A 69,962-nucleotide genomic window follows, 5' to 3' on the forward strand; every position below is an offset into this window, starting at 1 on the left:
TTTTATTTTTAGAATTATCGCAAAATTTCTTAAATATCTTCATTTTACTCTAACTTATAAACTATTAAAAATCGTTAAAGCGCATAACCAAGCAAACAAACTCAAAGAAGTCATTGCACCCAATTTCCTTCCAACAAATCATACTCATATCATATGAAGCAAAATCTTATATAAACTAAAATTTTTAACATTAAAATATGTACTTATGATTTTTAAATTTATAAGTGAAATTTTACAATCTATTTTTTTAATCTTTAATTATTGATTCCACTATATGCTAATTTTTAGCTCTAATTTAGAAGTTACCAGTATTTTAAGTTACACATTATCCATTAGCGTCTAGTCTGTATAGAGTTTCATGCAAATAGTATAGTAAAAATACATTCCTAAGTATTACAGTAATTTTTGTTAACTTTTAAATTGCCTTTTCAGTTCGATATTGGTATTAAACACACTATAAAATATTTCAGCCTACGAAAATTTAAATTTATAACCAATTCATATGAATAATTTGAAGTTACTAAAAATTGGATGAGCAATTACAATCCGTAAAAATCACTTAAATTTCAAGAAGTATCAATCACCAATGATATTATATATGTAATTCAAAAACTAAAATATAAAAATATCAAGCTCCGAGAAAATACGCAGAGGAGTAAAGAAATAATAAGAGAAGAGAACTTATATAAAATAATCGGATTTCTCTTGAACTATGTGGCACATGACAAGAATTCTAAGTGTATAAATTATAAGAATCCTAGTGAAAAGTTTAACTTTGATTGAATAATGTAAATCGTATCTAATATGAATCCTAATGGAAATAAACTATAAACTTTGTAGGGTTGCATATGTGCAATTTAAATCTGAAAATAATTATAACCCTGAGTAATTAATTATAATTATCTTCTTAAATTATACAAATATTTAAGGGCATAAAAGTCAATCAAAGTTTCAAGGATATTTTTATCGTCTAACATTTAGCATATTGTATTCATGCTTTTATAATATATATATATATATATATATATATATATATATATATAAAATAAGAATATAAAGATTCGTAACTCATGGATTAAAACACTAAAGTAACAAAAGTAACCATCATAATAGATACAATACTAGAGGGGTTGAGATTATATACATTATAATAATCCTAAGTGGGTTTACTAACTAAACTCAAGCTTAGGAGAATTTTTTTCAGCACAAAATAACAAACTGAATAATACCTAAAACATTATCTCCTCATTACACTCTCGATTGAGTTTTAGGAGAAGAAAGACGAATGCATTGCAACCTAAAACCTTCAAATGTTCCGTTCCGTTATTATGAGTTTACTTCTTTTTTGATTTCTTTATTTATTAAAATATGATCTTAATAGACTTTAATGAGTTTATTTCTTTGATTAACTTAACTCAATCATAAACATCCGGTTTGAATAAATTTTTTGTCATTATAATATAAAGGATAGTAACAAATCACACTAAATATTCAACAAAAAATAATCACTATATTACTAAAAACAACAATATAATATTTTTTCAGTTATATTTCTTTAAGCTTCAGCGTTATATTCTCATATTTTTTCTCTCTCCTCGTTGATAAACCCTCCCCGCTGCCCCTCCGCCGGACCGCCACCGCAAATCCGCCTCTCCTTATCAACACCGGCCAGTATCTTCCGGTGAGCTCGTAAGTCTCTCTCTTTGACTCTCTCTGTTTATAAACTTCCATGGTAAAAACTAATTGCTATTTCAAGCCAATGTGAATCACACAGCTTTGCTATTTTTTTTTACTTTTTGCTGATTATTGTGGTGAAATAACGTTAGTATAAGATTATTGTTGATTCTAAACAGTTTGTGAGGTTCTATACAGATTTACATATATGCAACAGAGACATGATTTGAAACTTATGAGTTCGAGATTCTAGTCCATGTTACGGGGTTATAAACTAATCATTTGTACATAATTCAATGTATTTCTTAAGATAAATATAGAGTTTGAACTAAATCTACTAGACCCGTACCAGCATTCTAGATTCGTCCCTGATGCTGAAGCAGTGGGTTTTAGAAGAGGGATTTCTCCAGTAGTAAACTTTGGATCATTATAGGTATTGGCAGAGCCAGGAATTTAAATAAGGAGATTCAAAATATACTAGTATGTCATAATTTAGGTTTGAACTTGTGACTTAAAAGCAGCTTTTGAACCTAGCTTAGCATAGGTGCATTTTATTTTGAAGTTTATTGGTTCCTACAACGACCTTAAGTTAATATACAATAATAACTGGATACACAGTCAAATATTTATAGATATTTAATGGATTTCTTAATACATTTACGGGATTTGAACAAAAGCAATTGGATTTACGTGAACTTGTCGCTAACACTATAGATCCGCCCTTGCCCTTTACCACTTCACTATAATTTTCACCTACGTCAATGGGATTCAAAAGTGTATATATAATAAAAAAAAATTTCTCTATTTGCATAGAATAATCTTTTGACAAATGGGTTCAATTGAACATTTGAACTCCCTTTCTCCAAGCTAACTCTGATTATAGGATCTCTTTTATAATTTTTGAGGCCCATATGCTTGGTTATTTCCTTTTTTTTTGCTCATATGCTGACAATGGAATTTATCAAAATTGAAAATTGTAGTACATTGGTGCTTTCCCCAGACCCCATATATGGGATCAAACTGGGTGTGTTGTTGTTGTAGTATATTGGTGCTTTCATTGTTACATTGTCTATTCAGTTGCAAAACTTGAACATTGCCGTTGATGCTGTTATTGCTGCTACTATGTTGGTATTTGTGTAGTTTCCTTCACTGCTCAGATGAACATGACCTCTATGACATTTGTGTTGTGCTACTTGAACCAGAGGCGGATCCAGGATTTCAAGATGATGGGTGCTCTATTATGAAGATGTGGATCTAGAATTTACATTTGACGAATTTAACTTTAGTCTCTTACTATGAATCCACTACACTTTGAAATTACCGGTTCAAAATTATATTCTTTTTATACTTTTAAAATTATCGGTTCAAAATTATATATTTATTGAAATTTTAGTGATTTATATATATGCATATATTTGTACTCTGTGCCGAAAACAAGACAATCCGAAGTGGGCGTTGAACCGCCAATTTCACTTGTAGATGTGCACCCAATAATTATTGCACCATATGAGTCTTTAAGCATGGGTGCGCACACATATATTTAAGTAATTTTAAAAAAAAAATAATATTATTATGCATGGTTTCGGGAAAAGAGTATGAATTCACGTGAAGGGTTTCCATAGATTAACTATTTTTTTATTATCTGGATTGAATTGTTATAGGAAAAAACATAAATAGCCCATTGGAGGACATGGATGGGAAATTGGCAAATTACATGTCGGACTCGGGTTAGAAAATAGCTAAATAACAGTAAGGTAGAAAAAAAGGGCAAGCTATTGTATTGTGAACTCTCTAAAACCCCTCACCTCCCTTACAGTTTCTCCCTCTTTTTTCCATCATCTTCCTCCTCTTTCTTGGTTCTTCTCGGTCTCTCATCTCCTTTCTATTTCTCTATTGCGTATTTCCCTCACAGTTTTTTTTTGATAAGGTAATAAAATTTATACAAGAAGTTCCCTTTACAGCTTATTTCCCCTCTTCACTCTTGTTATCGTGATTTTGTTGTATATTTTCTAGTAAATTGCGTCTGTTGGAATCTATTGTTACATTGTCTGTTGTCAGTGTGCTTGTTAAGATTTGGTTTATTACACATTTTTTTAGGTAAGATAATAATTAAGATTGTAGTATTTTACGAACAATACTTATCCCAATTTTTACTGTGAATTATTTTTTAGAATGAATTTTTACTGTGAATTTTCTGAGTAAGTACTTTTTTTGGGAGGAATAGTTGGTAGTTTAATAATGGTTTGTTGTTTTTCTTATTTGTTTGTATTTGAATGCTGCATTATAAGTAATGTTTTATTATTTTAATAATTTAAGTATCAAGTCTCCTTGCCTAAATTCAGTTGGTGGGTGGATCACAGCCATGTTGTTGATTCTAAGTGAGAACTTGTAATGGAAAAATCTCTTTTTTGCTTCTTTGTTTTTGTTATCTCTTCTTGTTTTGGGTTAGGTAATTAGGGGCCTTGGTAGTAATTGAGAACTAAGTTTAATATTGATGTAAATTAGCCTGTTCAAGATTTTTTTTTCCTATTAAGGTTTTGATATTGGCTTATCTTAGTAGGACCCTGATGTTTGTCATTTACCGCGCTTGTCCAATACATGCCACTCTAATATCCCTTGTAAAGTGTTTCTCTCAGTTTTGATTCATCTTGAAAATTAGACTGCTTGCTCCCATTTTTCTTTTTTCCCCCCTCCTTTTTATGAATCTTTGTCATGTACCATTTTGGTGCAACTTTTAGCTTGTTCCATCTACTTCCTACAGTTGATCTGAACATTGAGCATTATTGTTCCTTTAAATATGCTGCACAAGTGTTCATTTAGCTGATTAGTTTAACAAATTCTGTCAAAACTCAAAAGAACTGAAACTTGAGGGAGATGAGTTGGGAATTCTTTATTTTGTCTGTGGGATGAATTGCATAAATCAAAGAGAAGTGACCAACTAGATATTCTGGAAAAATATAGATAGGGCATAATCTGAACTAAATAAATTCTTAAACTTCTCAGACAGCAAGTAGGTTTATATTATTGCTGACTGATGTCTGAAGTGAATGGTTCTGTTTACCTAAATTTATGTGTTCATTGTTTGGACTTCTCTTTGATCAGGGTATGGACGCTGAGGATGAAATTCCTGCTTCAACGGAAGAACCTTCGACTCTAGTTGGTGATAATTCGACTATGGTTAATGCTATAGGAGCGATAAATCTTCAACCAGTTCCACCTGTCACTCCACCGGTTGCTCCAACAGTTATCCTTCCTCCAGTTGTGCCTGCAATTGCTCCACGGCCTGCAGTCCCTACCCCTATTCCTCCCCCATTAGCTCCGTTGCCTGGTCGTCCACCTATCCTTAGGCCTCCAGTAGCTCAGAATGGAGAAGTGCGAGCGAGCGATTCAGATTCTGATGAAGAAATGGGATCTGATCGTGGTACTGGGGGCTCAGCTCAAGAATATGAGATATCCGAGGAGAGCAGACTTGTCAGAGAGAGGCAGGAGAAAGCCGTGCAGGAGCTTCTGATGAAGCGACGTGCAGCTGCGCTAGCTGTTCCTACAAATGATATGGCTGTTCGGGCTCGCCTTCGAAGGCTTGGTGAGCCTATAACTCTCTTTGGAGAAAGGGAGATGGAAAGAAGGGACCGTCTGCGGATGCTTATGGCAAGGCTTGATGCAGAAGGGCAGCTGGAAAAGCTGATGAAAGCGCACGAGGATGAAGAAGCTGCAGCTTCTGCTGCACCAGCAGAGGAGGAGGATATTCAGTACCCCTTCTACACTGAAGGATCAAAAACACTTTTAGATGCAAGGGTAGAAATTGCAAAATATTCTTTAGTTAAGTCAGCCTTACGTCTCCACCGCGCAAGGAGGAAAAGGGACGATCCAGATGAAGATGTGGATGCAGAGGTTGATTGGGCTTTGAAGCAAGCAGGGAGCCTCGCCCTTGATTGCAGTGAAATTGGAGACGATCGACCCCTTTGGGGATGCTCGCTTTCACATGATGGAAAGATGCTTGCTACCTGGTAATCTTCTGTACTTCTCTCTCTTGCTTTACCTGACCATAATTTTCTTTTGAGGGTGCTTTTTTCCTCGTTATTTTCTTTTGGGGATGGGGGCTTCGCAGGTGGGGTGGGTAGGATATATGACTGGTTATTTGTTGGGTAGCTGCAGATTTTCAGCATAGATTCATGCACTTAAAACTTGTAAATGTTTGATTCTGTTCTATTTGGAACTTATTTTTTCACCTTTACTGACTCATATTAGTGTAACATACTAGCATTTGCTGCTTTAATTTTTTTGCAGAGATTATCATATTAAATCTAACAGTTGGATGTTCTTGGATTGATTCAATGTCTTACCAAATGAACTGGACAGTGGGATTTTATGTCCCCGTTGGCAAATGCTGCCACGCTTTTATTAGTGTCTGTAGCGATTATGAGTATTGGATTTATTCAAGCAGCACCATGACGGCTTTTCTTTTTTTCCTGTATTTAGTTCTCTGAGTGGAATTGCAAAGTTATGGAGTATGCCTCAAGTGCAAAAGCTTTCCACCCTAAAGGGTCACACCGAACGAGCTACTGATGTTGTGTTCTCTCCGACAAGCAATTATTTAGCTACTGCATCTGCTGATAGGACTGCAAAGTTATGGAACTCAGAAGGGTCTCTTCTCAGGACGTTTGAGGGACATTTGGACCGTGTAGCTCGGATTGCCTTCCATCCTTGTGGGAAGTACTTGGGCACAGCTAGCTTTGACAAAACTTGGAGATTATGGGATGTAGAAAGTGGTGAAGAGTTGCTTTTGCAAGAAGGTCACAGTAGGAGTGTGTATGGATTGTCGTTTCACCATGATGGTTCATTGGTGGCATCATGTGGGCTGGATGCACTTGTTCGAGTGTGGGATTTAAGGACTGGACGAAGTATTCTTGCTCTGGAAGGTCATGTTAAACCGGTGAGTCCTCCTTTGATATGTGATATCCTTTTTCCTCATATGCTTTAGGGATTATGAAAAGACATAGAAAATGAATTCTATTACTTATTTTATTTATTGGTTCCAGGTTCTCGGTGTCAGCTTTTCTCCCAATGGTTATCATTTGGCAAGTGGTGGTGAAGATAATACCTGCCGTATTTGGGACTTAAGGCAGAGAAAATCTTTGTACATCATACCTGCTCACTCCAATCTTATTTCTCAAGTTAAATTTGAACCTCAGGAGGGATACTTTTTGGTTACAGCGTCCTACGATACGACGGCTAAGGTATAGTTTAGTCTTTTTATGATTGTGCTGCTTTTTGGATTTTATTTTATTGCTTATGCTTATGTTCTTCAATCTTAAACTTATATTTTAGGTATGGTCATCAAGGGATTTCAAACCGGTGAAGACACTATCTGGTCATGAAGCAAAAGTCACGTCATTGGATGTAGCGGGAGGTAAGTTCCATTGAAGTTCAAACTGTTCTTACCTTTTCAAGGAGTGAAACAGTATCTTCAAGGAATCTAAGAAGTGTATGGCTGTAGCTTATTTTATATTTTACATCATTGGTAGTAAACCCGCAATTCCTCTCAATAGAATTGTCTCATATACTTTCTAAGTCACACAGCGATATAATAATCTGGGACTTGACGACTCTGTAGCTATTGGTGTTAGTTCTATTTTCAGTCTGAGATGTCATGCCTCATGATTGCAATTATATGTCATAGCGCACTTTTGATGCTAAGGCTGATCTCTGATTATTGGACCAAATCATATAATAATCTGGGACTTGACAGACTCTGTAGCTATTGGTGTTAGTTCTGTTTTCAGTCTGAGATGTCATGCCTCATGATTGCAATTATATGTCATAGCGCACTTTTGATGCTAAGGCTGATCTCTGATTATTGGACCAAATCTTGTCCTCATCTTCTGTTATGGTTGTACTAATGTTTCAACGTTAAACATGCCTTATAATTTGGTACATTGGCACTTGCTCAAGATTTACATTCTTGAAATGCCCTGCCCTCTGACTTTTTCCAAGCAGGACCCAGAAAATTATATGAATAAATCTGGTGTTTTGACAATGCCTCGTACCCGAGGAGTCATTTGAAAAAATGTGAAGTATTTGCTACTTTCTCTGCTTTTCAGCTATCACTTCATAGGAATTTAGTTATTTAATGCTGGTCCCTTAAGTTTGTTTGGAATCTGTTTTGCATTGCTTCTCTTAGTTTTAATCAATAACCTGTTCAGCTTAACTTGAAACTTTTTGAGGTCGTAATCACCGAATGAGGCTTGTAGGTCTCTTAATAAATTTCATTGTTCAGGAATCAGGAAGCTAATGAGTCAAGGCTCAATAGCAAATGATGATGACATTTATTTTTTGGGGGATGGAAAGCAGAAAATTGACATTTCCTTGCTCGTAGTTTCTGTGGGTGCAGAGTCTAATATTATCCATGAATTTGGCTTATCCCATCCTACCTCACCCGGTGCCAAAAGAAAATGCTAATATTTCTCGAATCTCAAACCTTTGCTTCACATTTCGCGTATGTTTATTTGTCTATTTCTCTTCTATTTGATGCAGATGGGCAACATATTGTCACTGTATCTCATGATCGAACAATCAAGCTATGGTCAGGCAAAAACATTGAGAAGGAAGAGAAAATGGATACCGACTAGATTTTCACCTTGCTAAGTATGAGAGAGTATCATTTCGGATCATCAGGAAGAAATTTGAATGTTAGCTTTAAGTTTATAGAATCTCTGTAGAAAATTGAAGTGTAAGGCCTTTTGATCATCCTGTAATTTGAGAAGTTCTCGACTTCTCGTCAACTAATGAAGTAATGGCATCCTGTTCTATTCAAGCTTGTACTCCAAGTACTTATACACAAGTTTTACTGTTTCCTAGCAAAAACAAATATCTTGAGTTTGTTGCTTTCCGTTTATTTTCGTGCATAGCAATAAACTGGAATGCTTCACTATGACAGTGAGTTGTTGATGGGTTCAAAGTCATCGCTAGAAGGTTTGATGAAAGTACATGGTTATGCTAATATTTCATTGTGAGCAATTGCAGTGTGCAAGTATGATTTTAAGTGCATTTCTTTGAATGACTTGTGTCTATAATCTCAAATGAGTTCAATAGGATGACATTGCTGAATGCATTGTTGGTTAGCCACTCACCCAAACACTTAAAACTTAAAATAAAAGCGGATGTATAATATATGTGTAATTCATATATAATATGTGTATAATCATGTATACCAGACATGACATGTAACAGAGAATCAGGCCGGCTATGCATTGTGTTATGTGTATATACGAAAGAAGTGAGGGAAAAATTTAAAAATAGCCAGATTTATAAGTGGTAATTGAAAAATAGTCACAGTTTAGAAAGTAATCGAAATTCGGCACTTTTCATGTAAAGATAAATTTGAACGAAAACACTGTTCAAAATTCGAAAAATATTCCAGCATAATATACTGGAGTTTCAGTATAATATACTGGTCCAACATAATATGCTGGAAGTTCATACACAAGTGGTCCAATCTCTAGTAAATTATGTTGGAACTTTTCGCGTGTTGGAGTTCCAGCATAATATGCTGGAAGTTCATACATAGGTACACCAATCTCCAGTATATTATGCTGGATCGGTCCGTGTTGCAGCAAAATAGTGGCTATTTTTCAATGACTTTGCAAACTATGGCTATATTTGAATTACTAGTCCGAAAACTGGCTAGCCCATGCTATTTTTACGAGAAGTGAACGAATGTAAATCAATAGTTTAATCAATATACAGGAAAAACAGGATGGATCATCGAGTGATTTCTGCATCAAAGCTTGTATTCCTGGTACCCAGTAATGTTAAATATTTAATTTTGTGAGAAAAAGAGGCAATATAAATGAGTGACTTGATACGGAATTGAAGTATTCAGCTATCTAACAAGTCCTAGGACTTAAAAAAGGAGCATTCAAAGATTTCAATTTACTGATTCTAAAAGATGTTACCAAGCGTTAAAAATAATCGAAACAGACATAATTACCAAGATACACGCTTTGCAACATCAAAATCTGACAAAAAGAAAAAAAAAGAAAAGAAACTAAGTATGACCCGTGCCAACACGGTTTCTAACAAAATTCTCCTACGGACTCAGTATAGGTTACAAGATCCAACAACATTGGTTCATTTCAACAGCCATACCTGAATATATAGGCTATCAATTTCTTCCAAGTATGGCTGGCATCGTCGTTTCTTCATAAGAGGAAAACCTCTTCATGCAGTGTTAAGTTACTCTTTCCTTTGATGTTCGTCCAAAGTGAAATAGCTCTTCTAGTGTCGCAGCTTCATTTGTACCATCCTGTAAGGAGCCACCTCAACAGAAAACAGAAGCAGCAGCAGATCGCCTGTAAAACAAACATTTGTTACCCTTCACAATCCTTCCATGTATAAGAACATATCTGACGAGAGATCGTGTGAATAGTTATGCACATGAATAGCAAGAATGCCACTATGTGGTTAGTCAAAACAAGGAGGGAACATGCAATTCACGAGCTCAAGGATTGTGGACGCTATAATCAGCGTTACTATTAGCATAACTACGTTGACTAATAACAACAATAACAAGAAGAAGCCCTGGGGAAGGTAAGATGTACGCAGCCTTACCCCTACCCTGGAAGGGCAGAGAGGCTGTTTCCGATAGACCCTTGGCCGGAGAACGGATGGAACTACGTTAACTAACTACAAAATATATCACCCTTTTTGTGATTTAAGACCAATCATCTGTGGTAACAGGCAATGACTGCAGATGAACCAGGAAGTGACTGAAAATCCATGTGGTTTAAATAGAAAAAGCGTAAAAAGGAAAAATGAGAAGAGAAAGAAAAAGTTATTTACCTGGAAAACCAGTAGCACAACACAAAGGGACTGTTCTGACATTCTGCCCAATTGCCTTAAGAAAAAGTTCACTAGCGTCCCATCATTTGTTCCGGTCAATAAGCCAGTCTGAGGGTCAAACCTGAAAGGTTCCAAGATTAGTTAGTTCAGACACGGACTGGAAACCCAAAACTTGAGCAACTGCAATTAGAGAACTTACTTAGGTAGCCGATGCCTTGGACAAGGTATAATACCAGCTAGCTGAAAGGAGTTCAAGAGACTAAAATGGGTCCTTAGAGATCCAAAATTAATTGAGAGAGAGAGAGAGAGAAGAGAGAAGAGAGAGAGAACCTGAGGTAGTGATAGTAGGAAGTTCAGGACTTGCGGCAAAAAGAATATAAGCAGTGTTTCACTGAAAGGAAATCGACAAAACTAAACTCATTAGTCTCAAGTTTCAAATGAAGAAAATTAAACAAATATCTCTACAACTATAGAAACTGAAAGTCATTAGCACATATAATAGTGACACTCGCTTTGTCACAGTCTATGTGATACTTTAACTGTGTCTATTTTGGTACATCTGAAGACGTTTGATGTACTTCTACTGTTATACCATTCTATGATTTTGGCAAGTTTTAAGATTACACTTCAATTAACAATTCACATATTCCCTATAAAACCGACATGCAGCAAAACTAGTATTCGCAGTTTTCTTCTACTACCATCATAATAATATGCATGTCATGTAAAATGGAAGAGGGAGAAAACTAGTGTTCACATCTGTAGCACGCATAGTTAATCCTGTGGGGGTTTTGGAGCTCAAAGGAAAAAGTAGTTCATAAATATGGGCATATACGACAAAGGGAAGAGCGTCATCTCTAATACTACATTCTCAAGAGTCCAGAAAGAAAGACAAATGATGCAGAAAACAAAAAGAGAAGATAGTCTGATTAGCTAAGACCAGAGAAGAACAAACTAGTTGTTCCATATCCCTTTTAAGTTTTGAAGGAAGGACAAGTCTATGCAGAATCCACTGTACTCTCACCATATTTTTGCGAAAAAAAGTACACTGTATAAACATGTGGGCGTGCATGCGTGAATAACAAGCATTTTAGGGGCGAAGTAATGTGATTCTCCTCTTTGAAAGCTGGTTCTTGAGAACTTCTTTATGGATTAGTGAGTCCAAAGATCCTTCAATTTCCCCCCCTTCAAATATGGGTACTTTATCCCTGGTATAGGCTTGTCTGGTAAGTCCTTCATGAACAGGACTAGCATCCTTTGGTGCCACTTTTGTGTTGCTCACACAATAGTCCAGTCACTTTTTTTTTTATATTTTAAATAAAGACAATACTCCAGTCACTTACTGGAAAAACTTAGGTTTCAAGTCATTAGCCAGACAGCCTCCATTCACTCTTGGAGTCACTATGAGAAAAGTGAAACTGACAAGGGAAAATGGGACAACCTTTTCTTTCCTAAGACAGCAAGGAAGCAATCAAATGGTTCAAGAAGCAGACTAGCAGAAGCACTGCTGAATTTAATGACAAGAAAGAGGCACGAAGAAGAGATGTACCTAAAGTGACCCAAGATTCCAGCCACTGCCATGGTCATTCCAGCAAAATATGTAAAGGTATCACCAACGAAAACTGAGGAAGGATACCTACAATGACAGTGGAGAGAGTAAGTAAAACATATTGCTGAAAGAGAACTCTGAGGTTATTCAAAGATGAGATTTTACCAGTTGAATGAAAGTAAACCCAAGGAAGTGGCAAGCATTGGCTGAACAAGGTAAATAGAGAAAGCATGGGCTTGTTTGTATTCAGGATCGGCAGATGCTCCAATTTGCATGATGTTGTGTATCAAAATCTGTAATACACTAGCGTTAGATGACTTTCAATCGTCAAACTGATACAGAGAACAGTTCTAGCTTACAGCTGCTGCAATAACGACTGTCTGCCCAACTTCAAGGCCATTGATACCAGCGTGGATATTGATAGAATTTGTGCAAAATATTGCCAGTAGCCACATATATAATTTGTAGATCCGTCCTGTTAAACCAAAAGAGAATGAAGAATCGTGTCGAAGTAAACAATTGGAGATGATGAAGGTATGAAATAGTAAAAAGTATGTCCATGTAAGAAATGACTACTTTAAGCATGTTAAATGTGCATTTCAAACTTTCGAGTGCTTCCAGCAAATCTAGTAAACTCCAACTAAAGGACTTTATATAGAAGCATGACGAAATCATAGGCTGCTTACCTAGATCCAAGATCTCTAATCCAACATATGATACAAGGGGCTTTGGAATAATAATAGTTGTATGCCCAGCATATGCCATCAACAACGGAAGAGCTGCAATGGAGGGTAATAGCAGTTTCCTGTTTCAAATATTATATGAACTTCATAAGAATCTCAGCTGAAATGATTACAAAAGTCCCAGTTGCATCAGAGAAAGCCTTTTAGATATGATAGAAATGCTTACACTCTCCAAGGTACATCAAGGACATCATCCACAAAACCAAGCAGCATCATGAAGCAGATTGAAGATAATGCAGCATTGTACTCAACAAGCCACTGCCAAATTCAAAGTCAAGATGCAAGCAGATCATCTTCGACAACCTCAAGCAATAAAAAACCTCCAAAACCCACAAAGCTTGCAACTTTACTTACATTTGAATCAGCTGTGAAGTTGAAAGTTTGAAACAAGATAGCAACGACCAAGAACACACCCCCAACAATAAGACCTAGTGACTCAGGTCTGCATTAAATCAATACGGATCACTCATAAATTGCTTCAGAGTACCACTACAAAACTTAATTGAGGTTGATTTTTAACTATAAAAACTCTCTTTCTTCACTAAGTTGAGAAATCACTCCCCTTGTCCCGGAAAAAGAACAGTCCTACCTTCATTTTAAGCCGTCCCGAAACGGTCCCAGAAGACATTCTCATCACTAAAAATGATGTCTGACATTTTCACTCAATTCAGAAAAATATCTTTTTTCCTCTACTTCGCAAAAACAAAAAAGGTTCTAGATGGACATATGCTCGGCAAAATGCTACTTCCTCCTTTTCAAATTGAATGTCTCTTTTCGACTTTACGCAGATCATACAACAGGTTTGAAATTTACAATTATGTAGTACTTCAATCCCTCCCTATTCATGTAATACTCTTTCCTTTTTAGTCTATCCCAAAAAGAATATTATCTTTCTATATCTAGAAATGATTTAACTTTATACTTCCCATTCTACCGTTAATGAGATGATTTAGTCATACAAATATCTATAGCTTGTTCTAGACCACAACTTTCAAAATTCTTTCTTTCTCTTAATAAACAAAACAATTCAAACAAGGACTATCAAAATAGAAGGTATAATAAATTCGCATCAGTACTAAATTCAACTACTGCATTCACAAATTATGCGTGAGCTTTAAGTAAATTAAACTTCAATTTCTTTTTCTATCCAAAAAGAGAAACTTACACTTTGATAGAGCCTTGAGGAGTGCCTTTTTTGTTGATATCTAATCCAAACAAACCCCTTCTCAACATATACTTAGACGCAACAGGAATCATAGTTACCGTTCCGAAGAATCCGATTAAACTAATAACCGCATTGATGAGAATCGATCGCCGGAGCTCCGATTCGATCTTATAGTGATAAAATATTAAGTAAAAGTACGGGATTAAGAATATTAAAGAGATTTTGAAAATTAACGAAACTTTAGCCGGCGCTATGGGTGACGAGTCATCCGATTTAGGTTGTGGATTGTTTATGGATGATTTCGGCGGATTTACGGCGGTGACAGTCGCCGGCGCCAACTTTGACGGCCGTTTTTTAGCTGCCATGGCGGAGGATCTTTCACTCTGTGTGTGTGTGTGTGTGTGTGTTTATTTTGCGGTCTTTTGGATCTTTTTATAATTTGCTTATTTACTTAATTGTTTTTGGTTTGGGATTTTTAGTGGACCAATTGAATTTGTACACGTCGGTTGAACTTGTCATATGTGGGGTCCATATGATTTTTTAGACTGATGAAGCAAGTCCTTTAGTAGAAGCATGAACTGTGCTAATCTTGTCAAACAACTTGGACAGAAGACCACAAGCAAGAAGTGTGCTAACATGATACTCTGGTCTCGGGTTTGAGCCTTAAGAATAAAGTCGTCGTTAGAAACTAACACTACAATCGTCCACGATGAACTTTTTACGATACAATCCAAATTAGTCAGACTAGTGAATTTCAGACCAAATAAACTCCGAGTTAATCACATTAGTGAATTCGAGTACCGGATAAAATAAGAAGCCTAAAACCAATATAGTAGATTACGTAAGACGATCATTCCAAATTAGTCGGATCAATGAGTTCTGAGCATTGAACCGTTAAACCAAAAAGAAGAAGAGATTACACGAAAGCAGAAGAGTTGGAAAAGAAAAAAGGAAGAAAATATCAAGCCAATAATGGGCATGCTAGCAAACGAGCAGAGGCCATTCCTTTATAAAATTCCAAAATCAACCTATTATCATCAACTGTATTTTTTCTATACGAAGAAGACACCATTGGAACTTTATAAATATTGCATTTCTTGCTTCCTGCCAAACATATCATTGCGTTTATATATGCAACAAAACTTTTATTGAGTTTTCTATCTGGTGTTCCGTATCCGCATTGTAACCTGATTAAATTCGAATTCGCACCGAAAATTCTCACAATGGGAGCATGTTTCATCTTCAAATGAATATGCCTCTTCCTATTGTTATCCCTTAATGTTGCATCTTCTAACCTTTGGTATTTTTTTCTCTTCCAAAACCTCTTTAGACTAAAACCAAAAAATTTCATTTTTGGGCTTTGTTTTTTCTTGATGTTTTATTTTTGTTTGGCTAACTTTGTTTTTTCATTAATATGAAAATGGGAACCCTTTATAGAGTAGAATCAAGTGGTGAGAGTTTGTTATGTAGAAAATGTTTATTTCAATCACAATAAAATAAGTATTGGCCGTCTGGCCAGCAAAAATTTGTGCAAATAGCGCAATAGTCTTGAGTATATGTCTTAACGTGTTAATAAATCGTCTTCGTCTTATTATAAATACAGATTTTTTCATAAGCGGTCAAAATATTTGGAGAACTGAACAAATAAATAAATCACTATAACGGCAAGGCAATGATATTTTTTTTATATTTATACACGATATTCTCATTTTGCTTACAAACTCTTACGAGAAGTCCTAGTCTTTTACAAACTCTTACGGTTCCAGTTAAACTATTAACGAGCAGTGGCGGAGCCATATTCAACCAAGGGGTGTCGACACCCCTTCGCCAAAAAATTACACTGTATTGTTAGATAATTTTTTTTATTTTATATATATTTACTATATACTGACTTCCCTTAACTTTTCGGTGTATTTGGTAAAAATTCTGGCTCCGCCACTGTTAACGAGGAAGACAGGAAACATACCAACAGATCAATTGTTACTACTGATCAACATCAGTTGAATTGTTCATATTGTTAGAAAAAACATATCTAGAACAAAGACAATAGACAAATGGATGTTGATATTTTTAATTTTCTACTCTCAGCTACTGATCCTATACTGAATATCTGCTGCTAATACTTAAAGGCATTTAAGCAATCAATAACAGAAAATAATCAAAACAAAATGGTGCAATTACTGTGGTTTCTTCAGAATCAGTGATGCAAATACTCTTCCCAAACTGGCAACAAGATGTAACCATATCCGCAAAACATGTATAAGTCGCGTTTAACAATTGTAATTTAAGAGTAGAAATTATGGCAATAGCCTAGCAATTTATAAGTTGCATTTATCAGTTACAATTAATAAGTCGTATTTGTCAAAGATCTTCCTATTACAACTAGATGTGTGGGTTTATTGCAATTTGTAAATCACATTTATACATCGCATTTTCCATTTGCAATTTATAAGTGGCATTTGACCATTGCAATTGAAAATTCACAAGTCTCAGTTATAGATAGAATTTGAACATGAAACCTCATTGTTGTCCACCAATACTAAGCCACGCTTTTGGATTTATAAGCAATGAAATTTTATTTTTATAGGCAATGTAAAATTGTAATAATGGTATAGTTGGCACTAAAGTAGCGCTGGAAATTATATTTGGATATGAAATGTTTAAAGTTCCATTCTACTTCTGCCTTCCTCCAATTTCGACACAACTTCCATTTGACAATGTCCATCTTTAATATTTTTTGTAGAATACAAGCACCAATAATTGCTAACTGTACATTAATACTCCTCTTTCCTGCTTCTTTTAGCTTTATAATTGTAATAATGTTTAAGAAACCATAAGTTGTATAATAGAATTACACTAAGGAAGCGGTAGAATGGTTAGAGTTTCTCTACCTTTAACCAAAAGCCTCGGGTTTGAGTCAAGCCTCGGGTTTGAGTCCTAGAAATGAAACCATCTTTGGTACGGAACACTTAAATCCCCTAAAGTGGGCTTTCTAGAGAGCAAATCCAAGTTACTCAGACCAGTGGTTCCGTGCACCAGATGAAACACGATGCGGTAAACCAACATAGTAGGCTTTCTACGACGCAAATCTGAATTAGTCGGGTCAACCTATTCCAGGCACACATATGGTTAAACCAAAAAAAAAAGGGCAGGACAGGATTACATGACACGATATGGTCATCCCAAATTTTTACTCAGTGCTACCTCCAGGATCTTGTATGCCACTTCAAAAATCAGGATTCACCATTTATATGTCAAATCCTTAACTGCAAAATATCTACTCAACATAGCCTCTTGAGAATATTCTCGTCGCGTTTTTTGCTATGGTACCATCTTCAGAAAAACATCAAGATGTTGGAATCAGCAAAAATGATGGTCGGAACCTACAGCTTCAGGATAAGGCCAATGGGACTGTGATCACTGCCATCTACATCTGGCAGAATGTAGGAGTCGTGCACGTTGTCAGCAATGTGTTCTGAGACAAGGAAGTAGTCGAGCCGCCATCCTGAAATTTTATACCCCAGATGGGAAAAGATGCAGAAAACGTCAGAGTAAACCCTATGCCAAACAACCTGAAACAACAACCTTAATTGCAAATGATATTTAACAAAAATGTGATGTTGGAATTATCTTGTCAAGGAGTGACAAATACGGAAGTCCACCATGTAGCGAGAGATTGGAGGAATAGAATGTCCGACGAGTAGTTTAAGCAGATCGATATGTAAAAAGCGAAAACACAACTATTATCACGACCCAAATACCTAGTCAAGTGCTCTTCTAAATTGCAGATTGATGTAAGGAGTTCAAACTCCTCTTACCTAGGTGGGACAGAGTATAACTTTCACAATCACGCTATCAAATGAGCAATGTTCTCATTTCACTAGACGGTAAAACACAAAATGAGATACACGAAAATATCTAATTTTAGGGGCTATGGAGAAGAGTATATTGAGGAAAAACTGAGGTATATTTCTGGTTTCTTAATTTGTCATAATAGGAACGGCCCAAGGAAGCAGAGGACCAAGTTACATAGCACCACAATAGAAAAAATGTTCAAATACCTTTATTAGTTTTACGTCCACCATGGCGGTAACCCCAGTAAGTATAACCAACGACACCAGGATGCTGCTTCCTGAATGTATCTACAAACCCCTTGTTTAAAAAGTTTGTTTCAAAGGACTGTCTTTCTTCATCAGTAAAGCCTGCACTTCTTTTATTTCCCTAAGCACAGGAAGGGAAAAATCAGAACAACGAATCAGAATTGATATCAAAACTAAACCAGCAAGTAACTTTGATAAGTTAAGCTAAAAACTGAAGACAATGTAAAATCCACAAGCAAATATCACGTGAAAAATCCACAAGCAAATATCACGCCTTAAGTTGCAAAGTCGAATCATTCTGCTATTAGCAATGATATTTTCCACCATTTTATTGTGATTCTTTAACAAATGCAAGAACTTTCCTAGTAGATGAAGAGAGCCGAATAAGTTTCCATGGTGCTAGGTCAGGCTTATAGATTTGAACACAGGGACAAACAGTTGCCAAGTTTTGATCTTTTATGTTTCAAGCAGTTTGTCTCTATTTGTAGTGCATCGCTTTTAGATGTCAGTTAAAAGAGGAGCAAGAAGAGCCCCATACAACTTGCAATCAGCTGCTCCATCAAGGTTCCTTAGTCCTTATTTTTAGGTGCAAAAGATGACAACCAGGAATACTTGCAAAATTGATACTCCCTCAGTTTTAATTTAGTTCACTCCTCGCTTACCTAAGGTCAAGTAACCTACTTTTGAGCAGAAGTGTTCATTCTTTTTAGGAATTCAGAAAATACACCAAGGACTATTAGTTGCATATAAAAATCACGAAAGAATACATTTAACGTGCAATCAATGACCACTCAATTTCATTTTAACAAAGCAAAATGTGACAACTATTTATTTTTTTTGATAGGAGGAACGTTCTATTGACGGTATCAAGCAATTCTCCACTTGTTTGTAAAATGTTTCCTGCTAAAAGTCTAAATCTTGAATCACAAATCAGATGTTCTTGGTGCTTTTACTTTTCCATTGCTTCATCTTTTCTTCATAAAATAGACAATTATTTCCCTCCAGTAGATATTTCGAACACTTCCTACGCCTATTAGCTTTCAAAGAATATATTGACCTGCATATCGTAATTGCAAAAGATTTCTTCATTTTGATTCCAATGCTATTCTTAAAGCCAGATGCTAAGATAATCATCTTAAACTGTAGTATCTTAAATTGTAGTATCGTTTCAATCTGCTAATGCTTGATTAGTTTTAGCCTTCAATTTGTTTTCTTGGGGCATTATTGATTCTATTTTGTATCTTCTCTTACAACTATATATCAAGAGTCACTTAGCGCCATGTAGCTTTATTGATGCTGTCTATTTGGTTTGTTCTTATCGAGTACTAACTTATGTGCATACAACTGCAACAACAACAACAACAACAACCCAGTAGAATACCACTAGTGGGGTCTGGGACGCAGACCTTACCCCTACCCCGAAGGAATACTTAAAATCTTTCGCGACTTTGTCCTCCTAGAAAAAGTAATAATGCCCAATCTGTTCTTATACCTCCCCAAGTCCAACACAAACTTACTTAGACCTGTAACTTATAGATTTCTCCAACCTTACAGAAGGTGAGCACATCTGTACGGTCAGTAAGTAGTAGTGAGGCTATTGATGTAAAGATTCACTGGAAGCGGAAGTAGAAAACAGATTTGGAAGAGGATCTCAAGCAGCTAGAGACCAATAAAATTACCATAATATGAAAGAGAAAGAGAACATGGCAACTCTACTTCATGTTTCGCGTAAATTATACAGTAGAACAACCAGGTTCATCTAAAGGAAGATTACAAAACGACAAATTAGATATAAAGAAAAAAGACACATGCTATCACTGACTGCTCTTTCTTCTCTTTTCTGGAATATACACTATCATTCACATAGCATACACTGCTTCTGCATCATATACATGTTAAGACGTGAAAGTAAAAATACTTACAGCAGGATTATAAATATCTATCTCCTCGTGGGCGCAATTTAGATCACCGGTCAAAACAACAGGTTTTGACTTTTCTAGCTCCTGCAAAGCCACAGAAGAATTAAAAATGTTCTGCAGATTAAGGGTCAACAAACCCAAACAGTAATGTCTGGAACAGAATAAACAAGATACACCCAAAAAATAGGGAAAGAAGAATCCAAGAATTTGGACGACAATAGCAGCAAAGTAAGAACAACTAGGACTTGTAGGCAAAAGTGGAAGTATCCCTGGCTGGACCTAATGAATGAAGGTTAAATGTCTTGAAGATTTTAAATTCATGAACTTCAAGAAGCCTATTCGAAAATGAAAATCTAAAAGAACTTAACCTCGAAAAGGATGTACCTGTAGACAAATAAATATATGGTGCATAAGATGTCACATAAGAAAGCAACACTTACTTTCATGTAATTGCTGAGAGAAGGATCCCACTCTGTAATTCTGTACGTCTGGCAAAGTACATCTTGTTAGTCATGTCCGTAAAAGGAAATGCATAATATAACAAATGCAAAGAAGATATATAAGATGTAACGGACTACCAATCGCCGTAGTCCATCGCCAGAATTTGGAACATATCCACACAGTAAATAGAAGTTATCAAATTCCACCGTGACAAGTCGTCCTTCAGTATCATGATCAGGTATACCGAGACCATATCTGACAGAAAGTGGCTTGATCTGTCAAAAGAGGAAAGCAGAAGAATATTGATTATAACCAAAGAAACCAAAAACAATTCAAGGAAAGAACACATAGAGGTTCAATCTTCTTCCTCCTCTATAAGAAAAAAAAAATCTCAGAGACCAAAGTATGGCACCCGACAGAGGGCCTACATAAAGAAGCAAATCTGCTACTCCCAATCAAGGATACTGGAAAAAAAATTATTAAAAAAAAAAAGAGAAGAAAAAAAGAGGGAAGGGAAAAAGGTTCATACCCGAGAGATGATTGCAGTACCAGAATACCCAAGCTTAGCGACACTGCATGTCCAAAAGCTATTCTCATAGCCACTGAGACTTTCTTTGATCGCTTCAACATCTTTATCCTGCTTCCAAGAATCAGAAGTTAAATTAGCTAAGACAACGCAAAGATTTTGTTGTATGAAGGAACAAAGTCTCTACTAGTCACATAGTAATCTACACTGTGTACAGAAACTATCACTGATGACCTAAATTCATAGATGGCTTTGTAAGCAGTTCTTAATTATTACATTAGCACGTAATATTCCAGATATTTCAAGGTACACCAACAACTAAAGTTTGTAGAACTTAGTTTAACAGGAACAAAATCATAAAAGAGAAGTCCAGTTTATGCTGTAGTCTCTAGATTCTGAGAAGACAGTGCACCTTAAATTTGAAGAATCGTATCAACTAGGAAGCAAGTAGACTTAAGGAACCTGAGAATACACACGCACGCACATACACACACACACATGAATATGTATGTGCACATGTGTGTGAGAACACTGATTACCAAGAATTTGAACAAAAAGCGGATATGGTTGATAAAAAAAACATTATCAACATAAATTGATGAGTTCTTATAAATTCTTCCTTCAACCCTTGATCAAATAACCTACAAAATCTTCAAGTTGTATCTGATTAAATCCAAGTATTTTAGATATTCCCTCATTTCCATCCCCAAGCATTCCAAGCTAACGGCATTTGTGTATCCATACACACACATATAACTAGTAAAAGACACAGAGTTCCTTTCATCGAGTTAAAATTAAGAGAAAAAACATAATGAGACATATCTGCCTTGAAGGCATTGACCAATGCTTCCATTTCATACAATTTCTGTTGTTGTGCAAATAAAGACCATACATTTATAAGGTGAAGCATCACCTGCATCCTAAGTTATGTTTACGAGGATCTCAATACGTTGTAAGGTTGACGAGTTAGATAATCGACTGATATACTGTGCAATTAGATAATATCTATTATAATATCAAGTCGATTCCTACAAGCAGAAAAAAGATAAAATGAGAGCTCGCCTGTAATTTAGTTTCCTGTAAGCATAGAACATCAAAATCTTCTCTATCGGCAAGCTGCTGTATCAAAAGATTCTTTAACTTCAATAGAGCCCTCAAACCATTGACATTCCATGACAATAACTTAACATGTTTTGTATCCTTAGAAAGAGGAGGCGGCCTCATTGTTTTAGGATTGTATACAATCCACCCATCTTTTGGCTTCTTGTGAGCGAAAATAGTCCAAGGTTCATCTTGATTTACAGAAATATCCACGCCCTCAGAAACTTCAATGTGTGCCGAAGCAGTCGCTGCTGAAACTTTTCTCTTTGCTCGTACAGTCTTCTTGCCTATCAAAATTATTCATCATTTAATACACTGACAAAGCAAAGCAAAGCAAAGATGTACTGTAAAGCAAGATGCAAAATAACCAGACATAAGGATAAACACCAAAGCACCTTTGATGTCATTAGATTCAGCGGAGAGCTCCTGGGTAATTTCAGCTTGTTTAACAATAATGTCAACACTGGTATCCTTGGTGTTGTCTTTTTTCACCCGTTTTTTCGTCTGCCTGGTACTAGAAACCTCTGATGCAGCAACATCGCTTTGGTTACTTGACACTTTTCTAGCCTTCCTTTTTGAAGTGTTATCGACTACTCCTAGACTCTTCTCAGATGATACTTGATCCTCCCGTGCCACAGATCCATTGCCTGCATCTATAGCAGAAAGTTACGGGTTAAAAGTATCTTTCTGCTATATTTTGGATTTTGGAGTTCACAGAATAATAACAATCACCTAGACAAATGTCGTACATCAGTTTCCAAATTAAAGAAATTATTTCATGGGCTTGGTTGCAAGTTAAATGACACAAAAGAATACCATTAAGTTTGCTGTTGAGGAATGTCGTCAGAGAAGCAACAAGCTCTTGTTTAGTACCTCTGGAAGGAATCCCAAGACTCCTAAAAACAGAAAACTGGCTTTCATGTCACAGGATCAAAGTGAAAGCTGCTGCAAAATACAACGTGATACATGGCACAAACTTTTCCAACACAAAGCATTTCTGAAGTGGAATATCATCAGAACAGAGGTTTTAGACCAACTAATTCAAGTTCCAGTGGAATCACTTAGCGCTGTATACAATGCTTCCAGCCAATTGCTTAGTGGCTTCCAACCAAGGGTCATGACTCGTTTAGCTCTACTAAGGCAGCACATCTTTTTCAGACTTCTAAGGATAATTTTAAGAATTCACTACAACAACAACAATAACAAGCCTCAATCCCAGGCAAGTTAGCTAAGCTATATGAATCCTCATAGTCATGTTCTAAGAAACCCTAATTTGGACCCTCATGATCGAGCTTATGATAGTAAAGAACGTGGAGCCATAGTCAAACAATCCAAACCAGGTTGAGAGTACGAAAGCTTATCCACCGAGTTATTCTCTATAACCATAACATAAAACAAGTACATTTGGAAGCTTCGAAGCTTTTAAAGATGAGGCCTTTTGGCAAAGCCAAGTCAATTTCGGGCCACCAAGCCCTGAATGCCACTACAACAGCTTTTACGCCTCAATCCCAGGATAATTTTAAGTATTCACTGCTTAAGGAAAAACTTCTCCGCAAGTATAGACTTGTTATGGCTGTCAGGTAATCATTTTCGCACATATAGTTTCCCTATATCTAGCACGGGAAATTATGACAAGAAGCAATTTAGAAAAACCTTTTCATATACACATCCTTGTCACACATATAGTTTCCCTATATCTAGCAAGGGAGACAAGAAGCAATACAGAAAAATCTTTCATATACACATCCTTCTCACGGCAGACGGCATCCAATTATATTTGCTTGAAACAACAAGCTAACAGCCAATGTTTTTCTGATTATTTTCTAAGAGACTAAATCAGGCATTTAATGGACCATAGGAAATTATTTGGTCAAATTCCATCTTCCTTTCATCCATTCTCTACAGAAAACAAACATAATACTCCTTCTGTCCCAATTTATGTGATTCACTTTCCTTTTTATTCAGTGTTATCAAAAGGCGCGCTTAAGCCCTGAAGCAAGGCTCAAAACATGTTGAGTGCTTTGCCTCGCTTAGCGGGCGTTTCAGTGTTGTCATCAAGGCTCTAAGGCATATATTTCCTTGCCAACATGCGTAATCCTGAAGAGGCGACAATAAACAATTGATATTTCACTTTATTGTAAATTTTCTTCAATTTCTTTGTCCATATATTTGGTATTCATGCCTATAGATATTAGTTTGCCTTTCTACCTGCTCAGGTAAGGATAAGGTATGCGTACACACTTATGGGATTACACTGGGTTTGTTGTTATTGTTGCTTATAGATATTAGTCTTGGACTACACATACATAATTATAGTTTTTCTCCATTTGCGCCTTTTTTCATTAAAGCCACACTTTATTTGCGCCTTGCACTTAAAGGCCCAACATACCTTAGAACTTTTTTGCACTTTTCAACTTTGATAATACTATTTTAGTATGTCCCAAAAAGAACGATACTTTTCTATACTTTTCTATACAAATAACTGCGACTTATTTAAGACCACAAGTTTCAAAAGTTAGTCTTTCTTTCTTTCTACACTCCGCCAATCAAACAACGTCACATGAAACATTGAGCACATACCTAAGTTTCACTCTGAGCTGTGGAACTGTCATTTTCTCTACCGTTTCCATATCCTCCACAAGAATCTCCTTGTCACCATTTTCCTACATTTAACAATAAAAATTCAAATAAAAAACAAATCTTTCCTGCTAAGCATTAATTTGTCAAAAAGATTCAACCTTTGAAACACCCTTTTCAACTGCAACGCTCATTGGTTCATTTGACTTTGCAACAGCTGATAATCTTGAAAAGGGTCTATTTTTAGACCCCATTATCGTAAAATTCACAGAAGCCAAAACTTGAAACTTGGGTTTCCTTAAAATCACTCCAACACTGGGAAAAAAGCAACAGTCATTAATCTAAAAAAATCAAGAAAGCAATAGAAAGATAAAACAGAAGTGATAATATAACTAATACCTATTCGGATGAATGAAATTGTATAGGCCTAATTTGAGAGATTGTAACATTGATTGTAGTGTGGGGGGGGGGGGGGGTGGACCGCCAAAGGAGGCAGCAAATGGAGGCGCGAAGCTGGGTTGGGAAGCTAATACCTGTTTGGCCAAGCTTCTCAACATGCCGAAAGCACGTGTGTGCCAAGCTTTTTTGAAAAAAAAAAGTATTTTTCGGAAGAACTAGAAGCTTTCTGAGAAGCAGAAAAAAATAGTTTTTTCTCAAAAAATAGAAGTAGAAGTAGTTTTGACTTTTCTTCTTACCAAAAATATCCTTAATAAAATATAGTATATACCAAAATAACTGTTAAACTTAATACTTAGGATATTAATGTATAAATATTTCTTATTATTTTTAGGATAACTTTCTAATATATAATGACTTTAGGGGTGAATGCTTTTATATTTGTGGACTGATTTTTAATATATTTAACTTATATTAAAAGAATTAGGTACTTTTAAATTTTATTTTTATATTTTACTTAAATAAAATGAAAAGATTTAATTATTGCCTGTAATAACAAATTTTTATTTATTTACTTATAATATTAACTATTAAGTAAATCTATTCATGTCCTTATTCGCAATTTGATACTTAAAAATACTTTCTGAAAAATTTGGCCAAACACAAATTATTGCTCAAAAGTACTTTTCAGAGTAATTAGCCAAACACAAACTGTTTCTCTCCAAAAATACTTTTGAAAAAAAATACTTATCAAAATAAGCTGATTTCTCTAGTTTGGCCAAACACGCTATTAAGCCACGTGGTTAGGGACAGTAGGAAACTGGGAAAAGGAAATATTGGAGGAATTTTCTACCATAGTTAAAGAAACAAAAAGTAAATTAAGAAAAGAACAACAAAAGTTTTTTAGAAGGTAAAGTAATTAAAAAATGAATTTAATAATGTCTCAACATTAGCACACATAAAGGGTAAAATGAAGGGAGGTCATTTGTGATGTTTTGGTAATGTGTCATATTATGGTGATTAAAACTATTAAAAGCGACAAGGCAGACTTAAAAGCAATGCAAAATTTATATGTATATGATACTAAGTTGGGATCCTGTAGGAAATATAGAAAACTTCTAATATTTTTTTTTAATTCTTATTTCATATAATATTGGTATAAAATAAATTTAAAGTGAAACGGATCAATGAAAATTTATATAATCGATCATAAGTTGTTTGGGGACTTTGTTGTTTTTATAGTATTAGATAAGAAACATACATGTTCTTTAGAGATTGTTAATAACTTCATTTTTGGAAAATTTATTTGTAAATTTTTTATATATAACATACCGAAATGTAAAAATATATAAAAAATATATAATTTTTCGATTATTATTTTAAGAACGGCTATACAACGACATTTTTTCATAATTTTTTACCTAGTTATTGGATCAACATATTTTTTTTTCTTTTTCAGAAAAAGAATCAATATATCTTACACCTCTATATTTTTCTAACAAGGTAGTAGAACGGTTTAATTATATTTGTCTGTTTGCAAAGAGGAAAAAGTGACAAAACGTCACTAGGGAAAAGATCCACTTTTGCAAATAATGAAAAATTGTCCACAAAAAATTTCATATGTTTTTTAAACAAACGCCACCCTCAGTCATTGGATATTTCTTGTTCAATCTTAATTTTTTAAGTTCAGAAAATCAATATATTTTTCTCATACTAGAAATTAGATATTTATAGAATATTTTGATAAGAATAGTAACTTCTAATCATGTCCTCATAGTTTTTTTTTTCTCGTCTCTATCTTATCATGAAAATCCAGAAGAAAACACACCTTAAGTCTTTGCAACAACAACATACCCACTATTATCCCACACCTTGGGGTCTGGGTAGGGTAGTATGTACGCAGACCTTACCCCTACCTTGCGAGGATAGAGATGTTGTTTCCAATGGACCCTCGGCTCAATGCCTAAGTCTTCACAGTTTTATCATTTATGGAGACAAAAAGCGCCAGCTTATTTCTTCCCACTTGTCTAAAGTTTTAATGCATAGTGTTCCCCGATATCAATGCTGGTGGAAGATAACAGATACATGATTAAATAATCGAGATATGCACGAGATGAACCAGATACTATAGTTATATATAAAAAGAAAAAGTAAGAAAACAGTTGTATTATTCTCCATCAAACAGGCTATACAAAGTAAGTCATCTTATGCTCAAACAATACAATTTATAACTAGAAAATAGCAGCTTCATGGATAGAAGGATTTCAAAGGAATAACACAGTACTGAGAGCTGTCAAATTATTGAAGTTGAGCAACTTCATCAATGCCACACAATCTCCAAATTTCAAGATAAAACATTGTCTGCATAAATTAATGAACATGGAAATAAAACTATAACGATGACAATACAATGGAACAAAATTCAATTTCCAGGAAAAGAAGAATATTGGGTTGCGTCGCATGAAAAACTCTCAAAAAGGTTCCAAGGATATCACATTCTCCAGTCTCCATCAACTAAACCCCGACCACCTGGGGAAGGAAATTAGTATTACCTCACCTCCTTAGTAGCTTCAATACATCGCCAACAAGGTGCAATGAACCGGTGACAAGAACCTGGAATAAGAAGTATATAATGCTTTAGCAATCATGGTGGTATCACAAATTTGTCCTAGGTTTCATCTATGGGAAGTACGTAGTAAATAACATGTGGAGTAATAACCGCCATAAGCATGATGTTATCTTCCATCAGGAAGGCGTAAGTGACATTTATGATCGAGTTGGTTGTCACTCGTCATGTTTCATGTAGGTCTAGTTGTAGGGCGATTTTTTCGAGTTATCTCAAGGCAAATCAAGATAAAGCATTCATCTCTATCAACTTGTAACTCTAGCATCTTCACTTGCAAATAAACTTATGATGTCATCTGTTACTAGGATATATGAAAACCTCTGAAGTCTAATGCAAGTAGGTTTATCATGTATGTCAGAAACAGTTATAATGTATGTGATATTCCAGCAGTATTACGTACCTGAACTCTAAGGGAAGGGTTTTCTCTAACACAATCCCTCAACCAATTTATGGTCAATGGTAATGAAGGAAAAACCGCACTACAAGCAAAATATCCATCTTCTGGACCACAACGAGAAGCCTCTTTATAAAGAAATTCACGGGGTGGTACGCCTACTGAGGCGTTTAACTTGAGATTCTGATCAAGAACATCTGCATTAGACAGGAAGATATATGAGGTTCTATATGGATAAGCACTGCAAAGCTTTGAAAGCTATAAGCAAACATTCAGGAGGATACTAAACCAAGAAACAAGCCATGGTGTCAAGTTGGAAAGGTTGATCACTTTCAAACATATATTTCTTACTTTAGTGACAATGCCCTAAGATTAAAATTGGAGTTCTCACGCCTCTCGTTATCGAATTTCAAATGAGGCTGCTATACAGTGCTTAGGCAACAGCTACTGCAGATTAGAAACCTATTTGAGCGGAGACAACCAAAAGATCGAAGTAACAAAATTAACAGAACCTGTTACATCAAGAGTCTCTTTATCAAACTTATGTGGAGCCTTCTTTTTAGGGATATGTTTCAGATGCACTGTGCTTTAGTCAGCTATTCAAGACAGACGACAATCTTGCTCTAGAGAAAAGCAGGCTACATAAGATTTAAGAGAAAAAAAGTAAGAGAAGCCAGTTACCAAGGAACAGGCAGAAGTTACCTTTGCCATGAATGATTTTCTCCCAAATTCTCTGAAGGTTAAACTGCCACGACAAATCCTTTCCAGGGATATATGAGGGAATAGCAGAGGTAGCAGAAGTAACCTTGGTATATGCCGAAATGCTTGGCACAAAAATAGCTTTTGAGAAGTAAATACCTGCAGAAGAAAACATTCATATTGCCCAATTATCACTTTTCAATAAAACCTCCTTGTCATTTAACAAGAGAAAGAGATTTAAATGAGACACCAAAAGCTTTTCTGTGATTTTCCTTGAACTAGACGGACAAAGGTGTCCGGGCACATTCTATTTGAACTCTACATGAATCCACCATATGTTGGTAAACATCAATAAAGTCAATAGTGTTACTGTGAAGTTAGATGCTATGAAGAAGTTAACTTTGTGCGTTCAATCAATCATTTAACTCGTTTATGGTGTGCGATGAACAAAGTTGTGGTTCATGGTATACTGAATAGGTGTAACATAGGAGGAGCATTTATGGTAGTCAGTTGTGCCATCTTTTCCAGTCTCGAAGAATCCATATGGATGCAATTCCCAGTCTGCAGAGATAAACATCAATGACGAGTTGACAACAACAGATTGCTGCATGATTATCTTGTTCACTACCTGATGATGCACAGGTATTGACAAGCTTAGGAAGAAGAATTTGAGGATCTCTTGCATCCATACAGTTGAATAACAAAATCTGCAGTAGAGAGACCATCTTATTCATAAGGCATGCCACTCCACAAAGACAAGAAGTAGAGGAAAGGAAAACACATAACATAAGATTTATCAAATGCAGATGAACTGAATATCATGTATCAATATGATAGCTCTTTTACCCGCTTTGGTATTTCATCCGAATCCTTGTTATTACAAGGTTTGATGTAACCGTTTGTCCAGGCTCTCTCCATTGTATTGACTTTTGAAGAAACTGATGAAAGTGACATGTCTTTTCTTTCTACCACAGAAGCAGAAAACCATCTCGCACAAGCATCCATGCTCTCAGGACTATGAGCTCCATCTAGGTAGAAGGTCAGATCTCCTGACAACCTTTTATGTCCTCCAGATGTGTTGATCAGAGGGTCAACAACAATCTGACCCCTGCCAGAAAGACGTGCAGCTGAAAGACCCCTCAGGAATTCCTCTGGTAGACCATCTTTCTCATATGCCTGTTTGATGCCAAGAAAAGGTCGAGCAGCATGATAATAGAGCCAAAGAACATAAGAGTAAAAGAAGTGTGGATCACTCTTCTTAAGCCACATTGAATAATGAAATCCCCTTCCATATGTTACCATCTCAAAAAAAAAAAAAACTTCCGTTGCATAGCAAGATGAGATACAGTAACATTAATGAAGGGCATAAATACCCGTATACAAGACGTCTACCAAAAATAGAGAGACCTAACCAAAAATATGGTTTTCTGAAAGACACCCAATCTTCTATGCTTAAAGAAATCTCATGGGTGCACCAAAACATAATAAGGGAAAAGAGGCTACTCCTCAAATGTACAAAGTCCTTCTCTATTCCATCAAAAGCTCTCCTATTTCTCTCTCCAAATGGTCCACATGATTGCAAGTGGAGCGACATCCCAAGCCATGCATCTTCTTCTCCTCCTCCTGAAAGTCCAGCTGAACATTACTTCTTAACCGTGCGTCCGTGCCTGGCATCACCAATGGAAAGCCAAACTAGCCCAATACTTCATACCATAAGCAAGATGCAATATGACAATGTAAAGAAGGTGATCAAAATCTTCACCCGAGCACTTGCACATGTAGTACCAACTAACACGGGTAACTCTCCTCTTCCTCAAATTCTCAGCCGTTAGAATCACCCCTCTCGTAGCTAACCATGTAAAAAAATTCATCATGATGTTTGGAGTAAATTAGAAGACACAAAATGGTTTAGGTGTGAGCGTACAATTATCCATTGATTTCTTAAAAATATGAAGGAAACTATAAATTTCTTGGGAAGCGCTATAAAAACTATCAAATCTGCAACCATGCAGAAGTATACCAGTTGAAATCAAGGTTTCTATGAATCAGGAGGAGGGGGAATTCGCACTCTATAAAATATTACTTTTTTTATGTTGGGACCAGCTTGCGTGCTCCTCGACTATTCTACCTGGTACCTACTACCTCCCACCAGCACAGGCACATGGTAACTCTACCCACCAAGGCTTGGACAGATGGGAAGAAATCACCTAGTAATTTTTGCCTCCGCTGGAATTTGAACCTGAGACCTCATGTTTCTCCTCCCACTTTATTGACCACTAGGCCACACCCTTGGCTGCTTTGTGCTCTATATAAATTGTAGTCTAATTTCAATGATACAAGTCAATGGAGTCTGGCAAAGTTTGGAAATAGTCATTCAGCAGCTTGGCTCGACAAATTTTGGCCATGTTGGATTTTGGATCAAGTAGTTACAGTTGACTCATATCAGCTCAAATTAGGGCCTAGATGCCAAAACGGTAAAAAAAGCAGTAGGAAATGTTTATTTATCAAATTTTAAGCGACGAAGCAGTGCGAAGGAAAGGGTATCGCTTCAGAGAAGTGTACGATTCAAAGGATGGTGCTGCAAAGTAATCCTAAGGAGGAGTGATCAATTCTTTGAATCGCACCTTTTGAGGAGTTGGACTAATATCAACATTATTGCAAATTGGATGCTAAAGTTAATAACTTTAACCACAATTTGATTAATATATTGCATTCACATTTTTCTAAAATAATATTTTAACTTGTGCGCTTCACTTCAAAGAAGCACACATTTCATTTCTCGCATTTCACTTCAAGCACTATGGACCTGTCACTTTTTTGCGATTTTCACTTCTAAAACCACTGGATTCTGCGTATCATGTCACTATAAGCACAAATCATCTTCCAGGTGGAGTGGCATTAATACAGCTTGGTTAAATATTCAGAGCCGCTAGCTATCAAGCCTAAAACCCACTTTTGAGTCTCAACAATTGCATGCAGAAAAACAAAAGAGAGAGATTCTTGTTCATTTTTGTAGTTAACATACAAGATGACTTCTTATATCGAATTTTCAAGCTACATGAATCACGGATAATTGTTAATACTTGACATTCAAATTATTACAACATAATCATTAAGATTATCATACACATTATTCTTAATCATTCTCTTCGGGAGCTTTTCCGCTTGCTTTTATGATGACCTAGAATTCACATATTTGAAGCATGGATATAGCCTTTTTGAAGAAATGCAAGGGAATAATTGTGTATGGCATGTACCAACTCTCATCCTACCCAAGCAACTTGACAGAGCAATTTTTGTGTAGTTAAGCTCTATTTCTCTTGACTAACCTAACTGATAAGAAAATAGACAATGTCTAACTCAGCTCTGACTACTAGCTCATGAGGTGAGGATTGCCCAAAGCCATATAATGGAGAAAATAGCTCATTTCCTCAACCATGTCAGACAACTTAACACCCCTCCCCCACATGCCCAAGCCTGGATAACTTGAGAGTGAACATAACATGAGGCCCAACTTAGGAAACACAATAACAGGGGTAGGTCCGGCCTTCGACTTTGGTACCATGATAAAAAAAGTGGACCTAGGCATAACTCAACCCCAAAAGCTAACTCATGAGATGAGGATTGCCAAGACAATATAAGGAGACAACCATCCATTCCCTCAACCAATGCGGGTCAATCTAACACTATATTAAGAATAGTCTACACAATATTCTTCACGGTTCTCTCAATTTTCAACAAGAGGAACCACTATGGACATTTTGCTATGACTATGAGGTGCCTCCCAGTAATTTCTAGACTGCAATACAGATCCAAAAACCACATTTTTCATAATCAAAATGAAGGTTAAGTTTATCATAATAAACAAATTTTAAAATTCAACATGACATGCTTTACGTAATATTAACACCTGACTGGAAACAAATCATGAACGTTAATATCCGTTGAGACATTTAAAAGTGATTACCATATGCACAGACTAATACAAGAGGAAAGAATAAAGAGAGTACCAACATCTTCAAACAGCCTTTTCCAGTTTCCTGTACTTCTAAGCCAACTTTTACAAAGGGATACAGCAAGGGCAGCATTACTGAGCTGGTGATCACCAGACAAGCTTAGCCTTGCTCCATTTAACTTTTCCAAGTTTAGCGGTGCGACAACTTGCAGCGAAACCTGCATGGACAGAGAGATAATAGTCAGAAATTTCTGTGTAGTACACACACCGTAGTTAGTGGTGCTTGCATGGAAAGAAAAGATATCAGTCAGATATTTGGGTATAACTACATACAATGAGTTACATGATGATGGTCGATAAACTAATAGCTTATCCACATCTTTCCAGGGACTATATGACTGTTTTCTGCATCTAGTTTTGATTTGGGTGCCCATGTATCGCATATTTATGTACATGAAATGAAATTCTGGCACCAATAGAAACACTCTAAGGTAAGTGAAACTTACTTGCCATCGGATACATATAATATTGCATCCAATCCAGATAGAGAGGATAGTAGTGAAAAATTAGAGTATACTCACAAATAACGTAGTTACTTGATGATGGCCAACAAACTAATATCATTTAAAAATCTTTACTGAGAGTATATGTGTCTGTTTTCTATATCTAACTTTTATTTGTATACCCATGTAGAGTATGTATAAATGCAAGGAAACAAAATTCTGGTGCCGATAGAAACACTAATGAAACTTACTTGCCATGGAATACAAATGTTATATTATCCAGTCCAGCGAGGTAAATCTAACTTCATAGAGTTTTTCATGGAATAATACCTTTTTCGCCAGAAACCCATTGCTACAGTCGTTTTACAATCTTTTCAGAAAATAAAAATTATCATTTGGAGGAAAAAAGAAGAACTATCATTTGAAAAATACATTTAAGAATAGTCGCTTATTGGATTGGCTATTTGATCCTTTATTTTACAATTTGTTGAAATTATGTTTAAAAGAAGATAGCAACTACTACAAGATTTAAGAGTTCTACATCACTGTAACTCCTAACTCAAACACTTATGTGCTCAAGCTCCACTCACATCCAAAATGAAGCCACTTAAGCAAGATGCAAGTTATGGAGGCATAGGTGTACATCACTGTAACTTTGAAACAAATGCAAAGTAAATGCTTAAATCGCTTTTTTTTAAGGACAGACTTCTACTTATAGTCACTTTTTCAAATCATGATTCTTCTATCCATGGAAATATTTTAGACCAGTTCAAATTACAGGATTATGGGTAAAGAAAATATAGCATTACGAAAAACTGCCTGTATGTGTAAGTAATTAAAATTGAGTTGCGCCAAAAAGGGTGTGATCCCAGGCACATGATTTAATAGGTAAATAAACATTAGTCACTAGTCTTATGAATCCAAGAGGTGATGTTACAGTAGATTACCATCAACTCTTTAGCCCTTTCTTGAAGAACTTCCATTGCTTCAGAAAGTTGCAGCACAGTGAATGCAGGAACTTGAGGCTTCACGAGCAGGAACACCAACCCAATTCAGAAAATACTTCATAATATAACTGCGGCTCAAGATATGGGCAGGAACTTTGCCATAAACAATCCACTATAAGAAAAAACTATCATACACTTACGAAATTGCACAAAACTAAGTACCTTAAGAATTCCGGCCTTGTGAGAAGCAATCTGGCCTAGTGTATTTCCTACACATCATAGTTGGCAGATAAACAAGTCATATCAAAAAGGTTTTCTAGTAGCCATCCCGCTAAGATTTTCATTCTTTCATCAAAAAGAAGAAATTTTTTGACAATTAAGCAAATTGAAGAGCTAATGGAGCATCCATCTCCCGCCAAATTAAAGAATGTGCCAAATGGATTTGTTTGAATAAAACATCGTTTGAAGATACGTCTAAAGAGTTTATATAGTTACGTAGTTATACTTAATGATAATATTAGTCTCTCGTGAATACAAACTATGTGGAATGTAGAATGGACCTAAAAGGTGCTTCATGCTCAAGACATATGTTGAAGATATAATTAAGAAAATAGAAGTGTGTCAGCCTATTCTCCTTGTTTTCTTATTGCTTTTTTATTTTATTTATCAAGTCCTTATTTTCTTATTTCTCACGAAATCTTTGCATTAGAAAGTAACAAACACGACTATAGAGGAGAGAGACGCACCTAAAGTTTCCATGTGATCCATACCCAGAGAAGTAATACCACAGACAACAGGTTCCTTAATCTGCAAAATTGTTTTATCAAGTGATTCAGTCATTCAATGCCAAGGGTCAATATATTATCTCCCAACAAAAGAGCAGAAAAGATCTCTCCAACGTCTATGCTACCTTGCATATTTTATATGTAGGAGCAACATGATCAATACACGATAAGATGCATTACCACATTCGTAGAATCCAGCTTTCCTCCAAGGCCAACTTCAATGATGGCAACATCAACCTGTGAAGGTATAGTAAGTCTTGTTACATAATTGTTGAGGTTCACTTGTTTTGCTCTTGTTGGGAAAACCAAACATAGGCTACAGACTTCGAGATGCAATTGAGAATAAAGTTATCAGCTATCTGACTCAAAAAAGAAGTAAATCATTCAATATTTTTTCTCACATTTGTTAATGAATGTTTTCTTTACCTATCAAAGAAAGAGTAATCATTTCTTCTCCTGCTTAAGACTTTTAGGTATAAATTAATTCCATAGCATTACTCATCGGGTCTATCGTAAGCAGTCTTACCTTGCATTTTTGCAAGAGGCTACTTCGATGGTTTGAACATGTAATGTCACGGCCATACAGTGACAACTGCTAGCGTAAAGCCGAGATTATTTGGTTGGGAAGAATAGGACTTTTGACTTCAAGCCTACCCTAATCAGAAAAACGTTTCAGCTATTAATGAAACATTTTGTTGATACTACTAGTCTTCTCCCCTTCATTAGCATTTAGCACAATATATCATTTATCAACAAAACGAAAAGTTTATTCAATTTTTTTATAAGTTTTAATTCAGTAGTTTTTTTATCACAAGTTTATTCAATAGTTCTTTAACACCACAGAGGTAATAGAAAAATCATTATACATATTTGATTTACAAAGTGCCAGAAATGGAACAATTTGGTCAAGAACAGAACCAAGACCTGTATGTAGACTGTTTGTTAATGAGATTTAGATAGAAATTTGAAGATATTGAAACAATTGTATGATTAATCCCATAGCATTTGAAAGCTTGAAGTATTTATGATATAAACTTATACTTTGGTCATACCTAACACTATTCACGAAGACTTATGAAAATCATCGAAAAGTTTAAAATGGAATTGTATGTTCTAGATATCACAGTATACAGTGTCATGATAATCATTACATGAGGATACAACGCCTTGTCAAAGTCAAGATCTCAGAGGAACTATATCCAATCTGGAAGTCAAGGTCAGCGGATAACTTAGTCTTATTAATTCAGTAATTCTGTTCCAGGTACTGGTTTCCTATAACCGGGTAAAAGGGTAGCCTGGTGCACTAAGCTCCCGCTATGCGCAGGGTCCGGAGAAGTCCGGGTAATGGTTTCCTATGACCAAGATTTTTTATTGGCCAAATACCTATGCGGCCCCTTAAACTTGGTTCCAGTTTTCATTTTAACACTTTAACTAAGGCCAGTACCTATTGAACACTTAACCTTGTCTTACTTACGCCTACTAAACACAATAGCTGACATGGCAAAAAAGGTGTATTTCACCACTCTTAAGCGCGTGAATGGATCTGAAATTATATTTTTCCTTCTTTTTTATTTAAATTAAAACCCTTTTTTCTAAAGCAATCGTATCACCACCTTATTAACTCCATTACTGCCGCTCCTCCACCATTAGTACCACCATTCTCCTTCATTCTTCTTTTTCCTCACACCACTCTCCACCCTTCCCCTTCCCTCCTTACATGAAACGGAGAGAAAAAGATTTAAAAACTCAGAGACATAACACGTTGACTCGGGAGGTTGAATTGATGAGATAATTAAAATTGATCAGAAATTGGATCAAAGAAAATTGGTGAAGCTCTGCAAATTTTCCATGAACTTCAATTTATTTTTTGTCTTCAGATATTTATTTTGTAGCCAATGGAACCAACCTCATACATCGTCAATCTGCTTCAGAGCTTGACAGAGATCAGATTCGATAGAAGACTCTCCCCAATACTCGCGCTTAAACGGATGGAATGAAACCCATTTCTCTTTCTCTTTTTTTCTTTCTAGATTTTTTACTTTTCTTTTTCTCTGCTAACTTGTGTTTTTCTTATTGGTGTCATTTGTTAGGTCAATGGCAAGTAGCTTCACGCGTTGAAGTCTGTTTAGGGTTTAAAAAAATGTGTTTAGGTATAAGTAAGATAAGGTTTAAGTGTTTAATAGGTAATAGCCTTAGTTAAAGTATCAAAATGAAAACTGGAACCAAGTTTAAGGGGCCGTATAGGTATTTGGCCTTTTTTATTTTTTTTGAAAGGGCTGGTTTTCCTATGGCCATGAGTTTTTGAAAGCAACTTCGGGTATGAGAATATGGTAATGCCACCAGACTCAAATAGTAAACAACTTCCAAGCACATCTTAGAAAAGAGAAGATAAACAGCAGAACCCAAATCAAACCACAGCTATGAAACTTCAAATCACGCAGTGTGTCATTTCCAGATCAAGCAAAATAGAGGGAATAGATCTCCACCTTCTCGCTCACAAAAATTTTAAAAGCCAACACGGTAAGGAACTGGAAGAGAGGAGGCATAGGCAAGTCTTCAGAGACGTTTGCCTGCAAATTAACATTTCTGGAATCAGTAAAAATCCACCATCATAGATTTTACTGAATGCAGACTACTTCAACTGACAGTAAAAAGTTTCAGATGATGTGCCAAATTTTATTTTACTCTCATCCAATACAAACCATTAAAACAAACTAAAAAGAATTTGCTATCATGAGCTTAAAGTAAATCATTTATACTTATATCGGACAGTATATATCAAAGAATGATGAAGTCGAGAGATGTCAAGCAAATGAAGGATTCCAACTAAAAAGTGAACCAATAAATTTAAAAGATTTAAATATCTCCAGCGGTAACATGATTAGTTCCAATTTGCTGTAACTAGTGTAATCCCTCTGCAAGGCTGAATCATAAATGAAAAAGAACTTCAATTTAAACCAGAAAATTACTTAAGACTACATAAACATGAAAAAGAGAACCAACTGAGATGTAGTCAAGGTAAACTCGGAAGATCCACTAGCATACTTAGATAGGGGCATCTTGTCATCCAGCACAGAGACTAAATGAAAGAATACCTTGAGCTGATTCCAACAATCCCAAAAGTATTGCAGAAATTTTTCCTGGCATATGTCCATCCTAAGCAATAAGGTGCAATGGAATGAGAATCTTCATTAATAACTTAAGGACAATCAAGTAAAGGAAAGACATCAATCACATAAGAAAACCTATTAACAGCAATGAAGTTCAGCTTGAAATTTGAGTGGGGACCCCTTGTGTGCTTCAAGACATACTAAGAAGCATGTTAAAATCAACAGGGTATTAAGTTATTCCCTATCTGTTGTTTCTGTTTTACAAAAACCTCATTGGGTGCAGTTAGTAGATGAAAGGAAAACTGGGGATAGGAACATGCAAAACTTTGGCTTTTACTCCTTTCTGAAAAGTGAAATGAGGGTGGAAAATTTGATCGGTTACTTAAATTCATCTACATGGTCGGCGAGAAAGTATTGAAGTCAATGAAAAGGAAAAGATTGAAAGCCTCCTGGATACACAGTGCAGCCAGATTCCACATGAAACAAATCCCATTTTAACATACAAAATACAAAAGTAGCACTGACACTGAAGATGCTCTAATATACAAAAGTAGGGAAAATAAAGTAACAAGAATGCATACCCATCAAGGCGATATCTTTCTCTAACATCGATCAAATGAGGAGAAGTGAAAAGTCCTGTTTTGAAACCGCACTCCCGTAAAATTGCTTCACAGAAGGCACATGTTGAACCCTGAAATGAATTACAGAAATGAAGAGACGGAGTAAAGGAATGAAGCTAGAGAATTCCTGCTCTTTGGAAATATCAATAATTGAATCAAATAAGACATGGGATTAATTTTCCAATTATAAGAACATGAAAAGTCATAACTTCTTAAGAAAAGCTTTTCCATTCTGCATTTGTTCTGAGCTACAAGTGAATCTTAGATGCTGGACAACTACAGCCAATTAGTAGAAATTGTTAGAGCCACACGTTGGTTGGAAAATCCTCAACTCATGAATTAACTTTGGATTTAAGTTAAGCCCAATGTCTTTTTCTTTACAATCAGTCAGACCCAACTCTGTTCTAGGTTTAGCCAATGTTGGACCCCTATGTTATATTGTTCAAGCTCCAAATATCCAGTTTTAGGAGTGTGGACTGTAGAGACTAGAGGGGAGGGTGGTTAGAGTCCTCACGGACTAACTTTTGGAGTTGAGTAAAGCCCAACGTTCAAATTCTTATCAGAAGACAAATATAAAATACTCAAAATCAAAATTCACTTAGCTATGCATAACGTTTGTCCAACACACATCATGTGCACCGAAAAAGTAAATATCGTAGAAATCCTGGAAACCGACAGAGTTACCATAAAGATGTATTTGACATGCAAAATAACTTAAGCCACTTTTTTTTTATGAAGAACTTAGCCACTTAACCATTAAAAGATAATCCTAAAATCCCAAAAGCTAGAACAGAATCTAGCACATACTTTTTACCCATTTTTTCTTCTTCTTCTTCCTTTTCTTTTTTGTTTTTGGTTGGGTGTTGGGGGGGGGGGGGGGAGGGGGGAGGGAAAAGGTCCACTAGAGGTTCTACTCAGCAGATAATAAATGAAACTATAATTCAACAATAGATAACTCTTTTATATGAAATTGTGTCTCACCTCTTTCAGAAAACTTGGCTATCCTTTCTAACTCGTACATTTTTCTTTAATTCAAAAAAGTATTTGATTCTCAAATTTTAAAGGGAAAGCATCACATCAAATCATTAAGGCAATCGGGAATGACTTACATTAAATGTCACAGAAAATAACAAGTTAAAAAAAAAGCGGTTAATTTGACGACGAAAATGGTCCAGATACCTTTCCTTTAGTGCCAGCAACATGGATAATCTTAAGGCCTGCTATCTTTTCTTCCAAGCCCAAAATCTGCAACAGAAATGCAATATATTATCACGTCCACTTCTACTTTTCAAAATATATTTTAGGACCAACATTCTTGTAATTTCAAAGATACGAAGTTCAAAACTTCTAACTGCCATCATATAATCTACAGTAATTTTCATTTCTCTTTCTTTTCAATAGATTACAAATTCAATGCTAAAATGTTTTGACTTTTTTTTTTGTTTGTTTTTTTTTTTTTTGAGAAGGTAACATTTGTTGTATATATATTAACTGCACCAAAGGTAGTGCAATCATCCATAGTTACATAAGGTGGAATAGAAGTGTAATTAAGCCTTAACCTACTTACAAGGATCCTAAAACAGCAACTAAAGATTCTAGATCTTCCATGTATTCTTGCTTACACCAAAAATAGAAAAGGGATAAACATTGCATTTTCAGTTTCTGGATAGAGTTGTATTTATCTTCGAAGCATCTTCGGTTTCTCTCTTTCCAAATTGTCCACCAAATACAAGCTGGGGCAATCTTCCATCTCTCTTTCTGGTTGGAGGAGCTACTATATATGTTCCAACATTCTAGAACTTCATGGGTATCCCTTGGCATAACCCACATGATTCCTTTCAGATTAATGAAAATCCTCCATATTTGTTCCGTTATCCTGCAATGTAAGAAGAGATGGTTGATTGTCTCTGCTTCAATTCCACATAAATAACATCTGGAGCATAGGTGGAAGCCCCTCTTGATTAGATTATCCTGGGTCAAAATTGCTTTCTTGTTCAAAAGCCATGTGAAGCAAACGACTTTATAAGGAATTTTGACTTTCCATATTAGCTTCCAGGGCCAACATCCAATCTGATTGTTAGAAATATTGAACTCCTTATAAGCTGACTTGACTGAGAATTTGCCTTGCCTAACCCCTTGCCACAAATGTTTTGACTTATAATCACTCCGTTAATTAATTATAAGATCACTATGACTAAACTGCACATTCTGGAAACAGCAAACAAAAGTTACACCGATAACACCGATTTCAATTAGTTTGTGGCATAAACAGATAGGCAAGACCGGTACCACCAAGATGCACATTTATCACGCAGCTCTTAAAGGCGAAACAGTCTAAGCTAGAAATGGCACTACCTTAATGTACCTCAACATCCTGTCCAGTTTCTGGTTTTGACCACTAATGGCTGGTATGCCATTTCTTTTTTTCTGAGTAATGAGAGTCGAAAGAGCTTCCATGGCAGATTCATATGCGGATGGAAGCTGGAAGTCTTGTGAGATATCTTGACTATTTTGACTGAACTTTCCCACAATCTGAGATGACATATTCCTATATCTGAGTCCTTCAGGGACATAAAGCCAAAATATTAGCTTTAAATTCAAGTTAAATTTTTCTCCACTGCAGTGCAGAAAATACTAATTCTTAACTAATATCATCCTAAAAAGAGTTGAAGTAAAAGACATCTACAGTGATTGACATAAACCCGATTGTACACCTAACAATTGTTTATACATTCAGCAATACGAAAATTTGCGACCCCAAGAACTATCACAACTCAAATGCAAATATCAAAAGCGCTAAAGAAGTTTCCTTTCTAGAAAATGAAAGACACACTGTTTACTTAAACTATGACGTGACTGCAGCTTAACAACCAAGTCAAACGGAAAAAAAAATGCCAAATGACAATTCAAAGCAACCATGAACATGTCCACACTTCCAACTAACTTTCAAGAAAGGATTTTTATATTATTTCAACTATTGCACCTTCATAGTTTATCACAACTGCTAACTAATTCTTTTAGTAGCAAAGTATGTTGCATATAACCAGTGACGATTCAAAAAGATACTAAAATGTCACATCTAGGATTTAAACCTATGACCTAAAGTAACTTTTGGACCCCCTTTGCCACTACCCGAAATTGTTAAGGGGATTAAACATTTTTTTTGGTTTTTCACCCGGTGTCTGGAACCCAAATTGGAGCCCGACTATATCCGGATTCGCACCGTGTAGGGCCCCATTCAGGGAAGCGTTCCCTACATACGATTTTTCCATACCCAGGGCTCGAACCCGAGACCTCTGGTTAAGCGAAGAGCGGTCTCATCCACTGCACCACATACTTTGGTTGGGATTAAACATTTTATATACAACAAAAAAAATTAGTTTTTTTCCGCTATTTACACAGTAAAATTTTCAACTAAGGGAATTCAATTAAACCTCTTTCCTGAACTTAGCTACGCCCCTATTCCAAACGAGCTTAAAACTAGTCAATTTATGATGAAACGAATCCAAATAAAGCAAAATCAATATAATAATCGATCTCAACTAGTTTAATAATTGTTGTAAAACTAATTTGATGTAAAAATGTAATAAAGGGGGCTAAGAAAAATTGCACCTTGGAACTGTTTTACCCCATCAGTGTGTGCACAAGAAGGTGAACTTGGACCGTTCCATGTAATTAATCCACTGAGGAAATGGTCTCTTTTGCTAGCATTAATTTTAGAATGACCCATAATTTCTTGACCAAAATAAAGATTGTTGTACAAAAATATCATTTGGGGTTATTTATTTTTCAGTGATTAAACCCCTATGACGTTGAGGAAATTCTGAAGCTATGGTGGTGTAGAACTGTAGATGACCAAAGAGAAGATGCGAAATACTACGTGAAAAAAAAAAGTTATAAAAGGGGGAGTTAAGCAACTTTATTGTCCATTTGATTTTAAATTTATCCGTACCTATTTATCATTTTGCATTGGCCCTAGCATGCCAATCTTCTAAAATATGCCTATTTTTCAAAAAGTACTTTCGGTGAGAATTGGTTTGTATTTGATTAATTAATTTAAAAAATACTTTTGAGCAATAATTAATGTTTGGACCACATTTTTGAAAATTACTTCTAAGTGTATTTTTCTCAAAAGTACTTCTCAAAAAATTACTTTTAGAGAGAAAATACATTCTTCTGCTTCTTCTCCTCAAAAGTATTTTTTTCTTCTAAAAGCTTGGCCAAACACTTCAATTTTTGGCCAAAAGTACTTTTGGCCCAAAAAAAAAAAGCTTGGCCAAACAGGCTATAATATGTGAATCTAGCCACATTGGGGCGACGTCTGAAGTTTAAGATGATGTGCATTGTGGCGTCAGTTTTAGAGATTGAAACGAAAGAGGAACTTCACTGTTGGATTTTGCTAGCTAACTCGAGTTTTCTGAAGAAGATGGAGCACTTGATCACTTTCCAGAGTTCGGTAACCAAGACCAAAATTGATTATCTACTCCTCAGGAAGTCCAATAAAGATCCTTGCATGGACTGCAAGGTCATCCCGTGTGAGAACCTTACGATCCAACATAGGCTCTTGGTCATGGACCTTAAGATCACGAGGAAAACGGTTGTGTATGGTCATCCTAAGATCAATGGAGCCTTGACTGAGAACAAAGTTTAGGAGTTTGGGGTTAAGCTTCTGGCTATGGGGGCTTATAGGAGTAGTGTGGACGCGAGTGTTATATGGACCACGACCGCAAATTGCATTAGGGTAACTTCTAGAGAGGTATTAGCGGTCTCGAAGGGATACTCCAGTGGTCACAAAGGGGATTAATCGTGGAATAGAGAGGTCCATGAAATATTAGAATCCAATAGAGCGGTGTATTTGAAGTTATTGGAGAGCGTGGATGACGAGAAAAATAGGACGAATAGGGAGTGGTATAAGATGGCTAAGAAGGAGGCAAAGTTAGTACTTACGGCGGCTAAGACTACAACATTTGGTCATTTGTATGAAGAACTTGAAGGCGGGGAGGGAAAAAATTGTTCAGGCTTGCTAAGGCAAGAGAAAGGAAGGCCCGTGACCTGGACCAAATAAAGTGCATCAAGGACGGGGATGGCAGAGTTTTGTTGGATGAGGCACATATTCGTCGGAGATGGCACACTTACTTCCATATACTCTTGAACGAAGAGGGGGACAAAACATTGTGCTGGGTGATTTGGAACACTCCAAAAGTCGACAAGACTTTGGGTATTGTAGGTCTATTAAAGTTGAGGAGGTCGAGGGGCTATGCGTAGAATGAGCAGGGGTAGAGCGACCGGACAGACAAAATTCCGGTGGAGTTTTGGAAGAGCGCGGACAGGGTGGGCTTGGAGTGGCTCACAGAGTTATTTAATGTTATTTTATGATGAAAAAGATATTCGAGGAGTGCAAGTTGAGTATGATAATCCCATTATACAAAAACAAAGGGTGATATCCAAATTTGTAATAACTAGGTATCAAGTTGCTAAGCCATACTATGAAAGGTTGGGAGAGGGTGATGAAGCTGATGGTGAGAAAAAATATGTCTATTCCCGATAATCAGTTCAGATTTATGCTAGGGCATTCGACTATGGAAGCCATTCACCTTATTAGGATATTGATGGAGCAGTATAGGGAGAGGAAGAGGGACTTGCATATGGTATTCATCGACTCATAAAAAGCTTACGATAAAGTATCGCGGAAGATTCTATGGAGTTGTTTGGAGGCTATGGGGGGTACCTAGTGTATACATCAGGATGATTAAGAATATTTATAATTGAGCTAAAACCCAAGTGAGGATAGTGAGAGGGGACTCGGATCACTTTCCAGTTTTGATAGGGTTGCACCAGGGGTCGACCCTCAGCCCTTTTTATTTGCTTTGGCAATCGACGCACTGACGTGCCATATTCAAGGGAAGGTGTCGTGTGCATGTTATTTGTAGATGATATTATACTGATTGACGAGATGCGAGGCGGTGTCAACCCGAGGTTAGAGGTTTAGAGACAGACACTGTGCAGTCTAAAAGTTTAAACTTGAGCGGGACCAAAGACATAATACTTGTAGCGCAAGTTCGCGGTGCGACTCATGAAGCAAACATAGATGTAAGACTGGATTCATAAGTCATCTATCAGAAAGGAAGGTTCAAGTACCTTGGTTCAGTTATACAGAATGGTAGAAAGATTTACGAGGATGTCACACATCGTATTGGGGCGAGGTGGATGAAATGGAGGCTTGCTTCCGGTGTTTTGTGTGACAAGAAAGAGCCACAAAAACTTAAAGATAAGTTCTATTGAGTAGTGGTTAGACCGACTATATTGTATGGGGCTGAGTGTTAGCCAGTCAAGAGCTCACATGTCCAGAATATGAAGGTAGCAGAAATGAGGATGTTAAGGAGGATGTGCGGGCATACCTGGATTGATAGAATTAGGAATTAAGTTATTCGGCACAAGGTGGGCATAGCTTCTGTAGATGAGTAAATGCGGTAGGAAGACTTAGATGGTTCAGACATATGAAGGGAAGAGACACAGATGCACTAGTGAGAAGGTGTGAGAGGTTGGCCTTAGAGGGTCTAAGGAGATATAGGGGCGGGCCGAAGAAGTATTAAGATGAGGTGATTAGAGCTACAGCTTACCGAAGACATGACCCTTGATAGGAAGGTATGAAAGTCGAAAATTAGGGTTAAAGGTTGGGTAGCCGAGTGGGTTTCTTGTTCATACTAATAGTATTAGTATGTACTCTCGTATTTTTTTAGTCTTAGGTTTCTATTATTGCATCTTATTTCGGCTATCTTGCTGTCTTGTTGTTACTAATACTTATTTTCCATGGCTCCTCACTATTGTTTCTAGCCGTTTTTCTTTTCATCAATGTTATGCTTATGCTTTACTGAGCCGAGAGTCTATTCGAAACAATCTCTCTATCTCCACGAGATAAGGGTAAGGTCTGCGTATATACTACTCTCCCCAACCCTACTTTGAGGATTACTTGAAAGTGGATAATTTTACTATTGAGTGAACTTCACGTGTTCAAAATTTTATGGTCCTAGAACGCTAAAAATCGAAAATCGTGCTGAATTCCTATTTTATGATCCTAAAATACCAAAACCAAGGGACGTCCATGGTAAGGTAATGACCATGGTTCATTAGGTCGTTTGCGATGGGCCCAAGAAATTTTAGGCGATTCGGGGCCGATCGCCCGGATTCACAAAAATGACGTGGACATTAGCACAAGAAAAATCAAAAATCGTGCTAAATTCTCGTTTTATAGTCCTAAAACACCAAAGGACGAGGAAAAGTCATGGCAAAGCCATGATTATGGTTCATTAGGTCGTTCCTGACGGGCCCACAAAATTTTAGGCGATTATAGGTCGGTCGCCTAAATTCATGAAGATCGCATGGACATTAGCACGCGAAAAATCAAAATCGTGCTGAATTCCTGTTTTATGGCCCTAAAATGCCAAAAATAAGAAACAATCATTGACGAGATAACTATGGTTCGTTAGGTACTTTTCTGATGGGCCCATAAAATTTTAGCCGATTCAGCGGTTGTCGCGCGAATTCATGAATATGGCATGGACATTAGCACACAAAAAATCGCCAAACATGCTGAATTCCTGTGTTATGGCCCTAAAACGCCCAAACAAAAAACAAAAATAGCGAAGCAATGACCATTGTTCATTAGATCGTTTCTGGTGGGGCCACAAAATTTTAGGCGATTCGGAGCCGATCACCTGAATTCATGAAGATAGCGTGGACATTAGCACACGAAAAATCGCAAATTATGCTAAATTCTTGTTCTATGGCCTTAAAACGTCAAAAACGAGAAACATTATTGGTGAGTAAATGTCTATAGTTCATTAGGTCGATTATGATGGGCCCATAAATTTTTAGGCAAATCGGGGCCGATTGCCTGAATTCATGAAGATGGCATGGACATTAGCAAACGAATAATCAAAAGTCGTGCTAAATTCCTGTTTTATAGCTCTAAACGTCAAAAAAAAGGAACGGTCATGGCGAGGTAATGACTATAGTTTATTAGGTAATTTCTTATGGACGCACAAAAATTTAGGCAATTCGTGGCCGGTCATCCGAATTTATGAAGATGGCATAGACATTAGCATACGAAAAATCAAAAATCGTACTGAGTTATGGTTTTATGGACCGAAAATACCAAAAGCAAGGAAAGGTCATGGCGAGGCAATGATTATGGTTCATTAGGTCATTTCTAATGGGCCCACAAAATTTTAGGCGATTCGGGGCCGGTCGCCCAAATTCATGAAGTTGGCGTGAACATTAGCACACGAAAAATTGACAACTATGCAGAATTCCTAATTTATGGCCCTAAAACGTCAAAAAATGAGGAACAAGGATATAAGCGGTTTTGGTTTTTATGATTGACAAAGGAACACATGCATGAATTAGGTCCATGAAGAGTGTACACAGGTCACAATCAGATTTAAGCAAAATGCATGCACGTGCAAGGGATAAGTAAAAGTGGTTATTTCTAATAATCCCTAAATAAAAATGTTGCATATTTAATAAGGAGCGGGACTCTTGCTTGAAGAGAATTATATCCAAGATAAGGAAAGAGTTAGAGGTTGAAATTAACTAGGACTCTTCCACCAAGGAAGAATAAAACATTAGACTTCTAGTTACTCTTTATTTACCAACTCTATAAATATTAATTTGTTCTCTTTTGCAGGGGACGCACAAACGCTGAAGTTAAGCAAGAATTGAGAGCAAAATAACAATGCATTTTGTGATCAATTTCTGTGTGTTTCAAGTGTGTGAACCTGAAGCTACATGAACCAGATAGAAGAACCGGTTCTAAATGTGTGTCTTTTATTCTAGTTTCATTGTAGTAGGGCTTTTGAGTTGTACCTTTCAGCTTTCTCTATAAGCATTTGTACTAGGTACTCTGAAGTTAACTTCAAGTTGTCGGAACAACCAGTTAGAGGTTGGTTTCCACAACGGGATTAGAGTTAATCCTTAGGTTTACAAAGGGTTTTGTAAATGTTGTTTTGGCTCAGTGATTTAGTGAAGTGTTAGGAAAAATCCTATTCAGTAGCATGTCATGATTTTTCACCTTTTGAGCCGGGTGTTTTCCACGTAAAAATACTTGTGTTCTTTACTTTTCGCATTTACTATTTCAGCAACAGTAGGTTAAGGAACACTTAGAAGAATCAGGTCCTTCTATAATCAGTGCACTCCAAAATTGGACACAACACAAATTACCCTCTCTTGTGTGGTATTGAAGTACAAAACATCAACAGTTATGGCGAAGTAATGCCTATGGTTCATTATGTCATTTCTTATGGGCCCACAAAGTTTTAGGCGATTCGAGGCCGACCACTCGAATTCATGAAGATGACGTGGACATTAGCACACAAAAAATTAAAAATCATGTTGAATTCTCATTTTAAGGCCCTAAAATACCAAAAACGAGGAACCGTCATGGCGAAACAATGATTATGGCTCATTAGGTCATTTCTGATGGGCCCATAAAATTTTAGGCGATTCGGGGCCGGTTGCCCGAATTCATAAAGATGGCGTGGACATTAGCACACGAAAAATCAAAAATCGTGCTCAATTCCTGTTGTATGGCCATAAAACGCCCAAAAAATAAGGAACAATCATGGTGAAGTAATGACTACGGTTCATTATGTCGTTTCTGATGGCCCCACAATATTTTAGGCGATTCGGGGTCGCCTGCCCGAATCCATGAAGATGGCGTGGACATTAGCATACAAAAAATCGGAAAATCGTGCTGAATTCCTATTTTATGACCCTAAAACGCCAAAAAAATGAGGAACGACCATGACGAGGTAATGACTATGGTTCATTAGATCGTTTCTGATGGGCTCATAAAATTTTAGGCGGTTCGAGACTGATGGCCCGAATTGATGAAGATGTCGTGGACATTAACACATGAAAAATCATAAATCGTATTGAATTCATGTTTTATGACTCTAAAACGCCAAAAAACGATGAACGGCCGTGGCGAGGCAATGACTATGGTCATTATGCCATTGCTGACGGGCGCACAAAATTTTTGGCGATTCGGAAAAGTTTATGGGCCAATCAGAATCGCCTAAAAGTTTGTGCGCCAATCAGAAACGACTAATGAACAATTGTCATTGCTTTTCTATGACTGTTACTCGTTTTTATTGTTTTAGGAGTATGAAACAGGAATTCAGAATGAATTACGATTTTTCGTATGCTAATTCTTTTGTCGTCTAATTTATCTTCACCAAGATTTGCGTTATTAGATTTCACATAACGTCTTGTTATTTCAATCCCAATAAATATTTCATAATATCTTAAGAAAACCATATACAGGTATCATCTGTTGACGATATCAGGTAGCATTTTCGAAATTTGTATTCACTAGTCTTATCCCTGAAGCCTCAATCGCCCAATCATTTTCTTAGTCAATATGATTCTGTCAATGGTGTGTGTCCCAATATCAGAGTTGCGCCAAATATCAGTGTTTTATTTTTTGAATTATCTCTTTTCTTTTGCAAGTTATTATTATTATTTTGTAAACTCAATCAAGTCTAATATTGTTGCAAACTCATATAAGATTTTTCTTTTCTTTTCTTCAAGTATTCAGTGTCATGACTACTAACTCGACTAATTTGAATTTACATTGTATAAAACCCATTATGTTGAAATTTAGCATTATTTACTATTTACTAAGGAAGAGGAGTTTATTTTTCATGATCCAACACGAAACATCTAATTAAAGATAAAAATAATTTTATCATTTCATCACATTCTTTGGTAATATGTAATTTACAATCTAATTATTCACACGTTATCTAAGAAGATAATTAGTAATTATGAACTTATCGACTTTATTGTTAACTATTTATCAATCTTGTAAAAATTTACTTCCTTGAATAAACAAATTATACACAATTCTATTACACTTAAAGTGTAATAACAAAAAATTCTATTTAATAGAATAAGACTACATACAATAGACCCTTATGCTTCGGCCCTTCTCCGATCCTGCACATAGCGGAAGCTTAATGCACCAGGCTGCCCTTTCTATTTAATAAATTCAATTGGCATCTAGTAATATATATATATATATATATATATATATATATATATATATATATATATAAAGAATATACAAAAGAAGAAGAAAGAAGGAGAAAAAAAAACACAGTTCACCTAACTCCATCTTTATTATTAATGACCGTCTAGGAGGTTGGCAAGAGTGTCTAAACACTTTAATGCAATGGCACCCTCCCCTATACATTCAACAACTATATCTATCAATATAAACACCTTAAAACCCCCACCCCCTACCCCTTAATTATACCTATATATACACATGCATGTGTATTAAGTATTATATCTTGTAAAAAAGTGATATGCATCAAATATGGAACTATTTTTATGAATAGGGTCACCATTATTTTACTGCAAAATTGTACATTTTGCATGCAATTCTTGTTTTCTTGATTTAAATGTTTGTTAAAGCAACAGTTGCTGCTAGCTAGCTTCTCATGCTTTAATATATCTGTTTGAGTATTTTCTTGGGTTTTTGACTTAATCTTTGTAGTATCCAACACGTAAAGTTTTGTTTGCTAGTTTTTTTTTTTTTTTTTTTTTTTTTTTTTTGGAAAATTATCCGTTGGGTAGATAACCAAACTCAGGCGGACAATACAAAGCTGTCTGCAAAATCCAAGTTCACAAATATAGTATTTTCTTCTTTGTTTTGTGTTGCTAAGGAATTATTAGTAGCCTATATTATCCATAATAGTGCTTTGTCATCAGCTTCTTTATTGCTTTGGGGAGTGGAGAAATGAAGAAAATTTTAAAGAATTAGTTGGTTTGAAAAAGATAAGGAGAGAGGAAAGTTAGTTCTGATTTAGGTAAAAATTCTACTTGTAAAAAGATTCTCCTCTTTTTGTGGTTATCATAACTTGGAAGGAAGTGGAAAATTGAAGAAGTTTTCAAGAATTTAGTTAATGTGGGGAATGAGCTAGGCAAGAAAACTTTATAGTATAATGTATAAATAGTGATTTGCCAATATATTTTCTAAGAAGGGGTTTTGCTTTTTTTAATAAGAAGGGGTTGTTTAATTTCTCTCCAAATTCTTGAAATAGTATTGTTGACAATACTATCTAATTCATTGGTTGATATAAATCTTGAAAAGGGAGTGATATTGAAGGTTTAAAGATTCTTCTTTTATATACTTTTTTGAGGTGTTTAGATTGTTTTTTGTGTAAAGATTTGTGGGGTTCTAGTTATTGGTGTTTATTTGAAAGAAAATGGTTGGTAGTATTGAGGTGAAAAGTGGAAATAATGTGTACTCAAATGGGAGTGTACACAATCACAATGGCCCAGAGGAGAAACTTGATGAACTTAGACAAATTCTTGGTAAGGCTAATGGTGATTTGTTGAGAATTGTTTGTGTTGGTGCTGGTGCTTGGGGCAGTGTATTTGCAGCTTTGCTCCAAGATAGTTATGGCCAATTTCGCGATAAGGTTCAACTTAGGATATGGAGAAGGGCAGGTAGAGCTGTGGATAGAGCCACAGCAGAACATTTATTTGAGGTTATCAATTCAAGGGAGGATGTGTTAAGGAGGTTGATCAGGAGATGTGCATATCTCAAGTATGTCGAGGCAAGATTAGGCGATCGGACATTATATGCGGATGAAATCTTGAAAGATGGTTTCTGCTTAAACATGATTGATACACCACTTTGTCCATTGAAGGTTGTGACTAACTTGCAAGAAGCTGTTTGGGATGCTGATGTTGTGATTAACGGATTGCCTTCGACTGAAACGCGTGAAGTGTTTATGGAGATCAGCAAGTATTGGAAGGAAAGACTAACTGTACCAATTATCATTTCTTTGGCTAAGGGTATTGAGGCTGAACTAGATCCAGTTCCTCATATTATTACTCCTACACAGATGATTAATCGGGCAAGTAAGTTCTTATCTTTGCCTTGCTTTAAATCTTGTTTCCAGCTAATCTTTACTTAACCAATAGAAATTCCTAAATAGAAATGAAATAGAATTTGCTTAAGTATGAAATGTGATTGTTTAGAAAATATGCAGTGCAATATGGTATGCTTCACTGCTGTTTGAATCCCATGTTTGTTAAACAAACTAAAACTTGTCGCTAGGGAACAATTCTAGAAATTTCAAAATTTTCTGATGCTGGTCTAAAAGGTGGATTTTTGTTTCTCAAGTTGAGAGTAGCTTTAGACATTTCTTAACACGGGATTGTAGACATCCCTTTTATATCTTCTAATGCATCACCTCACATATCTCAGAAACATGATATAATGGAAAAGACAAATGGAAGTCATTCATCGATATGTTAGTAGTTGTAAAAGAACAGGAAAAAGCTTAGCCTTTTAGTTTCTTAACAATATCATCTACTCGTTGCAGCTGGAGTACCATTGGAGAACATCCTTTATCTTGGTGGACCAAATATCGCCTCGGAGATTTACAACAAAGAGTATGCCAATGCTAGGATTTGTGGATCAGAAAAATGGAGAAAACCACTAGCAAAGTTCTTAAGGCAACCCCATTTTATTGTTTGGGACAACAGCGACCTTGTAACACACGAAGTCATGGGAGGCTTGAAGAATGTCTATGCCATTGGAGCTGGTAAGTCTTGGCCGATCTCAATGTTCATTTGTCTGAGGGTTTTATTCTTCAGGTGAAATCCATTCCTATTTGATTGTTCATCTGTTTTCTAGCAAGCTTTATTATTAAGAAACCAGCTAAAATTAGGAATCTAAAGCGAATTCTATGACTATATTCTGCCTTGTTTTTGATTCCAGGGATGGTAGCTGCACTAACAAATGAGAGTGCTACGAGCAAATCAGTATATTTTGCACATTGTACATCGGAGATGATATTCATCACGTATTTGTTGACCGAAGAACCAGAAAGGCTTGCAGGGCCTTTGCTAGCTGATACATATGTTACATTGTTGAAAGGTCGTAATGCTTGGTATGGTCAAATGATAGCTAAGGGAGAACTGAGTCTCGATATGGGTGATAGCATTAGTGGCAAAGGAACAATCCAGGTTTGCATTTTTTTACTGCCTCTCATCTTTAATGTCAAATTTAACGTGTGGACCTTAGCTCAGTGTGGAAGACATACTACCTTCTTATAGAGTGCTCATTATTAACAAAATAGTTTTTTTTTTTTTTTACAACGGACTCAATCTGCGTATGTATGGTGTTGAGCACTTACCAATAGACACTGTGGCTTTGAGATTTTAGCTTAGGATCTTTCTTCTTATTGATATATAACTAGATTCCACGATTATTTCAGACAATCAATTCAGGAGATCTAGATTAGTATTGCCAACGAGACTGAAACTTTACACTTGCCTTTGATTTTGGCAATGACTTTCTTCTTTGAGAAATTACCATATATGCTGTCAACTATGTCGCTCGCACTCTCCAAAGATTTCCGTGTGTGTGTCGGATCCTTCAAAAGTAATGTATTTTTGGAATATCCGACACGGGTGCGATAACATTTTAGAGAGTCCGCGCAACATCAAAAGTGTATGGGTAATAAAATCTTAACAAAACCTATGTATGTTTCTAGAAACGTACTATCTACAGTATATGGCATGCATAAGACTTGATAAGCATGGATTATAGTCATTTGTCTCTCTTTCTTTTACAAATGGGAAGAAAGAAAAAAATAATATGTATGAGTGCCATAATTCTAAATCTAGTTGTAGAGTGGAAATGGATACTTGATGTTTGGATTAGACACTGAGTTTTGATCCTGAAGTTTCCTACGCAATTGCTCTTTTTCATTTATACCAATGCATCAATATATTCAGCTCTGTCTCTAGCTGTAAGAACTTCTAAGGTTCCAACCAGTCGCGTTCTTTTACCTCTTGTATAGGGAGTTTCTGCTGTCGGAGCATTCTATGAACTTCTAAGTCAGTCAAGCTTGAATGTGTTACATCCCGGAGAGAATAAGCCGGTTGCCCCAGTTGAGCTGTGCCCCATCTTGAAGACTTTGTACAAGATACTCATAAAAAGGTAAGACTTTGCACAACAGAACATATAGATGTTGCTTGTAATTTGTTGCTAATTCCATGAAAAGAAAACAACCCCCTCCCTCCCCCCACCCCCCACCCCCCCCCCCACCCCCAAAAAAAAAAAACTGCGCAGAACAATATTATAGTTAAACTTATATACACTACCAATATAAAGTGCTTTTACACTGTGTAACTTAACATGTTTTATCAGGTTGTTTGCCTTGTTCTCCAACCTGATTCCACTTGTTACGGGCAATTACCTATAGTTATCGTTTACATGACCTGATAGTTTAGAAATTCTTTTACGCATGCAATGTATATAAGTTAAAACTTTTATAATTAAGTGGATAAACATTGGACTGCTACCATGCTAGTAAAACTTGAATACGAGAACGATGAGCAACCGTCCCTTCTTCACCGATAACATCTCTATGTGGTTTTTGTACTTCCAGGGAACAAGGGCCAATGGCTATTCTTCAGGCACTGAGGGATGAAAACTTGAACGATCCACGTGATCGGATTGAGATTGCGCAAAGCCATGCTTTCTACAGGCCTTCACTTCTTGGACAACCTTGATCAATAGTTCATACAAAAAACTTAGAAATTAAGCAATGAATAAGTATATAGACTGGTTCAAATTGGATTGTTATATGTGGTGAAGAAAACAAATATATTTGATACTCAATTTGTACTGATGAATTTACCAATACATGGTCCTATTTTCTTGAGATTCATTTTGAATTTAAAGCCTATATGTTCTTTAGGTGTATAACATGTTTTGATTTGTAGCTGTTGCAAGTATGCTAACCAAACTATACTATAAAGGGCAGCTCGGTGCATTAAACTCTCGCTATGTGCGGGTCCGGGGAAGGGCCGGACCACAAGGGTCTTTTGTATGCAGCCTTACCCTATATTTCTGCAAGAGTCTATTTTCGCGGCTCAAACCCGTGACCTCCTGGTCATATGACAACAACTTTACCAGTTACACTAAGACTCCTCTACACTATAATAATGGGAAACAAAAACCAGCTGACTGCTACAATAAAACATGAATGAAAAGGCTTGTGACATTGCCTAATGTATAGTGTTCTTTGATTCTACTCTTTTTATATCTTATGTTAGATTGATAAGTGAAATTGGGGAATCCTTAGTGCAATGGTAAAAACGGGTCGGTATTGGTCTTTTCCCTAGCCCTGTGCATAACAGTCTCAATACATTGGGTTGTCTTTGTAGATGAAAGTGCTTCTTTTCGGTATAAAAAATGAGTAATAATTTCTTCACATTTTGAATGGACCGAAAACTCATTTTACCTAGCATTCAAGAAGCAAAATGAAATAATGGTTGCCAAATTTTTCTTATGTTACAAAATCTATATTATATTAAAAGCACGAGAGTCCTTAGCGAAATGTCGTTCGCCTTTTTTAATCTTCAAAAATAAAATTTACATGAAACAAAATAATCATTTAATTATTTTTCTAATATTTAAAAATAGTCATTTAATTAATTCTCTACCATTAAGGAATAGTCATCTAATTATTTTCATAAATTGTTTCCCTAATATTAACAATCTAGAAAAAAATTGTACACTACATACTAGGAAAAATTTTCGTTCAAATCCATTACACACAAGGAAAGGTTTTCGTTCAACTTCAAGTATATTTAGTCTTCTTTTAGTAATTTTCATCCTTCAAAAAATTCTTGTTGGAGCAGTTTCTCTTACTTTGAGCAAAAAGCTTTGTATTAGTTGAATTGCGCATACACGCATTTATATTAATAGTTAAATTTGATGTTCAATTTTATAAACTTTGTATTGATACTGAATTTTGCATTCATATGAAGGGTTTCAGGTTCCCTTTCTTTAAATTGTATTAAAAATTGAATTTTGCATGTACTTATTTGTATTAGTGGTTGAATTTTGTATTTACGTATTTGTAAACCTTATATTAGTAGTTGAATTTCGTATTCACGTATTTTATTAGAACTTTGAATATAATACCAAAGTAATTTGTATTATACACTTGTCTTTAATTTGTATGCGGTGTTTCAATTACAAGATTAGTGTGTTGTAAGCCATCACCTAGAAGCTTTCTTTTGGATAATGGTTTTGGTCTAGTATATAAGGTAATTGAATTTATGTGCTCTTTATCTTACAAACTTCTGTTAATTTTTATAAAATTCTTTGTTTCATATTTTGGATTTGGCTTGGCTTATTTTATATTTGACATCTCACAAGCTTCTGTTAATTTTCATATAATTTTTGTTTCATATTTTGGATTTAACTAATTTCATAGCTGACTTATTTATAAATTTTATACATGTTGTTTGGACAAATACGGTTCATAACAGAAAATTAGTTAGACATCCGATCTAAGTTTTATTAATTAAATATTATTTTTTCCTATGTTGTATAATTGATAAATGCCAGCCAAATAGCTTGTTTTAAACAAATTATAAATTAGATTGTCTCCTGTAATATTGATTTCACACCAGATAAAATAGTCTTTAATTATTTCTCTAATATTAGGAATAGACATCTAATTATATTTTAATATTTTGGACTTTAAAACCAACTAAACTTTGTTTATTAAATTCTTTCTTATTTGAACTATGTAATATAAACATATTTGTAATAAAAAAATAACACATGAAAATCACATTAAAATTTTCTCTCACTGTCAGTTTCTTTTAGGTTTAGGAGTCTTTTATTTTCCTAAAAAATTAATAAATATTAGGTGTTGGATCAACTGGAATCCATGAAAAATAGTACGTTATCTTGCGTAGATCGAGAGAGCACGTCCATGAGTGATAATTTTGACCCCATTTTTTCAAAAATATAGATATAGAAAGGAGGATAAATAAGTAAACATTGAATGGACTTTATAAATTTATAGGTGTACAACAAATTAATTCTTTAGCAATTCAATTATATATTTTTATAAATAAATTAGTCAACAAACAACTTTCTAAATTTATCAATTTCTTATACCTATCTAAACTAAAGTATAAATCCCTATAAAAAATATTGATCAACTTTTTACGCTTTGGCAATATACCCCATTTCAGATAAAATTGTAATTATAATTAATTTAAATATTTTAATTTTTTCTTGAAAAGGAATTTTAATGCTAGCTAATATCTAAGACTTTTAAGTCAGGTACAAATTGCTATTCTAAGTTTTGATATTAGCAAAATCTTGGCATTCCTTGAATTTTGGTAAATTAACAACTTTCCTGGAAGTTTGTATCGTATGAGAACCTTAAGTTGGTGAGAATTACTTATCAATTATCATTTATTCTCCAATAAAATCAATTATTGCATATATAATTAAGTTTCTACTCAGTGATTGCTTATTAAAATTTTATTAAGGTGGTATTTCTTTAAAAATAAAATGAAGAATTGATTTTAGAAACCAAAATCAATTGAATATGCCGCATATATAATGAGTATATTCATAGAAATTGAAAACTATAGATGGGAAATCTAGAAAGAAATATTTCATAATAAAAAATTTAATATTTAAAAAATAAAAACATATAGGGATTATCAACCCCACTCCCCCCACACAATATTTTATTTTGGGGTGTGTGGCCGCATATATACCTGAAAATAGGGATTAGTAGTTGAATTTTGCATTCACATATTTGTAACATTTATATTAGTAGTTGAATTTTGTATTCACGTACTTTATTAGAACTTTGAATATAATACCAAAGCAATTTATATTATACACCATCTTTAATTTGTACGTGGTATTTGTAGGCATTTCTTTTCGATAATGGTTTTGCTTTAAAATATAAGGTAATTGAATTTATGTGCTCTTTTTCTTATAAACCTCTGTTAATTTTTATATAATTCTTTGTTTCATAATATGGATTTGGCTGGGTTGATTTTATATTTGACTTCTTGCAAACTTCTATTAATTTTCATATAATTTTTGTTTCATATTTTGGATTAACTGATTTCATATTTGACTTAATTTATAAATTTTATACAGGTTGGTTGGACAATTACGGTTCATAACAGGGAATTAGCTAGACATCTGATCTAAGTCTTATTAATTAATTATTATTTTTTCTTATATTGTATAATTGATAAATACCAGCCCAATTGCATGTTTTAAACAAATTATAAATTAGATTGTCTTCCGTAATATCGATTTCACACTAGACAAAATAGTTTTTTAATTATTTTTCTAATATTTAAGAATAGACATTTAGGTATATTTTAATATTTTAGACTTTAAAATCAACTAAACTTTGTGTATTAAATTGCTTCTTATGTGAACTATATAATATAAATATTTTTGTAATAAAAAAAATAGCACCTGAAAATCACATTAAAAATTTCCCTCACATATATATAATTCTAACCTCATTCCTTCCTTCCACTTCTCTTCAAAATACAAGCAAAGAATCTGTTTAAAATCAAAGAAAACTTTTTTGAGCTTATTCACATCAAAATGGCTGTTTTTCAAGAAATGTGCTTTCTTCTTCACTAGTAGCTGTTCTCTTCTTCTTCCTCCTCTTGAGTTTCTCAGAAGCCAGAGACCATTTGGTAGGGGGAAAAACTGATTCTTGGAAAATCCCATCTTCAGAATCAGATTCCCTCAATCGATGGGCTGAAAAATCTCGCTTCCTCATTGGAGAATATTCTCTTGTGTGGAAGTATAATGTAAAAGCAGATTCAGTTTTGAAAGTGAGCAAGAGGGATTATGTGACATGCAATAGTTCAAGTCCAATAGCAGTGCACAATGATGGGAATACAAAGATAGAGCAAACACATTCAGGAGATTACTATTTTATTAGTGGAGCAAAATGGCATTGTGAGCAAGGCCAGAAACTGATAGTAGTGACCTTATCTGAGAAAAACATGAGGAGATTCATGGGTGCAACTGCACCTTCTCCAGCTATGGCTCCAGAGGCGGACCTACATGGTCGATAGAGGGGTCACCGGCACCCAGAAACTTCGGCAAAAAACTCCATATATATTTTCTAATTTCTTCAAGAAAAAGGCGCCCCCTTGACTGCCGAATCTTTATGAGCAGATAAATATATATTGATTGTAACGCTGCCCCCTTGACTGCCGAATCTTGGGTCCGCCTCTGTATGGCTCCTACTAGCAATGCTATTAGCTTGAAGGCTAGCTTGGTTATAGCTTTTGGGGTTTTAATGGGGTTTTTTATTTGATGTGAGAGAGAGTTTTGAAGTGATTTTCATGGTAATTTGATAGATAGATAGTCAAATACTCAAATGGTGAGAGGGAAAAGGAGGAAGATGGGATTCTTAAGTCTTTTTCTTTGGTCAATATTCTTTGATTCAATTTGTTCTTTACTTTTCATTAAGTTAATTCAAGCTTTATTTTATTGTTAAAAATAAATAAAATCCATCACGTTCAATTTCTTTTAGGTTTGGAGTCCTTTATTTCCCTAAAAGAATTAATAAATTTTAGGTTTTAGGTCAACTGGAATCCATTAGATCGAGAAAGCACATCCATGAGTGATAATTTTGACCCCATTTTTCAAAAATATAGATATAGAAAAGAGGATAAATAAATAAACATTGAATGGAGTTATAAATTTATAGATGTACAACAAATTAATTCTTTAGCAATTCAGTTAGATATTTTTAAAAATAAATTAATCAACAAATAACTTTCCATATTTATCTATTTTTCATATCTATCTATAACTATACTATTTTAAACGCACAAAATTCCTACACAAAAAAATTGATCAACTTTTTACATTTGACCATATAGTCCATGCCAGACAAAATTGTAATTATAATTAATATAAATATTTTAATTTATTCTTGAAAAGACATTTTAATTCTAGCTAATATCTAAGATTTTAAAGTTAGCTAAAATTGCTACTCTAAGTTTTGGTATATTAGCAAAATGTTGGAATTCCTTGAATATTGGTAAATTAACAACTTTCCAAGAAGTTTGTATCGTATGGGAACCTTAAGTTGGTAAGAATTACTAATCAAATAGCATTTTATTCTCCAATAAAAGCAATTACAACATATATAATTAAGTAACTACTCAATGATTATCTATTATAATTTTAAGGTGATATTTCTTTAAAAACAAAATGAAAGAATTGTTTTTAGAAACCAAAATCAATTGAATAGGTCGCAAATATAAATGAGTATATTCACAGAAATTGAAAACTATTGATCGGGAATTTAGAGATGAAAATTTTCATAATTTTTTTTTTAAGATTTAAAAAATCAAAAATATATAGGAATTATCATCCCTTCCCCCCTCAACACACCTAATATAAAATTATTTCGATAAATATCTCTCTTTTTGATAAATGATATTTTTATTTCTTTAAACCTATTCATTATTTGTATATTGCCTGGTATTTTTCACTTCTTTGAGACAAAGTTTTTCCTTATAAGTTAGGTATTTGTAGGATTAATATTTCTCAATTTTAAGAACTCACACTTTAATTTTTATTAACTTAAATCAGTAATTTTAAATATAATTTTAATATGATTAGTTATTTTTAAAAAAAAATAATCTACCTAGATAGGATACACGCGTATTATAAATTCACTCCATAAATCCTATATAAAAGAAGAGATCCATTAATATTAGAGATATTATTTCAAAGAAGAATGAACAATAATGAAAATAAGAAAAATAAAGACATGGATGGTAGAAACAAAAGAAGAAAAGGAAAAAATTCAAATTAATGAGGGATAATTTGAGAAATATAATTTTTTGATAATGATGTTTTTATCTTGAATTTTTTTTTCTTCTACTTCTGTTTTTGGAAGAAGCTAAATTTTGCAGCTTATTCCCAAAAGCAGAAAAATACTTCTACTGGTGCTCAAAAATACTTCTCAATTTTAGCCAAACACCTTTAATTTACAAAAAAAAAAAAACTACTTTTAGCCTACTAAAAGCTTGGCCAAACATGCTCTTAGATCAATAAGAATCTAGGCAATGTTTCACATAAAAAGAGATTAATTAGCTTATCTATAATTTTAAATAACTTTGAATGAACAATAGTTTTCTTATAAAATGACATATGAACGTAGAGTTTGTAAAAAAATGCTAGGTGAGATAAAATAACATTGCATATTTGTGTCTTATGTAATATAATATTTATAACTATAAATACTATAGAACTAATTATTTAAAATTTATTCAGAAAATATTCAACTATATTTTGACATATGAACTAACCTCCATTGATGTTTTTCAACAATTTGTATATATTTTATATTAATTAACACGATTCACACCTGCAACGCACGTACACTAAAACTAGTACACTTAAAACTGTAATGAAGGCAAAAATATAACTCTCCAAGAGAATCTTGTTTCTCCTTTCTTTTTTGAATTTAAGTTATGTACCTCATCATTATAAAGAATATTTTACACACTTTTATACTTCTTTCATACATTTGTTTTGTGAAACTTCTTTTTTCCATCTGTCTCAAAATTTGATAGTAGGTGTAACTTAATTTTCCTTTTAAACCGTTGTTTAAATAAGTTAAACTCGTTTTTTGAAATGGTAAAAATAAGAAAATGTTAAAAAACAGTATGGTAAGTAATTGTACAGTATCTCGAACCAACAAAAAAAAAGTAATGGTACTAGTAAAGTGGGATCGTAATATCAAGATTTTGGTAAAAAAATTATATAGATTAACTAATAACTATAATCAAATAAAGAGACGGACCCAAGATTTGAAGGTGGCGGGGCACATGAGTGGACTGTTCAACCAATGCACATCAGACTCTTGATCTTAAGGGTTTCATGCAAAATATATAACCGTTTTCAACATATATGCACATATATATTTGGAATTTTTGCCGAGTTAACAGGCCCGATGACACTTCTTATCTGTACATAGGTCCGTCTATGATCAAACATGAGATAAAAACAAAGTCAAAGGTCCAAATATGCCCTTGTACTATATGAAATTGAGCACATTTGCCATTCGTTAATATTTTAGCTCAAATATGTCTTTACTGTCACATAGTTGGTCCATATATGCCCTTGGAGTTACACAGTTGACCCATAATGTAACTCTAAGGGAATATATGGACCAACTAATATGTGACGGTAATGACATATTTGAGCTAAAGTATTAACGAAAGGTAAATATACTCAATTTCGTATAGTACAAGGGCATATTTGGATCTTTTCCGTAAAAACAATCTCAAACTCTATCCCATGAGGTAACCAAACGACCCGTAAAGCCAAAAGAAAAAGGCAAAGAAAAAATAAAGGAAAAAGTAAAACAATATTCCTCTTACTAAAGGCAACATTCTATTGGCTAATGCTTAAGTTTTCTGAGAAAGCTGATTTGCAAAGTTTTCCTCTACTACGGCACTTAATTTTTTACCAGAGAATGGCGGATTCAAACAATCTAGAAGAAACCTTGAAACCCTTTTACCAGAGAGCTTCAGAGGCTGAGGTTTTAATCTCAACTCATTCTTTTATCAATTTCGTAATATAATTTATATTTCTTGTTCAGTATTGTTTTTGTTCAAGTTTTGTGCTTTTTCCCTTCTGTAGGATCTAATGTTTTAATGGATATTAATGTGAAAGTTCTATGCTTTCCTTTTGATAGGATTCAATGATTTCTGGGTTTTGAATTTTCTTTCAATTTTGTTACATTCTGAGCTTATTTAAGTCTTTGCTTTAGTTGTATTCATTGTTATCTGAAGTTTAACTTATGCTGTTATACTTTAGTTTTAATGCGCTTTCCCCCCCCTTTGGCTGTGTGAGCTTGCTCGTACTGCCGGTCCCGAGCTCGGATAAAGGACAAAGGTTGTAGTAGGTTGGCAGTCACCGTAAAATTTGTCAATTCATGATGAATCCTTATAATACAAATATCTTTAGGACTGCTTAAAGACAGCGAATCGGCTGCACAAAAAGAAGAAAATGAACAAAACTGGAAGGGGAGACAGGAGGGAAACCACAGAAGCAATGAAAAATCAGACGATGTAGACTTGCCCTTATCTAAACAAGTGTTAAGGGCAGGTCGACAGCAAATCCAAAAGAATAAATCGGAGCATAAATTTATGTATAAAAATTACTAAAATTATAATAAATAGTACATATGAACCCCTAACTTTAAAAGTATAATGGGTTCAATGCTAAAACTTTTAGATATTGAACCCGTAGAATTAAAATCCTAGATACGCCTCTGATCGTTTGGCCTTTGTGCATCTTAAAGTCAATTTCATACATTATGTTCTTCTTCCAATGAAGAGTGGATTTGAAGTTACTGCCTGAAGGCTTATACTGACTGTTCCATGGTATGCACTAGGGACTGCCTAAACTAATAGCTAACACTGTTATCCCGGTGATTTTTCCCGAAGAATTTAGGACACATTCTAATTATGCTCCATCAACAGTTTACGAACATATGGACATATGTTGTGCAATATATACCCGCACGTTGCAATCATCTAAAATTTTACGGCCTCTTGACCTGCTTTCCTTTCTTAGAGTCCAACTCTATCATTTGCACATCTTATACGGCTCAAGTCTATAGGTAACCATTGAGATTCTATCCTAAATTAGGTTTTTACATTCTTAACGGATGCTACTAACAGAAAACGCCTAATAGATTAAGTATATAGTCAAATCTCTCTATAACAACATCCCTATATAATAGTCATTCACTATAAAAGTCAAGTTTTTCTTGGAACCGATTTATATGTTATGTTATAATATATATTTTTTGTAACAACACTTCATTATAGCAGCCAAAAAATATCGGAACAAACGAGACTGTTAGAGAGAGGTTGACTATATATACATGTGTGTGTGTGTGTGCAACTTTTTCTCGTTTTACGACCATCAGATGGTACTAAAGACACTTTCTTTGAATGAAGGAACGATTGGCAAGACTTGAAATTTCAGTTGCTAGTAAGACAGGTTGGTGAAGCCTTCAATCCTATCTCCTATTGTTAATGATTCTAATTCATAAGTTTTCCCATCTGTGTAAACCTGAGGAGCACTCTGGTGCTTTTTCATGCTTATGTGCATTTTGGTGGTTCTTCAGATTCTAGAATTGAGGAATTAGAGAGAACAGTTGTTGAACTCCAGTCAAAACTGAAAGATGTCACAGCTGAGCTCAAAGCAGAAAAAGAAAAGGTGGAGATTTGGATTTCACTTCTTCATCCTTTTCGGAAAATGGCGTTAGCGCAAATTAAAGATTGATTTTTTTTCTTAAATTTATATCAGGCACATAAACAGGAGGAAGAACGAACTTCAGAGAATGCAAAGCTCAAATATCAAATCAAACATCTAGTTCGAAACCTAGAGGAGGCTCTTAGCAAGTTGGCGTCGAAGTGAGGTATAAAACTTTTTACTGCTATAGTGCTTACCCAGACCCCAGGGAAATCACTGGGTATTGTTGTTGTTGTTGTTGCTTCCGGAGGTTATATACACGTGATATCCACAAGTTATTACATAATCTTTGTTGAAACGTAATTTAAGTAAATAAAAATGAACTCTCTTTAAGAGCTTAAGCTTTTAGATGAGATGATCACACAACTCCGACATGGTATTAGAACAGACGTAGGTCCGGAGTTCAAGTCTCACCGCAATCCATTATAAAAAAAAGAATATCCACGTGCTTGACCTATGAAAAAGAATTAGGCTCGCATGTGCGGAGGTGTGTTGAAAACTTAATTAAGTAAATTAAAATGTACTCTCTTTAAGAATTTAAGTTTTTAGATGAGGCTGTCGCATATTCCAACATTCTTTTGCCTTGCTGCTAGCAGCAAGTCAAAAAGTGAGTAACTGCATGTATATGCTCCCTCTGTAATGAAAAAATGCACATTTGTAATTATTATTAATGTGACTCAGGACAAGGGCTAGATTTCATTTTTGTTAATCACAAAACAACTTGTAAAACAAGCAATTATTTGGATAGTAAGTTGGAAACTAGAGCACTCAAGTTCCAAGGGGTGTGGGCTAGCGGTCGATAAAGTGAGATGAAAACTATGGGAGACTAGGTTTCCAATTCCAATAGACAAAAGAATGTTAGGTGGCAGAATTACCCACGTTTGTATCGGTACCAGGTGAAATAGTCGAAATGTGCGCAAGTTAGCTCGGACACTACATTCATAAAAAGCCAAGAAGAGTTGGAAAATAGACTTTGTGCAAGTTGCCGTCTTTTCTACTGTCAAGACAGTTGCACACGTATAAAGGGCAGCCCGGTGCACCAGGCATCCCACGTTCAATGATACTATCAATAGGTTCTCGTTTGCTTGAAAATTATCTTAAGCTGAACTAGCTTATACTCGTCATCGTGCTAATGTGTCGTGATTTTTTCCCTTATCGCAGGTTGTTCTTCCTAAAGCTACAGTTTGATCTTGGTCCCAAACATGTTCCAGGATGTTAGCTATTTTACTTCCATAATTTAGTTGCATGTCTTGCATACTAGCAAAGGATTTATTTTAAACTGTTGATTCTTTAGTACATGAGCTTGAAGGAAAAAAAGGTAGAATTAAGTGTGAAAATTGTGGAATATGTTTTTATGCATATACGAACATTTGAGGACGTCTGAACTTCTATTTTAATTGCTTTTTTTTAATTCATGTTATATCAATTTTTTTTCCAGTGCCATATCAAACTGTTTAGATTTCGTTTATGTTCAAAAACTTGAAGACTTTAGCAAATCTTTTCAAATTTTGCAAAAACGTCCAACCAATAGCTCTCAGGGCTTTGGACTAGTGATAAGAATGCAATGCATGTTGTGGGTTAGACACACGTCATGAATTCAAACTCTGGTGCGACAAAAGCCTAGTATTTAAGCGAAAGCAGACTTATTATTGACTTAGTTTGCACCATTAACAATATTCAATTAAAAACCAAAAAAGAGAAGCTTTTAAGTTGTCTATCTCTTACCATCCGTGGATATTAAGACTCAAGTCTTAACTTAATTATGCTCATTTCTATTACTAATATTTAGTAAATTCAAATGGCTTATCAAAATTATACTATGTTAGGTGAACCTAATCCGTGAACTATAGTTAAACAAGAAATCTAATAGAAGTAATTCCACACTGACAGGTTATTTTTAAAGGTGCATTTTTCTCGTTGTCTATATTGAAGTTATATGTTCCAAACACGAGAGTTTCTTTTGAATGGGAAGAGTGAGAATCTTTTCTTTTGGGGATTATATAAGGACCACTCTTTTAAGAAAACTATATACTTACTCCATCTCAACTTTCATAGAAAATCTCGTCAATAAAATGATCAAAAAACTTTATTTTGTTTTCCACTCATCCATACTTGTGCCATCTTCTAATTAAAATAACACAGGAAATTTTGTATAAAAGGTTGAATTCTTCTCATTAATTTTTGAACATTTTCATAAAGGAGAACAATTACAGTTATCTACAACAACAAAAACAAACTCAGTGTAATCTCATTAGTGGGATATGGGGAGGGTAGAGTGTACAGACCTTACCCTAACTTAAGAGGGTAGAGAGGCTGTTTCCGGAAGACCCTCGGCTCAAGAAACTATAACAGTTATCTGATGTCACAAATCTGCGCCTAACTATAAATCAATGTTTGATTACTACAATACTGTTTCTGCAGAACTACATATAGTTGCCAAGTTCTATAAAGTAAGAAGCAGCACCAGCCCGAGCATATATTTACAGAGAAAAGTAGCAGCAAAATGCCAGGCTCAATTAGCAAACTAAGCAACAAATGAAACTTAGCTCTACAAAGGAAGGTTCTTGATTACCAGGGTAATGATCATTTCAGTACCAAAAGAAGGGTAATTATCAACAAAAATAGTAAAGCCTTCCTGGAAGAACTTGGCTATAATGATTCCTAGAATCAACTTTTTCTATATTCTTTCTCATGTATCTGTTCTTTATATAAGCAAAACTTCATTTCTGTACAGTTGGTTATATGAACATCATTTGCTAGTATCGCCTTTTTCCCATAGAGAGCTCCTTTTCTTCTCAAAAAAACTTGTAAACAGTTCTGTTATGTTTCATTTTAGAATATGCAAACAAAAAGAGGATTTAGAGATCGCTTCTATGTTGACCGACCTTTAGCTAGCAGCTTAAAGTGAAGGACTTCTTGCAGCTCAGCTTTGCAAAGAGTATATACGCCGCGCAGATTCAGTTGCCTCGCCACGGCCTTGAGTTGATTGAGTGTCATATATTTTAGATCTGCTGTGTGTGGTGTTGGAACAATGAATGCTGTGGAAGCAAGAGGTTCGGCATTCTCAACTTTAATGACTTGAAGACTTTGATTTGATCTATCGTGTGATTTTACCAACCTATTCTGAAAATCTCTCAAATTCTCATTCTCTTGGAGGACTGGTCCTCTAGAACTCGTTATCCTTCTCTTCTTCAATTGAGTCAAAGAAGTTGAACTGATCTCTGGAAGATCACCAGTTCCTTTGGCTCCACCGAGTAGTAACATATTTTCCTTGATTGTTTCGTCTCCAGACTCATCACCTCTATTCTTCTGAGTACTTCCTATTTTCCACTGCCTCTTGAGTTTTACACCTGAAGGTGTCTTGAATCCTAGTTCCTCGGCAAGACATGGCTCTTTAGTCTTTTCTGGAGGTAAGTTCCATTTGAAGTTCAGCCTCTGACCTTCTAGTTTCAGGAACAACTTTGAGTCAGATTTATGTATGGTGAGTACTTGACTTTTCGGGGGTCGCTTCTCTTGCACTTTACCTTTGACTTTTTCCAGTGACTGGCTTCTTTCTTCTCCCTTTAATCCAAGAAAAGATTTTGCACCCATCTTTTTTTCCATTACCAATTGACTTGAGGTGTGTTTTTCTCTTGTCTGACCAGCCTTCCCTCCATTCTGTGTCTGTTCATCTCTGTATTCTTTGGGTTCTTGTTTTACAGCAATTAGACTGGTCTTCAGAATTGATCCAGCAGGCTGTCAAACAACATTGTCCTCCTTTTAGATGGAAAAGTCTTAAATAAGCACTCGATAAAAATTTCGAGAGGTCATAATTTCTTTCCTATAACTACAATGAGAAGGCCAAGAATGACACACTTAAACTGAGATTTGAAACCCCTAAATTGTAAAACTTGCTTTGAAGATCTTTAGTTGTTGTATTGTGATTTAGAACACGTTAGGTTGACACATGAAGAGTCTCATGGTTGAATGAATAGATACACAGACTCGAATGACTCTACAAGTACCAAAGCCACAGACTGTGCCCGTAGCTCCCTCTCTAAGATATACATTGCCCCTGGCTTTTCCTCTTTTTAAAAGGGCAGCCCGGTGCACAGGGCAACCCGCATTCACGCCGGGTCCGGGAAGGGCCTCTTTTTAATATAAGCTAAATGCTGAGATAAGAGTCTACATTCAGGCAGTACATCTTTGAAAAATAAGACTCCTAGTCTGTTTGAATACTGTTACAGCACACAAAAGCAAATGGAAGATATGTCCCAACCTTCGGTCCTTTTCCACTGCTTGTTTCCTCGACTTCTAGAGATGAATTTATGATTACCCTTTCATCATTAGAACTTTGTGGCATCAATTCTTCCTCAACTATATCTTCTGATATGTTGATCTCCCTCTTTGTTGTTCCGCAAGACTGAGCTTGGTCTTTTAGAGACTTCGTGCTTACACTCTTTAAAACAGCAGATGCAAACTGCTTCTGTAAGAGAGTAGATAACATAACCGGTTAGTTGAATGATCTAGATCGGTATGTAACCTTATATGAACAAATATGCTCAGAAGATTTATAAGTACATTGTTGAGATGTGAAGGATATTCTCTTTTGCTTGCATTGATTGGCTTTCTGGGAATATCACACTTGTTCAAATCCTTCATAGTGGAATCGTCACTAGCATGGCCAAAAGCCTTTGTATTGGAAGGTTTGGAGATTGTATGCGCATCCTGTTCATTGTTTGAGAAAAGATAAAAATCCAGTGAACTGGACGAGTTAAGATGGGAAATTGATAATTTGATGCAACGGGGGAGCTGAAACGCATTCATTACAAATACTACTTCCATGAGAATAAAAGCCCTTAGAGGTACTAGTGAACGATCTTCAAATATTAGTTATAGACTCACAAAAATATGAGAAGTAACCATAGAGATATTTATCTGATAAACTTATGTAGTATATCCTTAATGGCTGAAATCCTGCACACTTATGGCACCCTCAATTCCATACTGGGAGAACCCGCAAAGTTACACTATTTCCTTGGTTCAAATTTTCTTGCATTTTGCAATCTTTTAGTGGAACAAAGGGAGATTATAAGCACTTACTGTTTCTTGATGATTTCTTTCTTGAACCACAGATGGCGTCTGGAGTGTAACATTGGCCTGGACAGCGACACCCACGTTTATTTCTACAGTTTCATTATCCTTTAAATCATGGTTGTCCGTTGCTTCAACTTTTATAAGACCTGATGCAGCTAGCTTTGAACTTCCAAGACTAGAGTTTGCAGGCTGTTGATTTCAAAATAAAAGTCATGTGGAAATTCAAGAGTATAGTCTCGACCAACTACTTAGGGGTCGTCTGGTTACCGGGATAAGGATATTAATCCCGGTATAACATCTGGGATTATAGTTATCCCATGTTTGATTTTGGTATTAGCTAATACCAATATAAATCTGTATACCAAAATGATGGTATTAGCTATCCCATATAGGAGGTGGGATAGATAATCCCACGGGATATCCCATCACTGAACCAAACGATCCCTTAACTGTAAGTTCAATGATTATTAGCTATATAACTGTAGATATAAATTCACAATTGTCTTCATTTAAGAGCCATTATTTTCCTTCTTTAGTTTTTCAATTTTAAGAATCACATTAAATTCCAAAAGTTTCGGGCGAAACAGCAATGCACATGTACATCCAATAAGTATATCTATCTTAAGAACAACAACAATTAAGCAATCTTGCATGGAAAACAACAAAGACAGTCATCGAAGTCAATACTAGATAAGAACAAGTAAATGTTCTGAGACCAAACCTGCTTGTCTCGTGGAGAAAAGAAATTTCTCAGCAGTGTCTCTAATATCTCATGAATTCTCTCTGGGGGTTTTCTATTTGTTAGTAAGTGAACACCAGAAGCTTGGACATTTTTATTTTTCAAGGTCGTTATCAAACTATCGAGGTGATTAATCTTTTTATTTAAAGCAGCAAAGCACATGTCCGACCATTTTTCATCAGTGCAGGCTAGTTGGCTCTGTAGCATCACTATATCATCTTTAAGTTCAGCAATTTCTGCATCAGCTTTTGCAATGAGCATCTCCAGCACTTGCAGACAACATTTCTCGT

The 69,962-nt window shown here is 35.3% G+C and overlaps 8 protein-coding genes across 11 annotated transcripts in view; 4 read left to right on the forward strand and 4 right to left on the reverse strand.

The window, feature by feature from the left end:
• The first annotated feature begins 1,543 nt into the window (after positions 1-1,543).
• LOC107801611 (U4/U6 small nuclear ribonucleoprotein PRP4-like protein) lies at positions 1,544-8,542 on the forward strand. Of its 2 annotated transcripts, none has more exons than XM_075246702.1 (6): positions 1,544-1,689; positions 4,777-5,681; positions 6,154-6,607; positions 6,714-6,911; positions 7,003-7,084; positions 8,209-8,542. In XM_075246702.1, exons 2-6 carry the CDS (start codon positions 4,780-4,782, stop codon positions 8,301-8,303), a joined length of 1,731 nt encoding a protein of 576 aa, XP_075102803.1. In that variant the 5' UTR covers positions 1,544-1,689; positions 4,777-4,779; the 3' UTR covers positions 8,304-8,542. The 2 variants fall into 2 exon arrangements, with proteins under 2 accessions (XP_075102803.1, XP_075102804.1); XM_075246703.1 differs by having other exon boundaries at positions 1,559-1,681.
• A 1,045-nt stretch (positions 8,543-9,587) lies between these two features.
• On the reverse strand, positions 9,588-14,391 carry LOC107801615 (uncharacterized). Its single transcript, XM_016624966.2, has 11 exons — positions 13,973-14,391; positions 13,162-13,249; positions 12,974-13,065; positions 12,751-12,869; positions 12,424-12,539; positions 12,230-12,357; positions 12,065-12,151; positions 10,846-10,906; positions 10,715-10,755; positions 10,516-10,636; positions 9,588-10,025 (listed from the first exon to the last, which is right to left on the reverse strand). Exons 1-11 carry the CDS (start codon positions 14,335-14,337, stop codon positions 9,966-9,968), a joined length of 1,278 nt encoding a protein of 425 aa, XP_016480452.1. The 5' UTR covers positions 14,338-14,391; the 3' UTR covers positions 9,588-9,965.
• A 2,341-nt stretch (positions 14,392-16,732) lies between these two features.
• Positions 16,733-25,198, reverse strand: LOC107801612 (DNA-(apurinic or apyrimidinic site) endonuclease, chloroplastic). The gene is made up of 12 exons (XM_016624963.2): positions 25,036-25,198; positions 24,798-24,951; positions 24,640-24,722; positions 22,876-22,955; positions 22,455-22,712; positions 22,021-22,346; positions 20,962-21,069; positions 20,570-20,707; positions 20,432-20,479; positions 19,995-20,075; positions 18,034-18,193; positions 16,733-17,477 (listed from the first exon to the last, which is right to left on the reverse strand). The coding sequence occupies exons 1-12, from the start codon at positions 25,191-25,193 to the stop codon at positions 17,356-17,358; spliced, it is 1,716 nt and encodes a 571-aa protein (XP_016480449.2). The 5' UTR covers positions 25,194-25,198; the 3' UTR covers positions 16,733-17,355.
• A 2,118-nt stretch (positions 25,199-27,316) lies between these two features.
• On the reverse strand, positions 27,317-42,594 carry LOC107801609 (folylpolyglutamate synthase). 3 transcript variants are annotated; one of them, XM_075246023.1, is made up of 16 exons: positions 42,284-42,594; positions 41,027-41,232; positions 39,851-39,916; positions 38,633-38,742; positions 38,037-38,097; positions 37,428-37,511; positions 35,122-35,178; positions 34,903-34,963; positions 34,379-34,425; positions 34,157-34,234; positions 32,766-32,924; positions 29,598-29,927; positions 29,380-29,458; positions 28,755-28,910; positions 28,059-28,249; positions 27,317-27,645 (listed from the first exon to the last, which is right to left on the reverse strand). In XM_075246023.1, the coding sequence occupies exons 1-16, from the start codon at positions 42,441-42,443 to the stop codon at positions 27,586-27,588; spliced, it is 1,905 nt and encodes a 634-aa protein (XP_075102124.1). In that variant the 5' UTR covers positions 42,444-42,594; the 3' UTR covers positions 27,317-27,585. The 3 variants fall into 3 exon arrangements, with proteins under 3 accessions (XP_075102124.1, XP_075102125.1, XP_075102126.1); XM_075246024.1 differs by having other exon boundaries at positions 41,027-41,225; positions 42,284-42,576; XM_075246025.1 differs by lacking the exons at positions 27,317-27,645; positions 28,059-28,249; positions 28,755-28,910 and adding an exon at positions 28,911-29,312.
• Positions 42,595-50,047: 7,453 nt separating this feature from the next.
• Positions 50,048-54,423, forward strand: LOC107801613 (putative glycerol-3-phosphate dehydrogenase [NAD(+)] 1, cytosolic). The gene is made up of 5 exons (XM_016624964.2): positions 50,048-51,604; positions 52,072-52,293; positions 52,470-52,717; positions 53,557-53,696; positions 54,148-54,423. Exons 1-5 carry the CDS (start codon positions 50,944-50,946, stop codon positions 54,269-54,271), a joined length of 1,395 nt encoding a protein of 464 aa, XP_016480450.1. The 5' UTR covers positions 50,048-50,943; the 3' UTR covers positions 54,272-54,423.
• A 3,140-nt stretch (positions 54,424-57,563) lies between these two features.
• LOC107801608 (early nodulin-like protein 13) lies at positions 57,564-58,636 on the forward strand. The gene is made up of 2 exons (XM_016624958.2): positions 57,564-57,577; positions 58,171-58,636. The coding sequence occupies exons 1-2, from the start codon at positions 57,564-57,566 to the stop codon at positions 58,634-58,636; spliced, it is 480 nt and encodes a 159-aa protein (XP_016480444.2).
• A 3,335-nt stretch (positions 58,637-61,971) lies between these two features.
• Positions 61,972-65,242, forward strand: LOC107801607 (uncharacterized). The gene is made up of 5 exons (XM_016624956.2): positions 61,972-62,130; positions 63,560-63,602; positions 63,730-63,821; positions 63,912-64,023; positions 65,019-65,242. The coding sequence occupies exons 1-4, from the start codon at positions 61,993-61,995 to the stop codon at positions 64,020-64,022; spliced, it is 384 nt and encodes a 127-aa protein (XP_016480442.2). The 5' UTR covers positions 61,972-61,992; the 3' UTR covers position 64,023; positions 65,019-65,242.
• Positions 65,243-66,234: 992 nt separating this feature from the next.
• LOC107801617 (uncharacterized) overlaps positions 66,235-69,962 on the reverse strand; it is a 5,521-nt gene continuing 1,793 nt past the window's right edge. The window contains exons 4-8 of the mRNA XM_075246434.1: positions 69,655-69,962; positions 68,940-69,122; positions 68,418-68,564; positions 68,116-68,322; positions 66,235-67,592 (exon numbers count right to left, since the gene is read on the reverse strand). The exon at positions 69,655-69,962 is cut by the window's right edge and continues 24 nt beyond it. Coding sequence (XP_075102535.1) covers positions 66,729-67,592; positions 68,116-68,322; positions 68,418-68,564; positions 68,940-69,122; positions 69,655-69,962 — 1,709 coding nt within the window. The 3' untranslated portion in view covers positions 66,235-66,728. The remainder of the gene's footprint in view (positions 67,593-68,115; positions 68,323-68,417; positions 68,565-68,939; positions 69,123-69,654) is intronic.

The sequence above is a fragment of the Nicotiana tabacum genome, chromosome 23 (genome assembly GCF_000715075.1).
Source record: "Nicotiana tabacum cultivar K326 chromosome 23, ASM71507v2, whole genome shotgun sequence".
In the NCBI taxonomy this organism is placed as follows: domain Eukaryota; kingdom Viridiplantae; phylum Streptophyta; class Magnoliopsida; order Solanales; family Solanaceae; genus Nicotiana; species Nicotiana tabacum.

What these genes read in the sequence shown, in the direction of transcription:
- LOC107801611 (XM_075246702.1), top strand. Translation starts at nt 4,780, where the DNA reads ATGGACGCTGAGGATGAAATTCCTGCTTCAACGGAAGAACCTTCGACT. An exon ending in GGAAAGATGCTTGCTACCTG is followed by an intron (nt 5,682 to 6,153) that starts GTAATCTTCTGT and finishes TCCTGTATTTAG; the next exon opens with TTCTCTGAGTGGAATTGCAA. An exon ending in CCTACGATACGACGGCTAAG is followed by an intron (nt 6,912 to 7,002) that starts GTATAGTTTAGT and finishes CTTATATTTTAG; the next exon opens with GTATGGTCATCAAGGGATTT.
- LOC107801615 (XM_016624966.2), bottom strand. Translation starts at nt 14,337, where the DNA reads ATGGCAGCTAAAAAACGGCCGTCAAAGTTGGCGCCGGCGACTGTCACC. An exon ending in ATTAGAGATCTTGGATCTAG is followed by an intron (nt 12,540 to 12,750) that starts GTAAGCAGCCTA and finishes TTGGTTTAACAG; the next exon opens with GACGGATCTACAAATTATAT. An exon ending in CCAAGGCATCGGCTACCTAA is followed by an intron (nt 10,637 to 10,714) that starts GTAAGTTCTCTA and finishes GGAACCTTTCAG; the next exon opens with GTTTGACCCTCAGACTGGCT.
- LOC107801612 (XM_016624963.2), bottom strand. Translation starts at nt 25,193, where the DNA reads ATGTTGAGAAGCTTGGCCAAACAGGTATTAGCTTCCCAACCCAGCTTC. An exon ending in TACAGGAAACTAAATTACAG is followed by an intron (nt 21,070 to 22,020) that starts GCGAGCTCTCAT and finishes TCTTGGAAGCAG; the next exon opens with GATAAAGATGTTGAAGCGAT. An exon ending in CTCTCAGCAATTACATGAAA is followed by an intron (nt 20,076 to 20,431) that starts GTAAGTGTTGCT and finishes GTGGCTTTGCAG; the next exon opens with GAGCTAGAAAAGTCAAAACC.
- LOC107801609 (XM_075246023.1), bottom strand. Translation starts at nt 42,443, where the DNA reads ATGATATTTTTGTACAACAATCTTTATTTTGGTCAAGAAATTATGGGT. An exon ending in ATTGTTGGAATCAGCTCAAG is followed by an intron (nt 37,512 to 38,036) that starts GTATTCTTTCAT and finishes GTTAATTTGCAG; the next exon opens with GCAAACGTCTCTGAAGACTT. An exon ending in ACCCTTCCCTTAGAGTTCAG is followed by an intron (nt 27,646 to 28,058) that starts GTACGTAATACT and finishes TTCTTATTCCAG; the next exon opens with GTTCTTGTCACCGGTTCATT.
- LOC107801613 (XM_016624964.2), top strand. Translation starts at nt 50,944, where the DNA reads ATGGTTGGTAGTATTGAGGTGAAAAGTGGAAATAATGTGTACTCAAAT. An exon ending in ACAGATGATTAATCGGGCAA is followed by an intron (nt 51,605 to 52,071) that starts GTAAGTTCTTAT and finishes TACTCGTTGCAG; the next exon opens with CTGGAGTACCATTGGAGAAC. An exon ending in TACAAGATACTCATAAAAAG is followed by an intron (nt 53,697 to 54,147) that starts GTAAGACTTTGC and finishes TTGTACTTCCAG; the next exon opens with GGAACAAGGGCCAATGGCTA.
- LOC107801607 (XM_016624956.2), top strand. Translation starts at nt 61,993, where the DNA reads ATGCTTAAGTTTTCTGAGAAAGCTGATTTGCAAAGTTTTCCTCTACTA. An exon ending in TTCAGTTGCTAGTAAGACAG is followed by an intron (nt 63,603 to 63,729) that starts GTTGGTGAAGCC and finishes GTGGTTCTTCAG; the next exon opens with ATTCTAGAATTGAGGAATTA. An exon ending in TCAAAGCAGAAAAAGAAAAG is followed by an intron (nt 63,822 to 63,911) that starts GTGGAGATTTGG and finishes AATTTATATCAG; the next exon opens with GCACATAAACAGGAGGAAGA.